General features: G+C 36.7%; 1 protein-coding gene across 1 annotated transcript; it reads right to left on the bottom strand.

Moving 5' to 3' along the window:
* Positions 1-18,520: 18,520 nt before the first annotated feature.
* Positions 18,521-22,801, bottom strand: LOC149218775 (uncharacterized). Its single transcript, XM_089386633.1, has 2 exons — positions 21,935-22,801; positions 18,521-21,661 (listed from the first exon to the last, which is right to left on the bottom strand). Exons 1-2 carry the CDS (start codon positions 22,799-22,801, stop codon positions 18,521-18,523), a joined length of 4,008 nt encoding a protein of 1,335 aa, XP_089242759.1.
* Positions 22,802-72,089: the final 49,288 nt, after the last annotated feature.

Raw genomic sequence — 72,089 nt, 5'->3', positions numbered from 1 at the left:
TGTTATACTCATATTATTTCAGAATGGATTTCAGAATTTTTACAGAGAGATTCTTTATCAGAGATCGAATATCTTCACATTTATCGGGCTTTATGCTGTTCGCAAGGAACGAGCAATACAGAAGGCTACCTGGCAAAAGATAGACTCTGCCTAAGAATATGACTGAACTCATATAAAGACTCGATGACTTCTAATATGATTCGGCCACTTTAGGTTCTCACCAGTGCTAAGCACACTGATGCGCAGGCTCCCAAATCACCTAAGGAGTTGAGTTTTTCTCGTGATGCAAGCAGATCAGACTGAAGGTCCGCAGTTGCAGCACAGGATAGGTTCTCGTCACAATGACTCTCTAAGACTCGTCAGGGAAAATAATCTTTGGATCATTTCTGGGCCAACGAGCAGCAGGCTGTACTCGCCAATGTCTTGGCTCATTCCAGAGATCTCTTGTTCTGTAAATACAGATGTATCTTTCGTGTATTCTAGTACTGGGTCCTCCATGGTACCATATGGCGGCAATATCGTGAAAATTCCGTTCCAAGGCTTGTTGTGCAATCCCAACATCTCTTCTTGCTTTTTCATATATCATGTCATGAATCCACTTGCTACCTTTAGGGTACACTTTCCTTTCTGGTACAAGGTGTTGGATGTCAATGTGAGGTTGCAAGTTGGCGTCCAATATTTTTGTATTTATAAGCTGCCAAGTGGGTCTCTAATTTCTTTTTTAATCCTCCCAATCTTGCTTGTTTGGGATTGTTCATAAGACCTCTTGTCTCTGATTCTGGTCCCACTGAGTGTCTATCATCATGACATGATTTCTTTCTTCAATATATTCCATGCTGAGAAAGTTAGGGAGACTATTTTCTTTTCCTTTAATATGCTCAACTTGGAAATCAAAGTTGGCAAAAAGTGCTTGCCACTTGGAAAACTTTGCTTCTCCGGCTTTCTTGATGTCTTTTGTCAATACTTTCTGCAAAGAGGATGCATCAGTTCTTAGTAAAAATGTTTTATTGACAATATATACCTCAAACTTACTGATATAATTCCATGCTGCCTTGATTTATTTTTCTATCGTGGAGTAATTTTGTTCAGCTAGATTCCATACTCCAGATGCAAATTGAAAAATTTGTTCATTATCTCCAATTTTCTGCTTTAAAATACCTCCCCATCCAACATTGCTTGCATCTGATTCCACAATCTTAAATGCAAGATCATCAGCAACATATAAAATAGGCAAAGTTTTTACCTTGGCTTTGATGTTCTGTACTGCTTTTGTATGGACAGCTGTCCACTTTGGAGGATTTTTCTTCAATCTTTTATTCAGTATCCTTCTGTCGCTTGCACAATCCTGATAGAAGTTATTGACATAATTGAGGCAGCCTAAGAATCTTTGCAGCTGATTCTTATCTATAATGACATCAAGAAATTTATCTGCAAATTCTAATGCATGTTTCTGTAGTGAAATCTGCCCATTGCAGATTGTGTGTCCCGAAAACGTGATTGTGGTATGAAAAACTTCAATCTTTTTCTTGCTAAGCACTAGACCATTATGCTTAACTAAGTTCTTGAAGATATTTACATGCTTAAGATGATCTTGAATGTTCTTAGAGAATATCAACACATCATTATATAGACAATAAGCCAGTCAAAATACGGCTTAAAAATATTTTCCATTACCTTTTGGAATTTTGATGGTGCGTTCTTTAATCCAAAAGGCATCATATTCCACTCATAGTGGCCTGCTGGTATGCTGAAAGCAGTCTTGAATTTATCTTTCTCTGCGATGGCGACTTGCCAAAATCCTGCCTTCAGATCAAACTTAGAAAAAATATTAGCTCCTGTTATCCTTATGATCAAATCTCCTTTATGGGGTATGGGATAGGTATAAAATGCTAAGACTGAATTCAAAGGCTTTTAATTAATTACTAACCTTGGGATACCTCTGATCTGTTCAACTCTTTTGTTCACGTAGAATCCATAACAGTTCCAAGGACTGTCTGATTCTCTCATCAATTTTCTGTTAAGGAGCTGCTGGATCTCTTTCTCACAGAGATCTCTATATTATTTACTCATAGGAATAACTCAGCTCTTACAAGGCTTGCCAGCATATCCTTCCTTGTAAGGGAGCTCAACTGTATGCTTCTTTCTATGCCAAAAAGCATTAGGCTCTTCAGAGCAACATTCTTCTTCGATTTGCTTTTTCAGCTCTTCAATTTTGCTTCTTACTTGGGGAAGTTTGAACTGTTCTTCTATTCTGAGTGTGGTTTTCAGATCTTTCAGATCTGACAATCTTGCTTCAGCTATGTCCAAATTTTGCACAGTTTGGACCATTGTAGACATTCTGGGATTTGAAATATAAGGCAATTCAATCTTCTTTCTTGTCCCTTTAGATGTGGGGACTGATATGAAATATCCGACCTTTCCATTTTTCAATCTTAATGAACCATGAGGTTCGACAGCTGCCAGGAAAACATTTCCAAGAATGCAATCAATAGGAATATCTGCAACTACAAATTTTAAATTAATGCAGTGTCGTTCAAAACATAAATATGCTTTGGGTACCTCATACATGAGCTTTTTGTTACCTAGACCCACGGATTTTCTTTCTGTAGCAACCCAGTATTTAGCTAGAATGGTCTTTATATTGAGAATTTTTATATCTGCACCTGAATCAATAAGTGCAATCATTTCAAACATTTATCCTTGAATGCAGATGTTAATCCTAACATGATGCTACTGATAAGAGATAGTCATAATCCTCATTTCTTTGAATCCAAAGTTTGAATCCTTCATCCCTTCAGAAATTTCAATTTTTTGATTACTGCTGTACTGAGCAGAATCCCATGGGTGGTCTTCTTCTTCTCTTATCTCTTCTTTCTGCTTTCCCTTTTGTAATTCCGCAATCTGGGACTTCATAGCAGAAATTTCTGATTTGAGATTGTGAATCTCACGACTCACTTCTCCTAGAGTGAGTGATCTCACTCTGCCAGGTTTCTATTGATGCCTTTGAAATGATTTTGTGTTTCTTTCATATGAAGCATCAATAAATAAAGACTTTTTACCTGAATCCCTTGAAGTGCTGGATTTTAGCTGGTCCATGAATGCTTCAGTCAAGCGATTTTTCATCTCTCCATCTTCCATGGCGCATATCTGGGATAGAATCTTCAATTCATCTTCTTCAGTAGTGGCCATAAGGACTTTTTTTTTGGGGTTTGAAGTTTTCCCCTTATTCACTGGATTCACTATAGCATTCTGAATCAGAATCATAATGAACTTGACTGGCACATTCTTCAGATTCAGAACATAAATACTTTGAAGAATCAGTATCTGAATATTGCTATATATGTGCTTGTAGTTCTTCTACAGAGGAAGAACTGAAAGAATCATAATATGATTCTGCAATCTGGTGCTGCTGAGCTAGGTCTTTGATCACAACATTGGGGCAACGTTCTGTTTTAGGTGTGTGAAAACCACATTTCATACACTGCATTGGTCCTCTTCCTTCCTTCTTGACTTGTTTCCCTTTCTGAACAAAGGCTTCTGATTTGTTGCCTCTGTTTCTCTTTGAAGCTTCACCTTCTGGACATCTGGAAGAAGTATGTCCATTTTGTCCACATAGCCAAAAAGTAAGCTTATTTCATTTATCTTGTTTTTGAGAATATAGATGAGTATATGAAGGATTGTAATAATGCGTTTTTGGAATATATTTATAATATCCTTTTCTTCTTCTGGAGGTTTGACCTCAGGTTTGCTTAGGATATTTCCTTCTATCCTTTGGATAATTTCTACGATTTTTGTAGAATGTTTCTTTAAATTCTCTTTCCATGAATTAGAAGAGACATAATCTAAGGCTGAAGAAAATCCTTTGAGAGATATGTTTGCTTCAAGTTCCAGTCGTGTCCTAAACAGTGCTGAACTTGAGTATGAAGAACCCCAGCCTTCTGCCCATTGGGAACTACCTGCTATAGCTCCCTCAGAAGTATATAATGATATTTTTGTATTTCATTTAAAAGTTTCTACTAGGATTAGCGTCAAAGAGTCTGTGAGTCAAATCCAAGAAAACTCTGATAATATCCAGACCATTTCTATGTTAAATCCGAAATAGTTAGAGGCATAGGCTAAAAGATTGAGAATAGATTACTTGCATCTAGGATGCATAAGAGTAGGAGTCAACCCTTTGACACACCAAGGTTTAAATACTTATGTGTTAGCCACTGTCCGAGATCTGACACACAATATGTATACTGATTCCTTAATTGGCGGAATTGTTGCTCCATTGTCTGATGGCCTAGTGTATTTTGACTATTTTCCCAATTTCTCTATTTATACTTTTGATGAAACCCCTGACCAGATCCTACAGCTTCATATCCAAACCACTGGTTTTGATATGCATAAATAGAGAAATAACATTGCCATCCAGACCAAAGGCTGTTTTCTCCATACCAACACTTTATGGCCAACCATCCGCTATACTCCCAGTCGTGATTCCAAGTCTAGTGTTGTTGTTCTGACTGATCCTAAAAATCAGAAAATAGAGCACCAAACAATCATATGGGAAGATCTGACATTCCCTGAGCACTGGGTAATAAATAATCCTAAGCCTCTTATGCCAGAGAAAATCACCTCAACTGATATTATAGAAAATTTATCTTCTGTTATCATATCTTTTCCAAGGAGATCCACTATTGACCACCGAGGTATTGATATCGCCTGTAAAAAGTCCAAATATTACAGAGATCCCTCTACTGTAGATACTGCTTGTTCCAGTTCATCTTCCTTTTGTAAACATATTTCCTTATTTGAGTTAGCACAGCTTGTAAATTTTGCCTCTTTAGAAGTCAAATGTCCAGAGTGCCAAGATTGTATCAATCTACTTACACTTGCCGAAATTGTAATCCATGCTATCCATAATCCCAGATCTGGCATAGCTCCTCCTTTGACATTTGTTAATCCATGCCCAAATTCCAAATGCTCAAACATTCCTTTTCCTCATGAGCAGGATGCTGATCATGTACTCATGATGCATGAAATTGTTACATTAGAAGGAGAAGACCCAAGGCTAACTGAAATGATGTGTCTTATGAGACCTGCTAAGCCCAAATATGGTCTAGGATTCCTTGAGCAAGCAAATGGCCTCATACCAGAATGTAGATTTCACCCAGTCCCCGATGACTGCAAAAAGCCTGCTTTAATGGAGATGCACAAATTCTTTTCTCTTATAGATGGATGCCTAAAGTCTGAAATTAGTACAAAAGGGATGAAAGCAATGCTAGATTGGGATCTCTTCACCAATCCCCAGGCAGAAGAATTTGATAGAAATTATACTTCCAAAGAGAAGAGAGAATTAGCTGAATATTGGAAACATTTTATGGAAGTAAATAATACATGGATATCTTTTTACTCTTGGAAAGATAATGTTTCTCCATTAAACGTTTTTACTGGTTCTACATCAAACACTTCAACAAATAAGCATGCTTGAACTGTATTAGATGGAAGTAAAGTTGAAACTCCATCAACATTTCCTCCATTCAAAGGAATTGTTATTGGAGAAAACCAAAATGAAGCTAAATCCATCCCACTTGTGCAGAACGATGGCAATGCCCTAGGCATTGATGGTAGAATATAGAAGGCCAGTGAACAGTTGAATTGGACAAATACTACAATTAAAGGCCTTGAAATTAACGCAGCCAAATCAGTAGAAGTCAAAGAAGAAATTGATATTGTTCAAGTATCAATTAATGATGTAAATAGATGTTTGAATAATGTACAGTATGATTCCTTTGTTATTTGTTCATATGCTAAAGAATCTTTATCAAAAATAGGAGTAGAAGATAAATTTGTTGATCATCTAGATGCAACTTAAAGTCATGTTTCTGGTCTAGCAAGTAAAGTTGAGAAAATGAGTATTTCAAAAATAGAAAGACCAGTTCCTAACTCCTTTCTTGTCAAAATAAATATAAATATTCAGGATCCTGTGAAGCCCATAAACAAATTCCCAGCATAATTCCCCAAGGAAGTAGCCACATCATTAGAATCAGAGGCTACTGAAAAAGTAACTATTGCATCCTTGTTTAAGGATGATGAAGAAGAAGAAGCATAGAAAGATCCGGATACACAAATCTTTCCCATTTATGAAGCTCTTGAGAATAGGTTCAGTAAGTATCCTGCACCTAATATTGAAGGTAAAGGTAAACTTCCTGAAGCCCATACTTTTTTCCCAGAGTCCCACAAAGAGTGGAACATTGACAACATGAGCATTGGTCAAATCAGACAAATGATTGATATGATGTACACAGAGTATAAGCTTATGTGTCTGAGAGGGAAAAGTGAGATTGATACTTGCAGGACTATTATTCAGTGTTTTACAGGAACACTCCTCAGGTGGTGGGAGACAGAGTCATCTCCTAAGCTTATTGCAAAAATGGAAGAAGAAGTTGTTAAAGATGAAAATGGAGCTTTCATACATAATCCTGATGGCAAGGATACCAGCAATATGATAGGAGTATTGACATCAATGATCCTAGAACATTGGTGTGGTAGTGAAACAAAAATTGCAGATAAAAATGAAGTTATTCTTATGAATTTGAAGTGCCATAAAATGTCCCTGTTTGAAGACTTCCATAGAGATTGGATGCAGTTGCAGTGAATCTACGAAGTCATGGATTCAAAGAACATGTTGTTGAAACAAGTTTACCTTGTAGCACTGCCATCCAGATTTGTAGAGTACATCACATTACAAGAAGTCTTCCAATTACCTTTTGAGACTTATACATGGGGAGAAATCTATGCCCATATTACAAAGACACTGGTAAGTCTTTGTACCGGCTCAAAAGTCAATAAATCTCTGGAAAAGATTTCCAGATTACCAGATAAAAAGTCAATTTGCAGTAAATATGGACTGACAGCAGATGATCCTTTGGTGAAAAGGAGAAAAGTGAAGAAAAGAGCAAAAAGAGAATTTAAAGAAACATTCTACAAAAATCGTAGAAATTATCCAAAGGATAGAAGGAAATATCCTAAGCAAACGCGAGGCCAAACCTCCAGAAGAAGAGAAGGATATTATAAATATGTTCCAAAAATGTATTATTACAATCCTTCATATATTCATCTATATTCTCAAAAACAAGAGAAATGGAATAAGCTTACTTGTTGGCTATGTGGAAAAAATTGACATACTTCTTCCAGATGTCCAGAAGGTGAAGCTTCAAAGAGAAACAGAGGCAAAAAATCAAAAGCCTTTGTTCAGAAAGGGAAACAAGTCAAGCAGGAAGGAAGAGGACCAATGCAGTGTATGAAATGTGGTTCTTACACACATAAAACAGAATGCTGCCACAATGTTGTGATCATAGACCTAGCTCGCAACACCAGATTGTAGAATCATCTTATGATTCTTTCAGTTCTTCCTCTACAGAAGAACTACAAGCACATATACAACAATATTCAGATACTGATTCTTTAGAGTGTTTATGTTCTGAATCTGAAGAATGTGCCTGTCAAGTTCATTATGATTCTGATTTAGAATGCTATAGTGAATCCAGTGAAGAAGGGGAAAACTTCAAACCCCAAAAAGAAAAAGTCCTTATGGCCGCTACTGAAGAAGATGAATTGAATATTCTATCCAAGATACGAGCCATGGAAGATGGAGAAATGAAAAATCGCCTGACTGAAGCATTCATGGACCAGCTAAAATCCAACGCTTCAAGGGGTTCAGGTAAGAAGTCTTTATTTATTGATGTTTCATATGAAAGAAACACAAAATCATTTCAAAGGCATCAACAGAAACCTGATAGAGTGAGATCACTCACTCTAGGAGAAGTGAGTCGTGAGATTCACAATCTCAAATCAGAAATTTCTTCTATGAAGTCCCAGATTGCAGAATTACAAAAGGGAAAGTAGAAAGAAGAGATAAGAGAAGAAGAAGACCACCCATGGGATTCTGCTCAGTACAACAGTAATAAAAAAATTGAAATTTTTGAAGGGATGAAGGATCCAAACTTTGGATTCAAAGAAATGAGGATTATAACTTTCTCCTATCAGCATCATCATGTTAGGATTAACATCTGCATTCAAGGAGAAATGTTTGAAATGATTGCACTTATTGAATCAGGTGCAGATATAAACATTCTCAATATAAAGACCATTCCAGCTAAATACTGGGTTACTGCAGAAAGAAAAGTCGTGGGTCTAGGTAACAAAAAGCTCATGTATGAGGTACCCAAAGCATCTTTATGTTTTGAACGACACTGCATTAACTTAAAATTTGCAGTCGCAGATATTCTTGTTAATTGCATTCGTGGAAATGTTTTCCTGGCAGCTGTCGAACCTCATGGTTCATTGAGATTGAAAAATGGAAAGGCCGGATATTTCATATCAGTCCCCACATCTAAAGGGACAAGAAAGAAGATTGAATTGCCTTATATTTCAAATCCCAGAATGTCTACAATGGTCCAAACTGTGCAAAATTTCGACAGAGCCGAAGCAAGGTTGTCAAATATGAAAGATCTAAAAACCGCACTCAGAATAGAAGAATAGCTCAAACTTCCCCAAGTAAGAAGCAAAATTGAAGAGCTGAAAAAGCAAATTGAAGAAGAATGCTGCTCTGAAGAGCCCAATTCTTTTTGGCATAGAAAGCAGCATATAGTTGAGCTCCCTTACAAGGAAGGATATGTTGGCAAGCCTTGTAAGAGCCAAGTTATTCCTATGAGTAAAGAATATAAAGATCTCTGTGAGAAAGAGATCCAACAGCTCCTTAATAGAAAATTGATTAGAGAATCAGACAGTCCTTGGAACTGTTATGGGTTCTATGTGAACAAAAGAGCTGAACAGATCAGAGGTATCCCAAGGTTAGTAATTAATTAAAAGCCTTTGAATTTAGTCTTAGCATTTTATACCTATCCCATACCCCATAAAGGATTTTTGATCAGAAGGATAACAGGAGCTAAGATTTTTTCTAAGTTTGATCTAAAGGCAGGATTTTGGCAATTTGCCATCACAGAGAAAGATAAATTCAAGACTGCTTTCAGCATACCAGCAGGCCACTATGAGTGGAATGTGATGCCTTTTGGATTGAAGAACGCACCATCAAAATTCCAAAAGGTAATGGACAATATTTTTAAGCCGTATTTTGACTGGCTTATTGTATATATAGATGATGTGTTGATATTCTCTAAGAACATTCAGGATCATCTTAAGCATGTAAATATATTCAAGAACTTAGTTAAGCATAATGGTCTAGTGCTTAGCAAGAAAAATATTGAATTTTTTCTGACCACAATCAGGTTTTTGGGACACACAATCTGCAATGGGTAGATTTAATTGCAGAAACATGCATTAGCATTTGCAGATAAATTTCCTGATATCATTATAGATAAGAATCAACTGCAAAGATTCTTAGGCTGCCTCAATTATGTCAGTAATTTCTATCAATATTGTGCAAGTGACAGAAGGATACTGAGTAAAAGATTGAAGAAAAATCCTCCAGAGTGGACAGATGTCCATACAAAAGCAGTACAGGAAATCAAAGCCAAGGTAAAAATTTGCCTATTTTATATGTTGCTGATGATCTTGCATTTAATATTGTGGAATCAGATGCATGCAATGTTGGATGGGGAGGTATTTTAAAGAAGAAAGTTGGAGATAATGAACAAATTGTTCAATTTACATCTAGAGTATGGAATCCGGCCGAACAGAATTACTCCACGATAGAAAAAGAAGTCAAGGTAGCATGGAATTGTATCAGTAAGTTTGAGGTATATATTGTCAATAAAACATTTTTACTAAGAACTGATGCATCCGCTTTGCAGAAAGTATTGACAAAAGACATCAAGAAAGTTGGAGAAGCAAAGTTTGACACGTGGCAAGCACTTTTTGCCAACTTTGATTTCCAAGTTGAGCATATTAAAGGAAAAGAAAAGTGTCTCCCTGACTTTCACAGCAGGGAATATATTGAAGAAAGAAATCATGTCATGATGATAGTCACTGAGTGGGACCAGAATCAGAGACAAGAGATCTTACGAACAATCCCAGGTAATCAAGATTGGGAGGAGTACAAAAGAAATTGGAGACCCACTTGGCAGCTTTTAAATACAAAAATATTGGACACCAGCTTGCAACCTCACACTGACATCCAACACCTTGTACCAGAAAGGAAAGTGTACCCTAAAGGTAGAAGGTGGATTCATGACATGATATATGAAAAAGCAAGGAGAGATGCCAAGATTGCACAACAAGCCTTGGAACATAATTTTCATGATATTGCCGCCATATGGTACCATGGAGGACCCAGTACTGGCATACAGGAAAGATAAATCTGTATCTACAGAAAAAGAGATCTTTGGAATGAGCCAGGACATTGGCCAGCATAGCCTGCTACTCGTTGGCCCAAAAATGATCCAAAGATTATTTTCCTTAACACTGTGTATGATTTTGCAGGATATAAGCAGCTTTGGTGGGATTTCCTCGATGTCAATGACAAAGTAGGAACACACTACACAAAGATAAAATTTAGCAAAGTTGGTAACTACCAGGGATATCAACAATGTAAATGGTTCAAAGATTGGTGGAATGATTGGTGGAATGATTATGGTGTTAGCAGAACTGCAATGGATCCAGTATGGCACGAGCAGTATCGCAAAAATCATTGTGACTTATGTATTTAACAGGGGCTTGAAGAATGCTTTCACCCTATGTACAAAACTATCAAAGAAATGACAGAAGGTGAATGGTCACCATCTCATAATCTAAACTACTCACTCGAAGAATACATGAGGGAACATTTAGAATGGCTAGTTTTAACTAAAGTAAAATACCAGTTTGTCCTAGGAAAACCTATGATTGTCCACAGGATATATACAAAATCCTGGGATGAAATGTTGTATAAAAGAGATAGATTCCCCAATCTGACAATAATTTAATGGTTCACATGGGCTTTCCGTAAAAAGCATCCATTATGTACTTTTGATGTTCAGTCACAAGGACCTAATTGTGACCAGATTTCTCGTGGGCTTTGCTGTACTAAAGCCTTCACTGTGTAAATAGTTGAAGCATTATATCTCCCATGGGCTTTGATAAGCATCCACTTTGTTCTGTCGGAATCTCTTTCCGAAATATTTACTTTTCCAGAGTGGAATCATTGTGCGGATGTCGCCCTGGCGTTACCCGAAAGCAATGATTCCATCCAGTTTCCAGTCAGTCTACTGAGGGCCTATAGTAATGCTTGTCCCCTCTCATTTCTTATATAATGAGGGTAAGGCTCATTGTTGGGGCATTCAGAGTTAGATCGAGTCTTAGGGAGTCATTGTGTCGAGAACCTCTCCTACTCTGCAACTGCGGACCTTTAGTCTGATCTGCTTGGATCACGAGAAGAACTCAAGTCCTTAGGTGATTTGGGAGCTTGTGCATTAGTGTGCTCGGCATTGGTAAGAACCTAAAGTGGTCGAATCATATTAGAAGTCATCGAGTTTGTATATGAGTTCAGTCATATTTTGAGGCAGAGTTTATCTTTCGCTAGGAAGCCTTCGGTATTGATCATTCCTTGGGAACATCATAAAGCCTGATAAATGCGAAGATAGTCGATCTCTTATAAAGAATCTCTCTGTAAAATTCTGAAATCCATTCTGAAATAATATGAGTATACCATTCCGCAATTGAATACCTTGCACATTTATATTGTCTGTTGTGGTAGTAGTTATCTTTGAGCTTTCATCTGAAGTTCACAGGAAGTTCGTCAGAAGTTCGCCAAAGGAACGAAAGGATGCTAAGGCCATTGTTAGGCGAAGGAAGCCGTTGTTGAGGCTGTGAGAGCGAGAAAATTCTGAGTAGGTTCACGCTCAGTGCACCACTGGTTCACCAGGAGCTGGGCTATCAAAGATAAGCGAAGAGACACAGCAAGTAGCAAGCTTGTGACAGAAGCCTCTGCTTAAAATTGGTATCAGAGCTAGTAACATCTGGTTCAGAAGGTTGGTATTCTAAATCTAAAACTCATATAGAATGGATTCATTCCGGAAATCAATTTATTTTCGTGAATTAGAAGAGAGAGAATCTAAGGCTGAAGAAAATCCTTTGAGAGATATGTTTGCTTCAAGTTACAGTCGTGTCCTAAACAGTGCTGAACTTGAGTATGAAGAACTCGAGCCTTCTGCCCATTGGGAACTACCTGCTATAGCTCCCTCAGAAGTATATAATGATATTTCTGTATTTCATTTAAAAGCTGCTACTAGGATTAGCATCAAAGAGTCTGTAACACATATTTAATTAAAATTGGAAAATTTTTATTACAAGGACATCACTAGTATTAAGTTATTTCATTATTTTGAAATTCTAAATCCACTATTTAATTCCAAATTTAATGAAATATGTGTTCTGTGAGTCAAATCCAAGAAAACTCTAATAATATCCAGAACATTTCTCTGTTAAATCTGAAAGATTTACAGGTAGAGGCCAAAAGATTGAAAATAAATTACTTGCATCCAGGATGCATAAGAGTAGGTGTCAGCCCTTTGACACACCAAGGGTTAAATACTTATGTGTTAGCCACTGTCCGAGATCTGACACACAATAAGTATATTGATTCCTTAATTGGCGAAATTGTTGCTCCACTGTCTCATGGCCTAGTCTATTTTGATTGTTTTCCCAATTTCTCTATTTATACTTTTGATGAAACCATTGACCAGATCCTACGGCTTCAGATCCAAACGACTGGTTTCAATATGCATAAAAAGAGAAATAACATTGCCATCCAGACCAAAGGTTGTTTCCTCCATACCAACACTTTATGGCCAGCCATCTGCCATACTCCCAGTCGTGATTCCAAGTCTAGTGTTGTTGTTCTGACTGATCTTAAAAATCAGAAAATAGAGCACCAAACAATCAGATGGGAAGATCTGACATTCCCTGAGCACTGGGTAATAAATAATCCTAAGCGTCTTATGCCAAAGAAAATCTCCTCAGCTGAAATTACAGAAAATTTATCTTCTGCTATCATATCTTTTCGAAGAAGATCAACTATTGACCACCGAGGTATCGATATCGCTTGTAAAAAGTCCAAATATTATAGAGACCCCTCTACTGTAGATATTGCTTGTTCTAGTTCATCTTCCTTTTGTAAACATATTTCCTTATTTGAGTTAGCACAACTTGTAAATTTTGCCTCTTTAGAAGTCAAATGTCCAAAGTGCCAAGATTGTATCAATCTACTTACGCTTGCCGAAATTGTAATCCATGCTAAACATAATCCCAAATCTGGCATAGCTCCTCCTTCGACATCTGTTAATCCATGCCCAAATCCCAAATGCTCAAACATTCCTTTTTGTCATGAGAAGGATGCTGATCATGTACTCATGATGCATGAAATTGTTACATTAGAAGGAGAAGACCTAAGGCTAACTAAAATGATGTGTCTTATGAGACATGCTAAGCCCAAATATGGTCTAGGATTCCTTGAGCAAGCAAATGGCCTCATACCAGAATGTAGATTTCAGCCAGTCCCTGATGACTGCAAAAAGCCTGTTGTAATGGAGATGTAAAAATTATTTTCTCTTATGGATGGATGCCTTAAGTCTGAAATTAGTGCAAAATGGATGAAAGAAATGCTAAATTGGGACCTATTCACAAATCCCTAGGTAGAAGAATTTGATAGAAATTATACTCCCAAAGAGAAGAGAGAATTAGCTGAAGATTGGAAACATTTTATGGAAGTAAATAATACATGGATATCTTTTTACTCTTGGAAAGATAATGTTTCTCCATTAAATGTTTTTACTGGTTCTACATCAAACCCTCCAGCAAATAAGCATGCTTGGATTGCATTAGATGGAAGTAAAGTTGAAACTCCATCAACATTTCCTCCATTCAAAGGAATTGTTATTGGAGAAAACTAGAATGCAGCTAAAGCCATCCGACTTTGTGCAGAATGATGACAATGCCCTAGGCATTGATGGTAGAATACAGAAGGCCAGTGAACAGTTGAATTGGACAAATATTGCAATTAAAGGCCTTGAAATTAATGCAGCCAAATCAGCAGAAGTCAGAGAAGAAATTGATACTGTTCAAGTATCAATTAATGATGTAAATAGATGTTTGAATAATGTACAGTATGATTCCTCTGTTATTCATTCATATGCTAAAGAATCTTTCTCAAAAATAGAAGGAATAGAAGATAAATTAGTTGATCATCTGGATGCAACTAAAAGTCTTATTTCTAGTCTAGCAAGTAAAGTTGAGAAAATGAGTATTTCAAAAATAGAAAGACCAGTTCCTAACTCCTTTCTTGTCAAAAGAAATATAAAGATTCGGGATCCTGTGAAGCCCATAAACAGGTTCCCAGCATTATTCCCCAAGGAAGTAGCCACATCATCAGAATTAGAGGCTACTAAAAAAGTAACTATTGCATCCTTGTTTAAGGATGATGAAGAAGAAAAAGCACAGAAAGATCCGGATACATAGATCTTTCCCATTTATGAACCCCTTGAGCATAGGTTCAGTAAGTATCTAGCACCTGATATTGAAGGTAAAGGTAAACTTCCTGAAGCCCATACCTTTTTCGCAGAATCCCACAGAGAGTGGAACATTAAAAACATGAGCGTTGGTCAAATCAAACAAATGATTGATATGATGTACACAGAGTATAAGCTTATGTGTCTAAGAGTGAAAAGCGAGATTGATGCTTGCAGGACTATTATTCAGTGTTTTACAGGAACACTCCTCAAGTGGTGGGAGACAGAGTCATCTCTTAAGCTTATTGCAACAATGGAAGAAGAAGTTCTTAAAGATGAAAATGGAGATGTCATACATAATCCTGATGGCATGACTACCAACAATATGATAGGGGCATTGACATCAATGATCCTAGAACATTGGTTTGGTAGCAAAACAAAAATTGCAGATAAAAATGAAGTTATTCTTATGAATCTGAAGTGCCATAAAATGTCCCAGTTTGAAGACTTCCACAGAGATTGGATGCAGCGAATCTACGAAGTCAAAGATTCAAAGAACTTGTTGTGGAAACAAGTTTACCTTGCAGCACTGCCATACAAATTTGTAGATTACATCAGATTACAAGAAGTCTTCCAATTACCTTTTGAGTCTTACAAATCTATGCCCATATTACAAAGACATTGTTAAGTCTTTGTACTAGCTCAAAAGTCAATAAATCTCTGGAAAAGCTTTCCAGATTACCAGATAAAAAGTCTATTTGCAGTAAATATGGACTGACAGCAGATGATCCTTTGGTGAAAAGGAGAAAAGCGAAGAAAAGAGAAAAAAGAGAATTTAAAGAAACATTCTACAAAAATCATAGAAATTATCCAAAGGATAGAAGGAAATATCCTAAGCAAACCCGAGGCCAAACCTCTAGAAGATGAAAAGGATATTATAAATATGTTCCAAAAATCAATTATTACAATCCTTCAGATATTCATCTATAGTCTCAAAAACAAGAGAAATGGAATAAGCTTGCTTGTTGGCTATGTGGACAAAATGGACATACTTCTTCCAGATGTCCAGAAGGTGAAGCTTCAAAGAGAAATAGAGGAAAAAAAATCAGAACCCTTTGTTCAGAAAGGGAAAAATTCAAGCAGGAAGGAAGAGGACCATTGCAGTGTATGAAACGTGGTTCTCACACACATAAAACAGAATGCTGCCCCATTGTTGTGATCAGAGACCTAGCTCAGTAGCACCAGATTGCAGAATCATATTATGATTCTTATAGTTCTTCCTCTACAGAAGAACTACAAGCACATATACAGCAATATTCAGATACTGATTCTTTAGAGTGTTTATGTTTTGAATCTGAAGAATGTGCCTATCAAGTTCATTATGATTCTGATTCAGAATGCTATAGTGAGTCCAATGAAGAAGGGGAAAAATTCAAACCCCAAAAAGAAAAAGTCCTTATGGCTGCTACTGAAGAAGATGAATTGAAGATTCTATCCCAGATACGCACAATGGAAGATGGAGAAATGAAAAATTGCCTGACTGAAGCATTCATGGAGCAGCTAAAATCCAGCGCTTCAAGGGATTCAGGTAAGAAGTCTTTATTTATTGATGCTTCATATGAAAGAAACACAAAATCATTTCAAAGGCATCAATAGAAACCTGACAGATTGAGATCACTCACTGTAGGAGAAGTGAGTGATCTCACTCTGTTAGGTTTCTGTTGATACCTTTGAAATGATTTTGTGTTTCTTTCATATGAAGCATCAATAAATAAAAAGCATAAATGGAAATCGTTATTATAAAGTAAATAGATATTGATATTATAAAGTAAATCGATATTGATATTATAAAGTAAATCGATATTGATATTATAAAGTAGAAAGTGACTCTAAAATAGTATAAATCAAAATTTTGAATCAGGTAATATATTTATTTTTAATTAAAAAGTCAAAAAAATTATTTTTTCTATATTTTTATAAAATATAAAATTATAATAAACAATTTTGATACACCTTTCTTAACTTTTTTCCAATTATTCCATGTTAAGATGTGGAAATCATTATTATAAAGTAAATATATATTGATATTATAAAGTAAATCGACATTGATATTATAAAGTAGAAAGTGACTCCAAAATAGTATAGATCAAAACGCTGAAGCAGCTAATATATTTATTTTTAATTAAAAAGTCAAAAGAAATAAAAGCTTTTGATTTTTTTAATACATAAAAGATTTTATATAAAAATAGTTTCATAATACTTTTACATTATTATATTACATTATAGATGTTTATGATAAAATTTATCTGAAAAGTAATATATATATATATATATATATATATTATCAATACAATATTTTCATTTCAAAAGAAAATTAAAATATTTTAAATAAATCATTATCTTTTATTTATTTTCAAAAGTAATTTTGTTTTATATTATTTTGAAAAATATCAATATTACTAAAATAACAATTTAGTAAAACAAAGTTTTGGTTAATCAATAAAATTTTATGAGTTCAAAGAAATTAATGTAAGATCAACCATACTTTCACTTTTTAAATATCTGGTATATAATTACAATAAATTTCAATTTAAATATATATATAAAGTTTTTTTATCGGTAAAAGACTATCTAGACTATTATATTATATTTACATGTAAACTTTACAATCAGTGAGACAGGCTTTCCAGGGCCAGCAGTTGCACCTTGGATAGCTTAGCTTTGAAACAAAAAGCTCCCACGCAGGGGCAGCACCTAAAGAACTTCCAAAATCACCTACAAGACTAACAGAGTCCCTCCAAAATCTAATCTCTGTTGGAGGCCCAAAAGACATGAGTAACATTGTGCTAAGGGGCCACATTGCGTTAAACAGACACATGACTGCCCACGCAGGGGCTTTCAACTGAAACTGACTGTGTGCCATGGACCGGCAAGAACCCAACAGTGTTGAAAATTGACAATAAACCAGACAAACATAAACAAGACAGACATAAGTATAAACTGCCAGCAAACAGACATAGTGATATACGGAACCGAAATACCCGCAGAAGCTTTAATCCTGGATTCGGGCTGAGAGAGGAGGGCGTGTGTTGAGTCGTGCTTCAGAGGCTTGGTCCTCGCAGAGACTTTTGTCTTCCACAATGTAGCACCACCCCTGCCCCTCAGGGATTCCTTCCCACATCGCCTTCCATTTATCCTTAGCAATGCCCTGAGGTTCCGACCCCATTGGATTTGAGGGGGCTTGCATAATCTCCTTCCCCGAGGTGCCTGCCTCAATCGGGGGCAGCACAGTAGGGCTATCCTCACCAGAGCCTCCTGGAGGCTTCTCCAACGTGCCGAGAGGATTTTCAGCTTCATTTCCTTCAGGGATTTTGGTGAAAAGAACTGAAATGTGGGCGTTGACTCCTGCAGTGTCTGCTGAGCTGCCCAGAGTGAACCCCAAGGAGCCGAATGCCGGAAGCACTGGCTCTCCCTCGCTAGAGCTACCGACCTCCAAGAATTGCCCGGCTGGGAGTTGTGTGGCCCTTGCCCTCCTATGACAGTAGCAGCAACAACAATGGTGGTGTTCATCTGCTGCAGGGGGTCGAGAGGAAGATCCTCTCCATGGTCCCCGTCTGCTAGGCTGCCGCTCCCGTAATTTAGCCATGGCTTCCTCGCTGCCACCCTCGAATACCTGAGAGAATAGGTGAAAATAGGCACAGTGCAGATTTCGCCCCAATCCACACACTGGTGAGACAAATTCTGAGCGACTTCCTCCTGCGAGAGAGTTAACACTTCTCGCTTCCAGTTGTTCCTGAAATCTCTCGAATTTCCCCCCCTTCCTACAGCAGCAGCTTGTATTGCAGCAGCAAAAGGCCTCAACTGTGCTTTGAGGTGGTGAGACATCCACCGACCCGAAATTTCTCTGCTCTCGCACCCTCCGAACCTCGACATGCCAATGAACCTGCGTCGTCGCACCGGTCCATTGATATTGTGCTCCATTCCTTCGTTGCAGGCGCGCATTAACTGCCTTCTGCGCCACCATCGAAATCCACTATCTAACATTGAATGCCCATCGCCTCGATGCTGAGCCATTAAACAATGACGGCGTTCTACCATGGAGTCGTGAGGTTAACACGGGGCGGCACATGCTGGGCATGTGGCTCGCCCCCCCTTGACGTACCATCACCCGCATCCGGGGATTCAGCGTCTCTGTGGAGGAGACTCTCACAATCCTGTTTCTGTTGATTGCTTGGGATGATGTCCAGGCTGCCCTCTAGGAAGGGCTGGTCACAATCTACCCCAATATTTGCCAGGAGATCAGCAATCTTATTACCCTCTCTTTTAGTGTGATGGAAGGAAAGGGCACTGTGATTGCGCAGTTCGCAAGCAATGTTGCTTAGCCTGGCTTCTAGTCTCCAGCTGTCAGCTACCTTCCTGGCTTGAGAGCCATTCTGAATGCGTGTTGCCATGTTTATGAGGATTTGAGAATCGCCTTCCACAATCAGCGGTTGAAGATTGAGGCGTCTTGCTACAAGGATCCCTTGCCACAGCCCTTCCAACTCCGCTGAATTGTTGGTATCCCATCCTATATTGCCGAAGTAGATCTGCTGGAGGGAGCCTTTGTGATTCCTTATAATGCCACCAAATCCTGCTGGCCCAGGGTTGCCTTTAGAGGCTCCATCAAAATTGAGCTTGTATGAGTTGATGGGTGGGGCGGCCCATCCACTGACCTCCTTGCCTTTGCGGTTCGCTGTCTGATGCATGGTGGGCTCTTGTAGCAGCTGCAGCTTCCAGTTGTCTAGGATGTTTTTCTCGTTGTCTGCAGTGGGGAGATCCTCTTTAGTCCAAGCTCTCAGAAGCATGGTTTCTTGGAGGTTGCCGTGCATTCTGTTCCAAATATCCTCAATAGTCGAACTTTGATTTTTGAATATGCGCCTATTCCTTTCCTTCCAGATGTTCCATAGTAGAGTGCCTGGGATAATATTCCACAAGTGATTGAGAATCTCACAGTTATAAGGTCTTTTCGGCCATTGACGGATGGTGTCTATGATGCCGCCAGCTTCTCTACATCGCCTTTGACATCTGAATCCTACCTTCTCCCATAACTGATTGGCGATTGAGCAAGTATCCAGAAGATGCTGCAAGGTTTCCTCGTTTTGAAAGCAGTTGTGGCATATTGAAGGTCCTTGGAAATTGCGTTTCCTTAGCTTATCCCAGGTGAGAATCTTCTTGTGCCCAACCATCCAGAGGAAATGAGATATTTTGGGCCAGGCTTTGAAGCTCCATATTCTTTCCCATAGAGGATCCGGCCTGGTGGGGAAGTCGCCTAACAGATTATAGGCTTCGGAGGTGGAGTATGAGCCTTTAGGTAGGTAGCCCCATCTAAGTATGTCCTCGTTGTTCTCATACCTGATGCTTCTCTTCTTTAACTCGTTTTCCAGTGCTGCTACCTCCTGGATGCTAGTGATATTGGTTATTTGATTGCTCGGTTGCCATTTTCTAAATCCATTCACCATTTCCTGTGCCCAGAATTGATGCACAGTGGCCTGCTGCTGCTCCTGTCTGCTTGGAATGATCATTGCAGGAAGAACACTTGAGAGTTTAGGCATCTGGTTCCAAGCATCATTCCAAAATCTAGCACTGTGACCATTCCGTATTTCCCAAAAGCTGTGTTTCTGAACGAGCTGATGATGCTGTTTGGCGGCGTTCCAAATAAGTGACCCATTGGTAGTGGGCTTGAATCTTATGAGCTCTGCTTGAGGCATGTTGTTGGTGTATTTGGCGGTCCATATTTTGGCCCATAACTTGTCTGGACTAGTCACCCATTGCCACCATATTTTGGCAGTCATGATGGTGTTGCTGTACTCAGGATCTCGAAGACCAATGCCGCCTTTGTTTTTGGGCTTACAGACAGTGTCCCATTTTACCAGTGCCCATTTGCGGTTGGTAGCAGAACTTCCCCAGAGAAAGTCGCGTTGCAGATTTCTCAATCTTTTTAAGACCCACTTTGGTGCAGCAAGGATGGAGAAAAGATAGAGAGGCATGGCTTGAAGGATGGACTTGATAAGCACAACCCGGCTGGCAAGATTGAGGGAGCGATTGGTCCATAAGTTGAGCTTGGATTCGAGCTTCTCAAGGAGGGCTCGCCATGCAGGCTGCTTTATGGCCGAGTCAGTGAGGGGAGCACCCAGGTACGTGGATGGGAGAGAGGCGGATTGGAAACCAAGGATACGGGAGACGACGAGTTTAACAGATGGAGGGGTATGGAAGAAGAAGATTTGAGATTTGGAGCTATTGACATGGGTACCTGAGGCTTTTGAGAAATCGTTGAGCAGGGATTTCAAACAAGAGGCTTCCTGAGCTGAAGGATAGCCATAGAGCATGGTGTCATCAACAAATTGCTGATGAGAGGAAGCCGGGGTGTTGTGAATAGAGATTCCTCTAAGCTGATTAGAGTGGAGGGCTTGCTTGATGTGCCTGCCTAGTCCTTCCGCCATAATCACAAATAAGAATGGGGATAGGGGGTCCCCTTGTCTGATGCCCCTGGAGGGTTTGAAAGGACGGGAGGGCAAACCGTTGACGAGGATGGAGAAATGGGAGGAGGAAATAAGGCTCATGATCCATCTTACCCAAGTAGCACAAAATCCAAAAGCTTTCAACATATGTTGAATGTAAGACCAGCTGAGCTTGTCGAAAGCCTTGGAGAGGTCGATTTTAAGTAACATACCAGCTTGGTTGGATTGCTTGAGCGAATGAATGATTTCATGAGTGAGGATAATACCGTCCATAATCTGTCTGCCCTCAACATATCCTGACTGCTCCGGAGAGATGAGCATAGGTAGAAGAGGTTTAAGTCTGTTAGCTATGACTTTGGAGATGACTTTGTAAAGGACATTACAGAGAGCAATGGGCCTGAATTTATCAGGGGTGATGGAGTTTTCCTCTTTGGGGATGAGAGTAATAAAAGTGGAGTTAAGGGAGGGGAGCAGCCAGCGAAGGGCTCTAGATTCCTCAACTATTTGCCAAACCTCCACTTTAATCAGGTCCCAGAAAGCATGAAAGAACGTAGTTGTGAAACCATCAGGGCCAGGGGCTTTACCTTCTTTGAGCTGCGCCATTGCTTCGTCTACCTCTTGGATGAGAATTGGGCTCATGAGCAACTCGTTGTGTTCCTCTGTAACCAGCCTAGGAATGTTGCTGGTAATTTTCTCAATCGCCCGCTTCCGATCCACCGTCTGCTCTTGGTGTACCTGCTGGAAGTGATTGAGGAGGATTTCCTCTATCTTCTCATGCTCTTCTTCTTTGGTCCCCTCTTGGTTTTGGATGAAAGGAATTTTATTGTGCATTCTTCTTTGCACTGTAGTATTGTGAAAGAACTTAGTGTTGCGTTCCCCTTCTTTTAGCCACCTGATCCTTGATTTTTGCCTCCAGTAAATTTCTTCCTGCTTCCTTCTTTCTTCGAGCTGATTGTATATGTGCTTCTCTTTGTCCAAGGTTGCCTCCGTATGCCCTGTGTTAATTACTATCTGGTGGAGATCCCTGAGCTCCTGATTAAGCTCCTGTTGTGCTTCAAAAATATTCCCAAAGGTCTCCCGATTCCAGCGTTTGAGGTGGCTTTTTAGGAATCGCAGTTTCTGTTGTAGTTGGTACATCTTTGTGCCTTCTGGTGGGACAAAGGAAGCCCATATGGTTCTGACGAAGTCCTTGAATGCTGGATGCGTTAACCAAAAACCCTCAAATCGAAATGGTTTTTTGGTTCTGTCCCCTGGTCGCTGCCAATGCAGAGCTATCGGCCAGTGATCCGAACCAGAGTGGGCCAAAATCTCCGCAGTGAAATCGCCACCTAGATGTACCGCATTATCCGAGATCAGAAAGCGATCGAGTTTGGAGGCGATCTGATGCTTGCCCCCTCTGTGATTGCTCCATGTGAAGGTTCCATTGCAGAATGGCATGTCTATGAGTGAGGCATTTTGGATGAAGTCCTTGAAGTGTTCTACTTCAGGTTCCAGTCTGGATCTTCCTCCGATTTTGTCCTCGATTTTGGTTATCATATTGAAATCCCCTGCGACTATCCAAAGCGGATGCTGCCTGTTAGTGCTAAGCGCTTCAATGGTGTCGAGGAGCGCTTTTTTACTGCCACCGTCCTGCGGAAAGTAGACGTTGGATAAGTTCCCATGAACATTGGTGCCCAGAATGTGAAAGGCAGCTTGAATGAGGTGATGGGAGGCGTGGAAATCAGTAAGCGATATTGCCTGGGTGTTCCAGGCGATGGCAAGCCCTCCCGAGGCTCCCGTGGCATCCACGGCCACTGAACGGCAACCTGGCCAGGCCTTTGAAAGTATTCGACCCAGCGTAAGACTATTGCATTTGGTTTCTTGGAAGAAACACATTTGCGGTTTTTCCAACTTGATCATGTTTTTTAGCATCCTATATTTTGCGGGGCTGTTGAGCCCTCTTAGATTCCAGGAGATAAGCTTCATGGATAACTGGTTTGGGTAGGGCTGAAGTACTTCGTGAGCTTCGCGTATCTACCTGAGTCCACTAGGAGTTTGCCTATCTCCATTGTTCGTTGAAGATCTGTCTTTCTCCCTCTTTTTTTGGAATCCTTTGGACGCAGGCTGCCGTCCCAAGTGCTGCCAGGTTGAATGCCTAGTTGATGTTGGTGGAAGGCTCTGGATATGACCACTTCCAGCTTTTCTAAATCTGTCTCAGAGATGGAATCATACGCCTCTTTCCTACAAGCTAGCTCCAGTTCAATGATGTCCAGACCGTGGAGATCTATGCTTTCAGGTTCTTCCTCCATTATTTGAGCTTGACTGGTGTCTTCTTGAGCGATCTCTGAGTTCTTCAGGGGAGTCGACGTCTCATCCACCTCCATTTCCTTGGGGATCTCCTCTGGATCTTTCTGGTGCCTGCTTAGGATGGTCGGGATTAGAATGGGGGTTTTTGATTTGGGAGGGGGGCTGGATGGGGGGGGGTGGGTGGAAGAGGAAGGGCGAGCAGGGATGTTATTATTGTCCAAGGGTTGATCTTCTGGGAAATCGCTAAGAGACTCAAAGCTGTTCTTGGAAGCAGGGTTATGGGTATTGGAAGGCTGAGGTTTGGAAGCATTCGGAGGCTTTTTATGCGCGCGCTTTCTGTTTGAGACCTTGGTGAAGCCATCCTGAGATGGGGAATCAGAAGATTCAGGAGGGCTAGCTTTTGCATTGAGTGGACAGTCCCGAAACAGATGCCCTAGTGCATGGCATCTTCTGCACCTGAACGGCACATGTTCATAGTCCAGAGGCTGGGTCCACTCCTCGTCGCGATGGGAGAGGGTTATTGATTCAGGAAGAGCTTCATTTAGTCGAATAAAAACACAAATCCTTGCGTAGGAAATATACTTACGGGTTTTTGTTTCCTCAGATGCCCTGATATATTGTCCCACCCCATTACCTATGCGCTTTAGACAGTCTTCTTCCCAGTATTCATCGGGGAGAGAGTATAATCTGATCCAGACCGGTGCCCAAGTGAGATCTTCCTTGTCAGGGTTAAATCTGGGCTTCCAGTTTGTGATATAGAGGCCTGCCGAGTTGAAGAAATACGGACCCCCTCCTAGGATCCTGTATTTATCTTCTAGGCAAAAAAAGATGGCGGTGAAGAAGCCCTTCGGCCCCAGCTGGAGAGTGACGTCTCCCTTAGGCTTCCACTTTGCTGCAATCCATCCATTTAGGGCTCGTTCGGTTGGCCAAAACCCTATAAATTTACCAATGATCGCATGATCTGTCATGAACTCAATCCTGCTATCAATCTTATCTCCAGGCAGTTCTATTCGCGGCCTAACCTTGGCTACCGGTCGGCAGGTAGAGGAGGTGACCTGCGGTTCATTCGCCTGAGTCTCTTGTGCTTCTGGCTGATCATTGTCGTTTTCCTGTTGCTTCTTCCCTTTGCTAAGTATATCCGGATCCACTGATCCAAATATGACTTCAGGTCCCGTGCTGTGCCGTGAGGGGGAGGGCTTTGACGCCCCCCCCGGGGTTGAACCATTGTCGTTCGCTGTTCCCCTGCAGCTCTGTCACGCTGCAACGAATTTTGATCAGAGCCTGAGCCCGATCCGCCGTGCAGAATGCGCCGTCGAGGGTTTCGTCCTTCGAACCCTAGCTCAATCGCTCACTGATACCTCAAATATATATATAAAGTTAATAATCTTTTTAATTTTATATATCCAGTTTATATTTCTTAATTATATGATGATATAGCTATTTGGTGTCTAGCTTGGCTGTGACATTAAAATTGGATAATAACTAGCATTTGCACTAGATGTTGCAAAGGAAAGGAAACGTCGCAAGGCATAAATTCAAGAAGAATCACGACATATAAAAAATTATTAAAGATAAAAATTAGTAAACAAAATGTCATTCAAAGCTACAAGATAAAGAGAAATCACTTATGTTATGCCAAATTTGACAAATTCTATAACCTTCTAAACATAGAGTTATGCTAAATTTGACAAATTCCATAACCTTTCGAACATAGATTGCCTCTTAACCTTCAAAGATGGTATTTCAAGTTCCAATAGCAAATATTTGATAGATTTTGAAAAAATACAAGTAGTAGATGAGATAAACTAAATAAAATAATATTAATTCATGAACAATATGATAAAGAATTAAACATGAATATATGCACATGGTGATGATGGGAGTTAGCATGGAGGTATTGGTTAGTGTGAGTTTTTTTGTGATAAACTTATAAGGAAAGTGAACCATTAGAGAGAGACGAGTAACAACGACATCCAGGAAGGGTAGGGATGAGTGCTCTTCCAATTCCATTGTAAATTGGATATGTGAGGAAACATTGTTGAGGTGATGAAGAAAAGCTTGGAGGGATGGAAGCTTATGAGGCGACACTACAAAAGTGTCATCAACAAACTTGTATCAACATTTGGGTTTCTGATGCCAAGAATTAAGGACCGTAGAATCGAAATCCTCCATAAAGATCTTTGCCACAACTAAACATAGGGAAGACCCCATTGTGATTCTTTCGGTATGTTCATAGAAATACCATTGTAGGAGAAGAAGGTAGAGGATAGACAAATTTTAATAAGGTTAAGGGTTTCAGGATCGACCAACTTGGATATTAATTCTAAAGCTTCAGGAACAAGGACTTTGGTAAAGAGGGATACCGCATCAAAGCTGATGAAGGTGTCATTGATGTCAAGATGAATGGATTTGGAATTTTGGATGAAGTGGGGGGAATCATTAATGAAATAATAATATGTACCAAGAAAGGGTTGAAGCTTGGTGGCTAGGAAGCAAGAGAGCGCATGAGTGGGGGCTCTATTAGCACTCACTATGAGTCTTAAGGGGATATCTTTTTTATGAATCATTGATTGCCCATAGATTTTAGGGGTCATAGGATGTTGAGGGATGAGCCGCTTCTCAGTAAGAGGATCAAGAAGAAGAAGAGAAATCACACTTTTTATATGTCATAGCACTTACTGCACCCAAATTTAGGAGATAAAAAACCTCATATCCTTGAAAAAATTCTACTTCAAAATCAAATGCATTGTCTGTGATTACGCCTATGGTGGTCATATAAATAAACAACAAAGAAAATACTCAAAGATTACATAATGGCTTTAGATCCCAACTAGAGATGATGATCTTCACATAATGGATTTGGTCTATTTTGCATGCCACAATACTTGGGATTCAAGCACAAGTTGCTCAAGATGCTGCATAACATATTCATTGTTTGTGTTCTTTAAATATCTTCTCTTCCTTTAAGCACATCCCATTCTCTACACGGAATGTAAACTCAAATCTATTATATAGTAAAAATTGAACCTATTAATCATGGAATTGGCACAATTATAAATCTTTTACAAGCAAGATATATTTTGTTCACGCATAGCAGACTATTTTATATGTGGAAAGTCCTCATAAACAACTATATTCCCATTATAGTATGATACGTTGAAGAATATTATCCTCATGATGGCAACAAGAAGAAATATCATTGACATATAGGGTTCTTGTCCCTTGCCTAACCAATGGAGAAGAATGAAGTATAAAGTAAACAATTTATTTATGGAGGTGCAACAACTCCATCTTTGTATGCAAGTGGTCAATGGCTTCTTATGCATGTATTAACACAACGTTCATTTGATGTGCATTGTTTTCTTATGTGCCATCAAATTCGCACTCTAATGTTATGAGTGGCACATTCCATAGTTTCTTATTAAATGGTTTACGCATCCTTTTTCGCTTTCATATTTTTGTTGAAACACTACATACTAATTTTTCAAACTGCAATGTTGTGCTCTGCAGAATTATTGTGTATACAAGGCAATGATGATATTAGCCAAGGGAGAAAACACTGAAAATTTGTTAGATTTGTGCAGGGGAAATACTTCATGGAGCCCCTGAAGTTCGAAAGGTGTAAGAAAGTATATTTCTATCGTGATTTATAAACATAATTGGTAAATAGGCAACACAATTCAATTTAGAGTAAATAACTCACAAAAATTATTTTTTGTCACTGTTACCTTTAGCTTGCAGAAACTCACCATATGGAATCCTAACTCTATATAGAGGCCCACTCCAAGGGATTGCACAAGGCTGCTTGGAAATCCATTTGAAGATCACCATTTTGGAAACTTCAACCAGCTACTGTGCACGGAGGTAGAGGACGCCCATGAATCGCCAAATCTCCCAACACTCATGACACTAAATCCCGTAAGCCTCACCTAGCTCACACCCTCTCAAAGGTTATGCTTTTGCAAAGGTTTATTACTCAAAGTACTTCATAGAGATTGTCTAAGTAGATAACCCATGAAGATTGTTCAAATATACAAGAGAAATCTAAGCAAGGTTTTCTTATGGGGCATAGGCTAAGCTGTATCTAAAGCACCTTGCTTCTTGCAATCTTTTATAGAAATTGTGTTGAATATTTTGTCATCTAATTTGCTGGAAATTCAAATGTCCAATTTGCTGGAAATTCAAACCTCCAACTCTATCAAGAAATTTTGCAATCCCTGCAATTGATAAATGTACCCTAGGCATTTCAACCTATTTTGAATTGACCTGTGATGCTCAAAATTGCAAATTGAACAATGTATAATTCAAAATATGCAATTCTATCAATCATAGGATTCTCGTGAAATGAGGGCAATTTAGTTAGCCATATTACACTGTATTATGAAGGTTAGATATTTATAAAGGTAGGCACAAAATTAAAATGGGTAGCCCCAATTTTGGTGCTACTAAGACTATCAGAAATAAATGCTTTGCAAAAATGTACACAACCACAATGGAAATTTCGAGTTTCAAGTTACTCAAGTTGGATTGTGGCTCGATAAAGAGTATTCACGATGACTGCTGCAACTTCCAAGATTATCATGCGTAGTTGAGATACTGACATGGACACAAGCCAGAGTCGAATTGTGGTTAAATAAAGAGTATTCACGATGACTAGTGCAACTTCCAAGATTATTACGTGTAGTTGAGATCCTGACATGGACACAAGCTAGAGTTGTTTGTGCAGTTGGGAAAGCGGTTGTGAAATGGATGGACTTGGGGCTGAGTAGCAACCGTCATCCAATTCAAATCAACAGATAATCATAACCCAATCATCTAACAAAATACCAAATGGAACAGATTATGGCACGAAGGTAGTTAGGAGAGGTCTTTTCAGAGGGGAATGCCTTACGACATAAATATTTATAAGCTTAACTTTAATGATTTTGATTTTGTGCCTATAAATATTTGTAAGCTTTTAAATTACAAGTGTAGTTGTAAATTGGCTTGATATACGCACTCCAATCCTACTCCAATCCTCAGACTGGAAATGAACCTAATTTTGTAATATCACAATAATTTCTCAATATCATAAAATTATATACTTGGTTTCCTCTAAAATTTAAGAGGGACTAAGTTGCTCGCTTCTAACCAGAATTTGAAATTATAACATTAGTAACATGGAAAAGCTGAAAACATGGCATTAAAGTTATGTGATATTTAATTTACGCTTGTTCTTATGACTTTGTAAATCTAACTTCTATTTAATTAGTGAGTTGTATTATACGTTTCGATTTATCCATCAACTTTTTCTTTTCTTTTTTCCTTTTAATGTCATGAGATTTTTTTTATAAATTAAATTGAACTATATAATTAAATTTTGAACTTATATGGGGCTACATATTCCTATTCACTTTCCTCATTTAACTAAATTAAAAAGTTAAAAAATAGGAAATAAAAACATTTTGTCAAGGTTTGTGTGGCCACCAATTGGGGCTGCCCCAGTTGCCAAGACTGATGCCTTCTCTGGAAATGCCATGATGGTAACACCATGCAACCTTCCCAGGACTCATTCTCTGTGGAGACAGAGAAGGGCCATCATTTGGAGGTGCCTTCCATTGCCACAGATGGTCCCTTTTCTAAGCAGTGCCACGATGGGCAGACCATGCAGGCTACTCTAGCATTGATTCATTGGACGTGGCTTATGAATATGATTGAGAGTGAGGCCACCATTTGGACCTGCCTTCAATTGCCACAAATGATCACTTTTCCGGGTAACGCCATGGTGGTCAGACCATGCAGGTTTTCCTAGCATTGCTTCTATTTATTTTCTTCTGAATAACTGATGAGCTAATGTGGTCGAACGTCTCTCTCCAAAATGGTGAAAAAGCGAGACTTGTACATTGAAAAATATCCAATAGGTTTACATGACTTGCTCAAACATTTTGAAGATACAATGTTTTTGCAACAATCGGGGCAGAGCAGGAAACCTCAAATCTTGGGAATCATAGGGTTAGGTGGCGCATGAAAAACAACATTGGCAAAATAATTCTTCAATAGCAAGAATTCAGATTATGAAACATCCTGCTTCTTATCTGACGTGAGAGATCATGCTGCGAAAGGTTCTTTAAATCTGTTGCAGAGAAAGATTCTTAATAACTTGACTGGATTGGATCAACCAGTAGACAACGTTGATGAAGGTAAAGCGATGCTCATAGACCCTCTCAGATCTTCCAATGCCTTGGTAATCTTGGATGACATAGACGATGTGAATCAGGTTGATGCACTTCTGCATGTTCAAATTCATGATCTCTGCTCAAGTACCTTAATATTGATTACATCTAGAGATAGGCATGTTCTCAGAAGCTCAACAGTTGAAAAATAATCAATTTATAGGCTAACTGGACTGAACGCACAACACCCTGAGGAGCTTTTCTGCTCCCATGCCTTCATCCAACCCTATCCGCTCCCAAGATTTGAATCTCTGGTGGATAACTTCTTAGAAGTTGTGTGTAATGGATTGCCCTTATCTTTGAAAGTATATGGGGTACTTCTTTATGGAAGAGACTGGGAAGACGAAATTGGGAGTCTTCAACATACACTTCCCAATGAGATAAAGAAAACATTTATGAGAAGTTATAACTGAGAAAAAATAAATATTCTTAGACATTGCATGTTTTTTCATTGGACAAAACAGAGATACAACCATTAGAATATGGGAAGGATTAGGTTGGAAAGGAAAGTGGGGGTTTCAAAATCTAGAGGATAAGATTCTTGAAGAAGTGGAAAGTCTAAATAACAGACATATGCATAACTGGCTTAGGGTATGGGGAGAGATCTTGTTGAGGATTCAAGGTTGTCTTGTTGTCTCTGGTGTTGGACAGAGAAAGTAATCGACGATTCCTTATCGTTATCATCTGTAAGTGCTCAATCATCTATTCGTATCCATTACTTTTGTAGATTATTCAATAAAACCCGGGTTCAATTTTTAGTTCTTCATTTTGAAAAATAAAGATTTGGGTTCAATTTTTTATTTCTTTTTCCATTTTTGCAAGCTTCAATTATTAAAAGTTATTACATATCATTTTTCGGAATGGACAGATAAGAATCGTGTGAGGAGATAGGATGGTTCTCGATGAATATTATGACGATGAATTATATGGTGCTATTGTTACGAGGAGGTTGAAACTTCTTGATACTGAAGGTGTTGTTATGAGGAGGTTGTGACTTATTGATGCTAAAGGTGTTCTCTTGGATGGAATTTTGAAGAGGGTGGAATTCCCAGATCTCTTATGGCTCCGCCAGAATGAGTGTCCCAACTCTTCCTTTCCTTCTTTGATTCCAATGAAAAACTAAAGGGTTCTTCAAGTGTTGGGGAGCTATTTAAAAACACGGTGACGAGACGAATCACAGGTAAATAGGAATTTGTTGTTGAGTGATTACTTGTTATTAATGTTCATGGTACACTGCTAGGAATTGAATGAATCTAACAGTTTTCACATATACATATGGATTGCTTTGTTTCTGATTACGAACATTGGAAAAAAAATTGGCAAGATAAGAATTAAAAAAAAAAAACCATCATTTACATTTATAATAAATTCTCATATCCTTTTCATGGTATTACAAAACATCTTTATATATAAAATCTTTTCTTGAAGTAAGCATTTTGCAAGCAGGGACCTTCATAATATATATAATATCTTCTAAAGTAAGCATTTTGCAAGAACCTTTGCAGCTGTAGGAGTTAGATATTTCTACACCCTTATTGACTATTTCGAATTCCATTGAGCAGCTGAAGGATCTTGAATGGATTGTGGTGGACGGCCTTGCAGTGCGTGGCAGAGTGCAGATGACAAAATTACTAGAAGAAATTGGTGATCTCTAGTCAATGAAGGCCTTGGTGTTAAGAAACTGCTCAGAAATCATTTCAATACCAGACTGCTTTGGTCATTTACCAAACCTCCAATATATGGAGCTATGTCATTGCACAAAATTGAAGCAGATTCCAAATTCATTTGGATATTTAAGTAATATTACATATCTTGCTTTGAGTGGTTGTAACAAATTAACTATTTAGAGAGAAACATGGGAAAAACAAACACGAAAAATAAACATGCTTGAGTACATAGATCGTTACTATTGTGAAAAATTTAAGATACTGCCTCAGCAAATCATACGTCAAACTTGACTATAGTTCAATAAAGAATATTCATGATGACTAGTGCAACTTCCAAGATTATCACGATCAATTGAGATCCTGACATGGACACAAGCCAGAGTCATTTGTGCGGTTAGGAAAGCGGTTGTGAAATGGATAGACTTAGGACCAGGTAGCAATCGTCATCCAATTCAAATCAACAGATAATCATAATCCAATCATCTAACAAAATATCAAATGGCATAGATTATGACACAAAGGCAGCTAGCAGAGTTGTTTTTTTCAGAGGGGAACACCTTATGGCATAATAATAATAATAATATATTAATAGCTATGTGGATGATTTATATATTTTCGACTGGTTATGATATAGGTTAACGCATATTTTTGCCACCATTCAAGTTTACGAAGAGACTGTAGGATTAATGTGAATGATCATGTCTTGCAGACACATAAGCGTTTGTATGTAGAGTTGGGATATGGAATACTTGGTAATATTTTTTTTATGGAATTTAGAGGCCTTTAAAAGTGATTTCCATAAAGTATGGTGATGTCTATATTTCTCAAGGAGCGTCTATGCCTATCTTGGACAAGTACACAACCTGGGATTTTTAGCCTAAGAAGATATCTATTGGAGATGTGTTAACTCATAGTGATTCATATGTGACGGACTTTGAGAATAGTTTGATGGAGCATGGGTGTTACTAGGTGTGTCGAGGAACCAAAATTTGAATTCGAAACCTTTTACTGTGGACATGGGACGGGGATGGGAAATATATGAAGGAATTGTAGTGTTGGGATCACTAGAAGCTCTGGGATGGACGAGCCTCTAGTTCTTTAACCGTAATTGTACAAAGAATACGAAGAGAAACAAGCTCTCATCCAGATCATCTTCAGCATTGTAGTCACCTTCTCTTGCAATCTTCTCTACCTTGTTTTGTTTTAATCCTTTCCATTATGTTTTTAGCTTTGGGGAGGGTCATATGGTTAGTCTTCAATGCATTTATTTGTGATTTTTCATTTTTTAAATTGGTTCCACTGGATTTTGAAAATATTTTGGAATTTGAGAGATAGAAAGTTAATTATTTTTCAAATTTGATTGAAAAAAACAAGGTTAATAAACATTAAATTTTGTCTATTAAATTTTGAAATATTTTTAAAATTGATCTACATAAAATACCTCAATAATATTTTCTTTGGATTTTATTGTGTAAGAGCAATAAGATGAAATTTATATTCTTAAGAGAAAAAAATCTACATATTAAAATTAATAGGAGGCCACAAATCACATAAGCTATTTAAAATCAAATAAAAAATTTAAAAATATTAATATTTAAAAATAAAATTGTATGTAATTATAAAATTATATATATTTTTTATAAAATCTTCTATCCCTTTGACATGCATCTCTCGATGCCATGGTTAGTATATTCTCTTTTCTTTCGTCTTGGGCTCACGATCATGGTGGGGTCTTCTTTACAGCAAGTTTGTGATTAAGCCGGGCCACGTTTGAAAAGTGTGGCACGTCCACAAAATTTTAGTTGTTTTTACCATAAGTAAGTAATTAATTATAAATTTTAGTTGTTTTTACCGTAAGTAAGTAATTAATTATATATACATATATATTATTTTTATTTATAATTGTAGATTTTAATTTTCTTACTATAAATAAATTTAAATATATAATACTTACTTGAGATGACATCAAACTTTTAAAAACCTAAAATTTATGAAATAAAAATTAATTAATTATATATATCTATATATATATATATATATATATATAGATATAGATATAGATATAGATATAGATATGGTGATTTTATAATATATTTTTTACACTTTGAATTACAACAATTATATATATATATATATATATATATATATATATATATATATTATTTTTATTAAAGTTTTGTAAATTTCTATATATACATTTTGATCAAATAAATTTGAAGATAATTTTAATTTAATAATTAATAAAAATAATAAATAATAAATAATATAAGAATAAAAATAATAATTTTTAAAATGTATATTTTTGATAAATAACATGATGTATGTAATTATTAGTACGAAATTACATCCAAGCTTTTTATGTTTATGTAAATGTGAAATCACCTTAAAAAAAAGTATTTTTTTTCCTCAATTAAAAATAATAAAAATAACTTGTGTTATAGAGATTTAAAATATTGAGAAATAACATAAAAGTATATGGTATTATGTTTTTTGTGTTTATAATTAAAAATATATATATTTTTTGTAAGTTGGGTAGTGTTTATAGTGTACTTTTTAAGTAGAAATTTATATATAATAATTGAGGTGTAGTAGGAAAACCAAACTAGTAGCATAACACAATTTTTTGAGACCATGTAAAGAATTTGAAAAAAATTACAAAACTTAATAGATATTTGATACTATGACAACCATAGATTCCCATCATGCCCCAGTGCAAGGAGTTGTCACACAAAGGCTGTGCTGGATGAGCTTCGACCAAAGTGTGGAACATTTAGCATGTTTAGAATCCCTTCTCTATGCAATCCCACATCCCATGTGTGCAGCTCCAACCTTGTAACTCCGCTTTCTGGGAAATGAACCTGCTTCAGATACCAATTGGGCTCGAACTGAGGATACTTGCTCCTTTCATTGAAGTCCTAATCCTCCATCTTTAGTTGGGGAATTTTCCCCAATGCTTCACCTTCAAAAGGCACCTCCTCCGGCAACAACAGAGTGTATGTAGCAAACTTTCCTTCCTTCAGCTCCTTAACCGATTTTGCGCCAGGTTTTCTAGGTGGCATGTAGGGTGGGAGCACAGAGGGGATCTCTTCGGCCTCTGCCTCCTTACGCTTGAATTCAACCTCCTCCTCACTATCATTGACCTGTTGCACCATCTTCTTGCCCTTCTGCATTGGCTTCTTACCCTTATCCTCCTTATTCTTTATGTACACTTCTTTTCTGTGTTTTCTTTCTGGGTGATGTTCTTAATTATGCTGCAGAGACCTCAGATGGTCTTTTCTCCTTTGTCTTCTACGGTTGTGGTTGTGCTTGTGACCATGGCTATTTTCTTGGCGACCTCAAGCACATCGAGGACATAGGCACATTGACTGGTGTTGTTTTTCTTACTTGTGACTCCATAATACCAGCTAGCCCCTTCTTTGCAAATATCCTAACTATCTCTTCAAAACTCCTCTCAGACAAGCAATAGATCCTTCACACTTAGACACAATTTCTGAATTCTCTCAGAAGCAAAGTGTAAAATGTGGCATGAGATGCGGTTTTTATAACAATTTTGAATTCCCAACCTCATGATTGGTTTAGATTTGGCTTATTTAACGCAGGTATGGGCTAGATACAACTAGCTATGCTTCATAAATTATTTTATTCTGTGCCTCTTAATGGTAATTTCCTTTTAATGGTGCCCTTTTTCCTTCCAACGGTCATATTTCCAGCTAACTTCGTTAGACCTCTCCTTTTGGTACAAACACTTCTTCTTTGCCGCAACTCCTTTGGACTTTGTTATACTCCTTAGTATTGCAAAATAATTTCCCTTTGGCGAAGTCCCTTCCTGTAGAGTAGTTTATATCCTCGTTCCCACTTTCAACTATTGGTGGCTCTAAGACTGTCTTCGCTTCGTTGTTTTATCTCAAGGTTCCAGGTACAATATCATCCCTATATATCTTCAATTTGTTGTCATTCACTCATCCTAGAATCATCTGTCTGTTCAACTTCGTGAGTTGTACTGCATCACCATCCGAGATATGCTTAATAATATAAGGTCCTAACCATTGTGTTTTGAACTTCCCGAGGAACTTTGCAAACTTGCTATTGTACAATAACACAAAATATCCTTTGCGGAATGTATTCTACTTAATATGCTTGTTATGCCAAGCTTTCTCCCTTGCTTTCTAGACTTATTGATGAAAGCTTGCAATAAACCTGTCTTCTTCTAAAGTGAGAAGCTGTGCCATCCTCTCCTCCATTATCTTAGAATCTACCATATCAGTGAATGTTGAAATTCACAAACTAGGCATAATATACTCCATGGGCATGACCACTTCTTGCTTATATACTAGTCGAAATGGTGACTAGCCTGTCAATTTCTTGCATGTAGTTCTATAAGCCCACAACAGCACTGGAATCCTTAAATCCCAGTCATTCCTATTCACATTGCATCTTTGGTAAGTATATTCACCAGAATTTTGTTGAATGCTTTGGTGGTCCCATTTGCTTGTGGGTGATACAGGGTACTCTTCTGATGGTATACCTAGAATTATTTGGTCAGCACCTCAATAGTTTCATTCAATAAGTGCGAACCTCGATCACTCATTAGTATCTTTGCACACCCAAATTTCGACCAAATATATTAAAAAATAAACTTCGTGGTAGTTTCCGTATTGCAATCCTTCACAATTGTGCTCCAACCCACCTCATCAGATAATTCGTCACAATGATGATGTACCTATCTCCAGTCTTTTTCCTAGATGGATTAATATGACCAATAAAGTCGAGTGCCCATTTATCAAATGATTTTAATGTCACCTGCGAATTTAATGGCATTTCATCTCTTTGTGATGGTCTTCCTATTCTTTGACATCTATCACATGCTCTGCAAAGCTCCTTTGTGTCCTTATTCATTGTGGGACACCATAACCCAGCTCTCAAGATCTTTTGCGCAGTAGCCCTCCCTGCATATTTTCCACCTACAACACCTTCATGAGCTTATATCAGGATGTTTTTTTTATCATCCTTAGGGACATGTCTTCACAATATCTCATATGGTCCCATCTTGTATAGATGTCGTGCAATCAATGTGAAATTAGTTGCTTTTACTACCAATTCATTCTTCTTTTGCGTCGAGTATTCCTCAAGCACCCTTCCTATGGCCAAAAATTGAATAATGTTAGTGAAATGTTCATTCGCAACCTTGATTGTGAACAACTGTGCATCAGGTAAGTTATTTTTGAGACTATTGGATTCTTCACCTGACTCCAATCTTGACAAGTGATCCAATCTAGCGTTTAATCTTCCTAGCTTGACCATATCTTCAAAATCATACTCTTGAAATAGTAAGAGCCGTTGACAGATCTCTTCTCCTAGGATAATCTTATTCACCAAGTAATTCAGTGTAGAGTGATCAGTGAACATCTTAAAATGCGCTCCCAATAAACAGTTCCTCAACTTTTGCATCGCATAAACCATAGCTAGGCCTTCCCTCTCTAGTTTAATTATTTTCTATCTTGGACAACTTCCTGCTTGCAAATGCTATAGCATGATCAAATTCATCTGCTCTTGGTTGTTCCAACACTAAGCCTAATGCTATGCATGATGCATTAACATGCACATGGAATTCCTTACTCCAGTCTGGAAAAACTAAGGTCGACACAGTTACCATCATTTCCTTCAGGATATCTAGACTCTTTTGACATTATTCATCCCATTTAAACGTGAAATCTTTCTTCAGTAACTTCTCCATCGACGTGTTTTTCTGTGCATATCCCCTTATATTTTTTCTATTATAGATAGTGTGTCCCAGCATAGTGTGCAATTGTCTAACAATTTTTAGAGGTGACAAGGTCACAATTACTGTTATCTTCATGAGGTCCACCAACAATCCATGTTTACACACAATATGTCCTAGCAAGATGCCACAAGGCACACAAAATATACAGTTCTTCAAGTTTAATGAAATTTGATGCTGTCTGCACATAAAATATGCTTCTTTAATAACCCAAAATCTGTCCAATCATCAAAATAAAATTCCAAAAGATTATGTATATACTCCTTGAATGTTGCAACTAAAACTCTTGAGAATATGGCAGGCGCTTTCTTCAATCCAAACGACATCAAAGTGTACTAAAATGAAACCCATTATGTTGCAAAAGTTGTCTTATGTTGATCGTCCTGCGTAATTCGAATTTGATGATAGCCTGAAAACCCATCTTTAAAAGAGTAGGCTTCATGACCTCCTACATTTCCCAGTACTTCATTCATAAATGGTGTAAGAAAGGGGTCATGCACACATGCATTATTTAATTTCCTCAAGTCGACACAAATCCTTATTTCTCCCTTAGTCTTCTTTTCGTGAACTATCATGGGGCTTATCCATTCAGACTCCTCTATAGGCTCAATAATCCCTGCTATGAGAATCTAATCTAACTCTTCCTTCACCTTTTCCTTTTATTTTGGATTGAGCCTATAGGGTCTTTGCTTTACAGGCTTCACATCAGGTTTCAGAGGGATTCTCATAACTCCTAAGTCCCCCAATATGCCCTTCATTTCTGAAATCGTCGAAACAACTCCTCGTATTCATGTAATAGTTATGTGATTTTACTAACTGTATCTTCGTCCCAATAATCTCCAGTCGTTGTGAAATTCGTGTCTTCTTCTATCCCAATGTTTACTTTCTTTGTTTTTACCATTTCTGTTATATCTAGAATTTCTGGTTCCAGTCCAATGAATTTGCGATGTCCCTCCGACTCTGGTATATCAATGTTGCACAAATCTTCATCTTCTTCAGTAGTGATATTATAACATTCTATAGATTTTTTCAATTGTGTGGCCCAATCATGCTGCCAAATCATCGGGGTTTGATTCGTGGATATTTTCTCTTTAATTACCTGAAGGGTTGAACTAATGCCTGGCCAATCATCCTCAAAATTGAACGTTAGTATGAATCCTTCTACCAGGACTTTCCAACTCGTAGTGCCATGTCGCAGTTCAGTCTCTAGATACTAGTTCGTCGAAATCATCTCAAGCATGTGGATGAACCCATGCACCCATGCTTGTTTTGGAATTTCCTTCCATACTGAAGTATAGCGATTAATATGCTCACGAGGATCATCCAGACCATCATACTTTACTTCCATCTTCGCATCAATCACGCCAAACCCGATCCATATTAATCTCTAACACTGCTGCCATTTTGCTATATTCTTCTTATGAGCACCCCACCATCTAGTAGGTGTTTCTCTCAGCGCGACATCCAGATATTACAATCTTTGTTCCTCTGGTATCCTTCTTTCGTATTCATTAAGGAACAAATTTACATCTCCAATTCCATCATAATAATGCAATTCACATACCTCTAAAGTTACGCAACACAATGATTTTGTAGTAGAGACTTTGTATAACATGTTCTACCAAGTCTCCAATTCTTCTTTAGAATATGAAGTGCATGAACTGTCATGCTCCTAGCACAATATTCCATTTGCAGTAGGGTTGATCCAATATTATTCCTTGGTAGTGATATGATAAATATTATCGACATCTATAGCATAGTACTCATCTCTTACAAGCTCAGTGTACTGCATTTCTTCCAAAGGGTCTAGAAGGACAATGACCCTCATATCATCCTTTTGAAATACCATTTGTCTTTTCTTCATATTGAGTTTTGCGATATTTTCAAAGGCCCAATCCAACCCAAGAAATGTTGGATAGGGATTGCTATCATCCACAATCTCAATTACTTCAAAATCTGTAATAGTTATGACTCCTTCAATATCTAAAATGATGTCAAGAAATATTCCCATAGGGACGATTTTCTGCTGATTAGCCATCCTCAACTAAATTAGTGACCATTGTAGCTTTAGACTCCCCATTGACTCCCATGTCTATCATATTGTCCAATCTACATAGTTAACCTCATTTCTTTCCTCGTTCTCTTCTTCTACTGATGTAAGTTGTTTATTGTGCACAAATCACTTCACGATACCTCCTTATTAGCACATGAGTCTATCAACTCCTGAAGTCCTTCAACAACCCTTTGATTTCCTAACAACTTCAAGTAGGTTTGCAAAAATGACTTCAAATTACCTAGGTCTACATCTTGTGTCGGAGCAGTCACCTGAGCGCAGTCCTTTTGTGGTATCAATTTTGATTACGTAGAAGAAGTAGAGGCCCCAACGTCCATGAAACTCCACTTCGCTCCCATGAATGTTTATTTCTCCGCCTTGATATTAAACATAGGGGCATTTTCATTGGTCTTCCTTCCACAGGTCTCTTCTACTTTATTTTTACGTTCATCATCTCCTGCCACAACTCCACTTCTTGTCACAATGTTAACACATGGTTCTTCTTCTCTAGGTTCAACAGTCATCATTTGGGTATTCGTTGTAGGTTGGTGGTTCCTTTCTCCTTACATCTCCGAAAGGAGAACATGTAATTCTTCTATTATGTTATCAAAAGACCTACAATAGCTACAGGTTGTTTTAGGGTTCTGACAATCCCTTGCAAAGTGTCCTTCCTGGCCACAGTTGTAACATATAATTTGATTGTGCCCTCAGCCAACTCCTCCCCCTCGTCCTCTCCCTCATCTAGGGAAACCTCCTCGACCAGGGTGTTGGCCTGACCCATCATGGGTATGTACTTCAGCTTGTAATGTATAGGCATCAGAAGTGTGTTCCATCATTAAATCATAACTCCGAAAATTTTTCTCGTCATGGCCCACTAATCTACAGAAAGAACAAAATAGCTGCTTTGGAGTCTACACATATTTCTGCAATAAGTAGCAGTCCTTTGAGAGATGTTGACCTCTGGTTCTACAGATTTCACACCATAAACTCGACCTTAGATTTACCGGATTAGGTGCTCCACTTGCCAAATAATCTCTGAAAACAGGGCATTGATCCTTATAATGACCTTCTACTTTACATTTCGTACACCAGACTTCCGATATAGTTTCTTTACCCTTATTGAGGTCTCACAGTTCCAAGGTCAAGTTCACTAATTGACTCTAAATTTGTTGCACTCCTATATGAGTGTCTCTTATTAGCGAAGATTCTAGTTTCATCATGATCTCCAATGCTTTAGCTTGAGTCTCAATCTTCTATTGCATTAAGGGAAACCTGATATGTGGCAATAGTGTGGCTATAAACCATTCCTTGTGCTTATTTGGACATATTTCGAAGCTCACATGTCCCATTAATACTTTGAATTGCTGATCTAGCCCCCATATAGATTCAATGACTGCTTGTTTGATCTCCTTCAACTCTATTATACATTTTGATTCTGACTTCGGCTTTCTGAATTCTGGCACCAGTGCTTTCCTAATCTCATCCAACATAGTAGTTGGATTAGTCACATAATACTTCCTATACTAGGTTAGCACTCTTTCCCGCAATGTCGTAATGAGCTACGCCTTCTTAACATATTCATCATTGACTTGTCTTTCCTTCCATACTGCATCAGCGATGAACTAAAATTGCTTAAGATCCTCCAATATGAGGCCCTTAAAGGTAGACATCCTAATATCATCGACCATTCTTCTTAAAAGGGGGTTAGGTGGAGGGGGTGGCGGTGTAGGTGAATTATGTCGAGGGGAATGGGGTGTGAGTGGGGTAGATGGATGTGGAATCCGAAAGGCAACCTGATTCCTTCAGATTGGGGAGGGGAATATGGCAGGGTGGCGGGGTTACTTCTTTCTTCTTCACTTTTAAATCCTCCTAGTAATGGATTATAGTTAGTCTTAATAAAAAAAATTGGTTCATGATCTACTCTATAACACTTCCCTCTTCACGTAGATCCTCATTCAGACCGGTTTTGTCTTTGCCTGAACATCAATTTGACTGCATGCATAGTATACCCTTTTCACACAAAATCATCTTAATCTAGAGATTGAGAGAATATGACAACTTCAGTATATTCTTTCAACTTTAGTATATGATATGACTGCGTCTATCATAAATTTAGTGATAAATCCTCACAAACTACTATCGATCCAGAAGCCAAAAACTTTGAAAATTTTGTTGTTGGTATTCTTGAGTATTTGCATCAAATTAGGATTCCATTCCTTGGGTTCGTCATTCTTGAAACAAGTCCTATGTTCAGTCGACTTCGAGACCCACTCGTATAGCTCAATGTGGAACGAACTAAATAAAAATATGTACCTCTCTTCAAAAATATACCTCTGCAACCAATCTTTAGTCGACCATCTAGGGTTTCTGTTTTCTTTTTCTACAAATTCTATTTATTTTTTATCAACCCACTTCTCAATCTCTTTCTATGACGAATGCCAAAACATATCCCTCACACAGATCCTGGGCCCGATACTAGAACCATTTTTTGGCTTAAGGGGCTTGACCCAGGTTCAAAATGCACTTCGTAACCATCAAAACCCTCAACCACCATCCCTTTCGACAGCAACCTGCAAGCCGGTCGTAGTCTCAACTGAAGTAGATATGGGAGATTGCATAACCAGGTTTCTACATTCTGAGGGCTACTGAGATAAGGTTCCCATGTATTTTCTTCTATGTTAACCTTATCTACAACTTCACAATTATAAAATACTTCACGCAAATAATGTGCTTAATAGATTTTACTTAGCGCAGAAATATAATAGAAAAGTAGCATAATACAGATTAATTCACACAAATGGAGTACATAACATGCATAACAGTAACTATAAGCACAAATATAACTCAAAATACACAGTGTTTCTTCAAACATATTCTTCTTTATTGATACAGATTTTCAATGATCACAGTATTTGTCGACCTACGCACCTAGCTGCAGGTGGTTTGCGCACTCAACTGCAGACTCTTCAGGACTCTGGGCACTTAGTTGCGAAGCCTTTTCTCAAAATATAGACATAAGCTTACATATTACAGACTTTATGCCAATTGGTCATCTCCTCCTATCATTTATTATTCTTCGCTAAGGTATTACACATCCTTAAATACATTTCATTCTTACAAAAACCATGGTCCACATACCATGGATCCACAAAACATGGACAACTACTTGATACCCATTACAAAATAAGGGGCTTTGACCCACCCTAAAGCCCCAATATTTTTGTGCAACTAACTAACTTCGCTTGCTCCTCGCTATCCGCTCCTTCTTTTGTGAAGCCTTTTATAAAAAAATTGGACCAAGTTGGGCCATGCCCAACAATACTTGGTGCAAGAAAGTATGGAAAATGCCTAGTTGGGTGGCTGAAACTAACTACAAGAATTAACAACGGAAAAAGGAATTGGAATAGGCAACAATATGTTGGTAAAGCATTTAGGATGAGGGCCGTTGTGGGACATTGGTACCCAATATTGTCTAATGATTTCCATGAGCATGCTATGACTGATATGATGGTTTGGAGGCAGGGATAAGCCTTGGTTTTGAGGCAGGAATATGCCTTGGTTTTTGGACCTTCCGATACGAGGAAACCTTGCCAAGGGATGGATAGCCCGAGAAAGGGGATTTCAGGGAACTTGGAAGGTGAGTGACTGCATGGAAGGGGGTGACCGGATTGCCTGAGGGACTATGTAGTAGAGAAGGGAAGGTCAGAGGATGGATTTGTTTTTGTCATTATCATTTTCAGATGGAATCAGATGCACTTTGGGAGTGTGCCCTAGAATAATGAGTCGGTAACTATTCACTAAAGGAACAGGTAACACAAGGATTATAGCATTGGACATTGAATGCAAGTTTGAGTTTGGAAGTGGGTTCTGGAATTCCTGGGAAGGAGGCGAATCCTGGTATTACTTTGAGGGTGGAGGTGTGAGCCTCTGGATTCCCTTGTTGTTGATACAATCATTGTTTCCTTTTATTTGTTGGTTGAACAAATGTGCATATGTATATATGTGTATATTATTGTAAATATTGTATCGAGTTGGATTAAAAAGCTCCATAGACAGTATAGTTATTTGTTGGTTGAAGCAAATGTGCATAAGTATATTTGGTTTTTATTTTAAATACCATAATGAGTTGTGTTATAAAGATCCACTAAATGATATGATTGTCATGTTTTCAGTGGTGGTCATTGTAAATACTGCAACAAGCTGGGGTATAAAGATCCATGGGCAGTATGTTTTTCTTTTCAGCGGTTTTGCTGGTTGTAGGTGTCATAGAACACCAAGGATGATGTTTCCCTAAGGGGGAGGGGTTTGTAACAACCCCAGGTTAAAATTTCATGTAATAAAGTTAATAAAGGCAAAGTAAGACCAAGGTCATGGGACATGTATTACAAGATTATTGTTGGGAAAAATATCCTAGTGGGCATCACTTGTTGTGTTTAAGGCTAAGGGGAAATTGGAAAAGGCAATGACAAAGGCTTTGAAAAGGAAAAAATATATTTTTGGCACTTTATTTATGAAAATAAAGGAAATTAGGAGAAAAGGGAGGTGAAAGGTCACAGGTTGCATGCGAGGAGGAAATTGAAGGAAAATTAAGGGAAATGAAGAAATTAGAGGCATCAATAATAAAATGGCTTCTAAGAATCAATTCAAAGCCTTTGGTCAGTTCAGTTTCAAGATTAGTCTCAGTGAGGAGAAGAGCACCAAGAGGAGAAGGAAAGAAAACAAGCAAAGGGAGGACAAGGAAGGCAAAGGAAAGGACAGATCAAGCAACTTCAACAGGAATACTTGCAGGTAACACGTTACATGTATGATTTCCTAGTTGTTTTCAGCATGAATGGTACCTTCATGTGTATACTTGGTTTGTTTGTTATTGGTGGAATGTATTTTGACGCGTTTTGACACTGATTTTAGCCTTCCCTTTCCATTTCCAGATAACCATGCTGTGATGGGATTATTTCTTAGTTGAGCTTTGGATTACCAGAAGGTTTTGGATCTCGGTGAGGTGGTATCGAGAAAATACCAAGGGTTGGGATCGACATGGTTTTCTTCGGGATGCCCTCAATAGGTGGGTGGAGACATGAAAATTCCTTGAGGGATGGTAAAGGAGTTATGAGGCATCCAATCTCAGTTTGATTTTGTGATCTCAGGAATGGTTTAGGCGAGATCATAGTATGGTGAGGGTGGAGGTGGTTTAACCTTTGGATTCCCTTGGTTTTTTATGGATTGGTTTATCCCATGAGATCCCACATTCATGCTTAGAATATGGCACAGAGGTGATTGAATGAAAGAAATATATAGTTCAACCCAATCTATGGTCGAGTGGTACGTGGAAGTCCTGGATCTAGTTGACTTTTACATGAGGTTAACAAGAGTCAAGTTTGTCTTGCTTTGATGGGTAAATTTACTTGTTGTTTTGTGGCTTTAATAATTGTTCTACCATTGGTATTTATCTTGTTATAAGCATGGTTATTTGATGGGTCTAAGTATGGCTCTTATCACATTTTCATTGATGACCTAACTGGTGTTATAATAGTTATTGTGAGAAGGAATTGGTCATTCTTGTTAAACCTCAAGTAAATTTTCATATCCTTATCTTCATATATGCATTCATAACCTATAGGTTGCATGTTTACCATGTATTTAATGGAATTTCGGTGCCGGTTTGGAAGAGTTGGGTCAATTCTTGGTTCAAGTTTTGGTTTATAAGATTTTCCTATATGTCACTCATTATTTATGAAATTTTCACTGAGTTCTAGGCAAAGGCATGAGTCTTAGCCCTAAAAAATTGGCTCAGAATTTGGGGTCGTTGACATAGAACTAACTGGTAAATTCCATATTCACTGGTAGGTAGGCCTATGGGAGTGACTATAGGCTTATATTCACCTTCATTCCTTAGAAAGGGAATGACTAAGGCTTTAGATTAGTGAAAAAGAGAGTTATCTCAGGGGATAGACACCTATAGGGGTTGGGTTACTCCTGTTGGTCCTATAACACCTAAGGGAAGTTAGTAAAGTCTTAATTTATTGAATCCATTTCCTTAAGGTCATAAAGTAGGTTGATTCTTATCATAGTGAACCTCAACTCATGTTTACCCTAGGCAAACCGGTGAAAGTGGTAAATGTGGGAGGACGGGCTACAAATCTTTTATGAATGAAGATATAAATTTACAATGAATACATAATACTTAATGTTTAATGAATCAAATGTCAATCCAAGAAAGTACTATTAATTATTTCACTTGTGTAGATCCAAAGCATTTGCAATATTAAATATGTAAGACTATTAGTAATGTTGTCATACAAGTTATGGGCCACTATAAAATTGGTAATAATTTTTTGAGAAAATTCATCCGAGTTATCATCACATATGAATTAGGTCCTTTCAACTTATAACCTTATATGATTATAAAATTTCATAATTATATTAAATCTCTATATAAAAAAAAATAGCATACCAATTTTATCTATAAAAAATGTCAATAAAAAACAAATCTTGAATCATTAATTATACATAAATCCCAAAACTAATACATAATCTTTAGTTTACAAAATAAATTGTTTAATAATAATTATTCTTAAAATCAACCAAAAAAGCTAATAAAAAATCATGTTATAAAAAGGAGAAAATGAACTTGTTCAAAGTATTCGTAAAATTGTTCTCAACAAAGTCTCTTTCCTCATAGTATTCTAAATTGCATTATTTCCATCATTATTATGTTGAAACTGCTAAAAAATATCTTATTCAATCATCATTATTCTAAATCGCTAAAAAAACATCGTATTCAATAATCATTATTGTTAATGACTAAGAGAGTACCTTAGTTTTCAAAAAAAAAAATCAAATAAAAATGTGTATATTTCTTTTTCAATATAATGGCATTAAGAAAAAATATTTGAAAAGAATAATTAACCAAATTATCATATTTTAATTAGAAATTTAGAGAATAGTGTTACATTGATTAAAGAATGATATAGATAAATTCATGTATATTATTTTAAGATAGAGAAATTATTTAAATTGCATAATCAACTAACTGAACAAGTTTCTCAATCCCATATCAATATACAAAACTATTTAACTAAAAATATCTTTGAATTTAAATAAATCTAATCAATTCCTGAAAACATACTCATGTAACATATAATCACATCTAAAATAAAATTATATAATCTAACTATTTTATGTCATCCACATTAAGTGGAATACTGCAATCAAATCATTTTTGTCCATAAATATGTTCTAATAAGATTCTGAAATGGTTTGGTTAGTCACCTATCCAAGGTAGTTCAACCATTTTCTGAGCTCTTACGGATTTTAGCGACCAACTACTCTATCGATTCCTCAACCTCTCAAAGAGTTGGTTGTTCACATGGATCCCCTTTGGTACACATCACACCTATCTTCGCTAGCATCACAACAATTCCATTCCCATAAATTCACTTACATCATATGATTCATGTTCCTGATCGTCTTCTTCCTTTCCAATCTCCTCCACCAAATTCCGGTCAATCATCTCCAACAAGCTATGAAGGAAATGCATCACGCACCCAACTCTGCAATAATTGTATTTCTTCAAAGAACGCTAGATTTGTCGGCTTCTTTCCTGTGACTGTTTCCAACACCAAGATGTTGTAATTGTATATATCCCCTTTCATATTTTGTAACCAATATCTTGTAAACAAATTTTATGTATATAACCTTTATCAGTGACTCACACACACACACACACACACACACACACACACACACACACACACACACACACATATATATATATATATATCCCATGTACAATATCATAAATTTATATATAAAACCTTTATCAACGACTCATATATATATCCCATATACAATATCAATAATTTATGTATTAAACCTTTATCAGTGACTCATGAAAGTGTATATTCGATATAAAATATGGCTCATTAATCAAGTGTATTAGTATTTACATGGTGGGACAAGACTGGAGGTGTCCCATGAGGCTGCTGCTGTTGAATCGTCATGCGCTTGTTGTGAGATTATGAGGGTGTGAAATACTGAAGTCTCCAACATGGGATGTCATTGTCTCAACCAATAAAACATTAGAAGGTTTTAGATTGCAATGAACAATGGAAAGAGAGAAGTTATGGTGAAGATATGTCATTCCATGGTCCACATCCTTAAGAATGATCAACCACCTTTTCATACCCAACCTGCAATTATTTTCCCTGCAATGCAAATGATTATCCAGGCTTCCCTACGACATGAACTCCATAATAAAAAAATTGGCCTGCAAACTTGATCATACGCCCACCATTCTCACCAGATTCCGATGTCAGAATCTGCCCAACGTCTTTCATTATTTTATAATTCTCTTGTATGCACCTTTTGATGTGGTAGAGTTTAATACACCCTTATACATTGACCCCTGAGTTGAGCCCCTTGATTGGTGACCAGCTCCCTTGGGAATCCAAACTTATAAAAGATGTTTTCCCTTAGAAACTTTGCCACCTTCTACTTTACTTCATCCCACTTTGTTAAATAATCAGTGCATATAATGATGCATCTCCTTTGTCCAGATGGGGGATCAATTGGTCCAATGAAATCCATGCCCCACTTCTCAAATGGCTCAAGGGTCACTTGAGGTTGTAGGAGTATTTCATCCTTTGGTGTAGGCTTTCCCATCCTTTGGAACTCATCACATCTATCAGTGTATCTCCTAGCATCTTGGTGTAGAGTAGGCCAATAGTAGCCATCTTGGAGAAATTTGAAGGAAAAAATTCAGTTAAGGGGAAATTTGTTTTCATCTAAGGAGAATAACTCCCTCAATAAGAGGGAGTTTTGATTTTTTTTGTAACATCGAGAGTTGTTCCTGCTTTTCTAAATGGTCTCCAAGTCAGCTTATATGAATTAGACAAATTTTTACATTAAAAGGACAAGTCAGCCTAGGAAGAATTCAAGTGAGCAAACCTATGAAGAGGTGTCTCTTGGCTTGTCACACCCTCATTTGAAAAGTATAAATAAGAAGAAGTGATGTCTCATTTCAAAACCTAGGAAGTGTAATTAATCATCTCTCTCTTCATCATTCTTGGATAGTTGCACATTTGAACAAGAAGGAAGAGTTTGATTGGGCATTGATTGAGCTAATTTGACCTTTGTTTGACTGAATTTGAATAGCCATTAATTGAATTTGTTTGACTACACACTATAGGCCATTGACCACAGTTGACCGTAGGGCCAAAGTTGATTTCAGGCCTATTTGACTAGATTGAGTTGACCAACATTGAATTTTGGTTATTATGACTAGTTTGACCTGAATTGACTTGTTGCTATTTTGATCAGGTTTGACTACTATTTGGGCTTGAATATTGGCACACATTTCTAGACAATTTGTTGATTTGTAAACCTTACTAAAGAATAATTTCTCGTAAATAAAAGTTGTTGGGTTTTCTTCCAAGGTTGGGTTTCCTTAGATAAATTGGTTGACTTTGTTGTGCATGGTTGTATTATATTATCTTTATAGTTTCCATTACATTTATTGCTGATATTTTCTAAAGTGTAATTATTCAATGATAGTAGTGGCATAAAATATTGGTTGGAAATATTTAAAAAGCAATTATCTAGCAAAAACTCCTATTCTATTATATAATTTTTAGAATTTCAACATAAATTAGGCCCTTTGAGCTTATCAACTTATATGATTATAAAATTTCATAATTATATTACATATCTATATAACAAAAAGGAAAAAAATAGCATACCAATTCTATTAATAAAATAAATTAATAAAAAACAAATCCTAAACCATTAACTATACATAAATACCAAAACTAACACATAATCTTTAATTTACTATAAATTTTATTTTAACAACTAAAAAAAATGTGAAAATAATGTGCATATAAAATAAAATAAAATACAATAAAAGAGAGGAGAAATTGTACTCTTTTAAATTATTTATAAAATTGTTATTAATAAAGACATATTTCCACTTGACATTATAAAATTATTATTAACAAAGTCATCTTTCCACTTGACATTATAAAATTGTTATTAACAAAGACATCTTTCCACGTGATATTATAAAATTGTTATTAACAAAGACATATTTCCACTTGATATTAAAAATTATATTAGATGGATTATTATTCTTAACCATTAAGAAAATATTTTATTCAATAATCATTATTCTTAATGACTAAAGTTTATAAAGAGTTTTTCCAAAAGAAAATATGTATATTCCTTGTTCTCATATTGAAAGTGGATGACACAATCAAATAATTTATTTGAGTGAAATGATGAAGAAATTGATTATATTTCAATTAAAAATTAAAAAAGCACACTTACATTATGTGTGTGTGTGTGTAATTTTAAAATAGAGAAATTATTTTGATTAGGTAAATCTCTTATATTAATATAGAATGCTAATTAAATAGAGAATATCTCTCAATTTAACCAATTCTAACTAACTCTTAAAAATTAAAAACTACCTAAACTTAGAATTATCCCTAATACCCAGAACGATTAAAAATTATATGCTCTAACATTTTCATATAATCCACATTACATGAAATAATATAAATTAATCTTTTTATATAATATAAGATAATTATTTTCTTCCACAAACATGTCTAATCAAATTCTGAAATGGTTTTGTCCATCACCTGTCTAAGGCGGTTCAACTGATTTTTTGAACTCTTATGGATTTTCTACCTCGACCTCTCGAAGGGTCGGTCATTCATGGGGATCTCCTTTTGATACACATCACACCTATCTCTGCTAAGAACACAACAATTCCATTTCCCATAAATTAACTTACATCATGCGAATCATGGTCTTCATCATATGCTTCTCTTCTCATCTTCTGCACCAAATTCTCGTCAATCACCTCCAACAATATGTTGAGGAATGCATTGCGCACCCAACTCTGCAATGATTTCCCTTATTTTCTTGTATGCACCTCCTGATGTGGCCTATTGTATAACCTTGACATCAATGATTCTACCATTATCTAATCCGTTGTTATACACTAGCCCATGGGTGCCATGTCCATGAGACAAAATCCTTTAGAATTCTTTAGAATTCGCAATTTGCCATTAACAATGGGTGAAAATACATATTGAAATAGAAAAATCATCAAACATATCACACTAAGTAGAAGGAGAGTGTGGTAGGTTTAAGGTGGTAAATAATGATGCAACAATTCATCAAACATCCACCATTCAAATCCATGTGGATGCTTCATATGGATAACATGTGGTGGGGTAAAATACCCTATAGAGCAAGTTTAGATGGAAATGTTTCATACTGCATTGACAAATGATGAAAAATTAGAGAGGAATTTCCCCTTTCAAAATGAATAAGTCTAAACATTCTACTTTATAAACATTTTCTAGTAATCATCACCAAAATTTGATTAAGTATTGGTTGGTTAAATTGCAATTTAACTTGCTTAAATTGGATTTTTTAATGTAATAAAGTACTTAATACCCTAAAAACCCCTTATCACATCCAACTTTTGCAATCTCAACAACTCATATATGAAAAACCAACAATATTCTAATTTTTTAGCCAAATTTTGAGTAAAAGTGATTAGAAGAATGTACCTAGGAAAAATTCAAAAAGTAGAATGATTGGTACTACTTTACAAATGGAAAGTTGGCGTAAGTAGCATACCCTCAACATGGAAAACAGAGTGCCAAAGTGAATCCAAATGGTTACATTTATCAAAGATAGGAGGTTATTTTTTTGGATGTTCCATGAATAATGAATAGAGGCTTCACATAATGTCAAAATTAGGAATGAATTGAGGCTCATTGATACATTTTAAGCTTATTTTTGTGGGTTAGCAATACAAATCAATGAGAATCGAAAATGATTATATCAGGTGATCTCAATAGGTCACAGTGCAATAAAATCAAAGAAGACACTATTGTCTAGTGCATACATGGTGATTAATGCTCATTGTTATATATCGTCACCCTTGGGCTTACTTTCCTCTTCCTCACTAATGAAACCATATCACTTCTTATTTTCTCTCCATAGCCACTTTAGACCTTTATATTATATTTTGAAATGATATTTACATATCTTGAGTACACCATGGAAGGTACTACCACATGGTACATAAAAGACATGCTTAGCACAATTACATGCCTGACAACTCACTAGTTGGTGGCGTTGCACTATACACTAGGAATTGACATGAGATATTTACATGAATTACACATTGGTTCATGTATTTAAGCTCATATTGTTCAACTTACACCGTCATAAAGAATTATTTACAATTTATACATAATTTAATTGAATAGATCCAACAAGTCAAAAATGGAGTACAAAATTTGGCATACTCATACATAAATATCAACAAGGAGAAAAGCACAACTCCTAAAGATGATCATCCAAGGAATAATAAAGATTATAAATTCCTAACTTATGAGATTTATTACTTGCTAAAACACTCAATGGATGTATACTGATGCTACTCCTTGCCTTGATAGGAATTGTAGTTTTCAACATAGATATACAACCCTTAAGATGCATATAAAGGAAACATTGCATCCTATGCAAGGAGAATCATTGGAAGTATTCCAAGAAGAAACATAACATATTCATTATATTTTCATTAATGAGATTAGGAATTTAAGAAATTTTGTGCAAATTGAGAACCACTTGTGTGAGCCTTTCTCATAAAATATCATTTTCATATTTAGTTTTCACTCTATAATTTTTTTTCTTGGACATAGGATGACCACTACCAATTATAGACAAACCATCATAATTAGATCAACAAAAGGTGAGAATTTGTAGACAATCTTCATCAATGTTTTAAACATGCAAAAATCCTACCAACAATAAGGTAAATGGAGCATGCTATCTTTACTTTTGCCATGTGTTAACAAATATTAGGAATGCAAATCCAATTAGACAAGATTGAAAGCTCCTTAAGTCTAGAACAAGCACACTATTGTTAAGAATAAAACAAAAAATCTTTAATAAATCAAGATACAAATTTACAATGAATGCACAATTTTCTAACGTTTAATGAATCAAATGTCAATCCAAGAAAGTACTAATGAGTATTTCACTTGTGGAGATCAAAAGTATTTGTAATATTAAATATGTAAGACTATGAGTAATGTTGTCATACAAATTATGAGCGAATATCAAAATTGGTAATAAAATTTTGAGAAAATTCATCCCAATTATTATCACATATGAATTAAGTTGTTACAACTTATCACCTTATATGATTATAAGAGTTCATAATTATATTAAAAATTTTAAAATATATATATAAATAAATAACACACCAATACCAATTCTATCTATGAAATAAGTTAATAAAAAACAAATCTTGAATCATTAATTATACATAAATCCCAAAATTAATAAATCATCTTTAGTTTACAAAATAAAATGTTTAATAATAATTAAACTTGACAACAAAAAACCTAATAAAAAAACGTGATATAAAAAGGATAAAATGGACTTATTCAAACTATCCAAAAAATTGTTCTTAACAAAGTCTTTTTCCACTTAATATTATAAATTATATTCCTTCATTATTACATTGAAACCACTAAGAAATATGTTATTCAATAATGAGTATGCTAAACCACTAAAAAATCATCTTATTCAATAATCAATATTCTTAATGACTAAGAAAATATCTAATTCAAATGAAAATATGCATATTTCATTTTCCTATATTGAAGAAGAATTACATATTAAAAAAATTATTTGAATAGAATGATTAGCAAAATTATCATATTTTAAATAAAAATTAATTTTTTTTTTTTTTACATTAATTAATTAAAGAATGATACACATGAATACATGTATATTATTAAGATGAAAAATGATTTAAATTACATAATGAATTACTATGAGTTGTTTCTCAATTCCATATCAATAGAAAAAATTAATTCAATAAAAATATCTCTCTGAATATAAATAAATCTAAACAAATCTAAACAAATCTTAAAAACTTACTCCTCTAATATATAATCACAGTTAAAATAAAAATTATATAATCTGACCATTTTATATCATTCACATTAAGTGAAATAATCTAATCATATCATATCATTTTTCTCTATTGATATGTGCTAACCATTTTAATAAGAAATTTAGAAAACATTTTTACATTAATTAAAAAATGATATACATAAATACATGTATATTATTTTATAATGACAAATTATTTAGATTAAATACTCCACTAATTGAGCAGTGTCTCAATCCCATACCAATATACAAAACTAATTAACTAAAAAATATTTCTAAATTTAAATAAATCAAACCAAATCCTAAAAACATAATCCTCTAGGATATAATCACATCTAAAATAAAAATTATATAATCTAACCCATTGATGTCATCCACATTAAGTAAAATAGTTTAATCAAATCATATTCCTCCACATATATGTGTGTTAACCATGGAGTAACTTAACCTAGTCATTTTCCTCCACAAACATATATCCTAATCAGATTCTGAAATGGTTTGGTTGGTCTCTTGTCTAAGGCAATTCAACCAATTTTATGAACTCTTATTGATTCTGGCAACCAGGTTCTCTAGCGATGCCTCAACCTCTTGAATATTCGAAGAATCGGTCATTTGTGAGGATCCACTTTGCTACACATCACACCTATCTTAGATAAATAGCAAGGTTCCTGAAATTTGAACAGAATTTCTATTATATTGGGATGTCTGATATTACATAGGAAAATCTCTTCCTCAGATGGACTGCTGCAACGTTTAGTAGATATGAGTTAGCCGAAGCGTAACAAATCTACAGGCTTCCTGGCATACAAGAAGACTGAGTCTCAAGATTCAAACAGACTTACAGATACATAAGACAAACTAAGAACCGACCACTTTAGGTTCACACTGGCTTCAAGAACCAATGTGCAAGCTTCTCAATTCTCCTATAGACTTGAATCCTTCTCGTGGTGCAAGTAGTTTAGACAAAAAGTCCACAGATGCCGAGCAGGAGAAAAATTTGACTCAGACCTCTTAACTCTCAAAACTCCCAAACAGGAATGAGTCTTACTTTGTAGTCACCTCTTATTTATAGAGCTGGAAGGGAACAAACATCCATGAATGGGTTATGTACAGACTGATGACTCAAAAGCAGATTGCTGAACAGATCTAGGCAGATCACCGAAAGCAAGATTCGGGCATGGGAGGACTGTCCCATGTTATCTCGTCCGCTCTCCTTTTACGGATAGCCAGAGGCATGTGGGGACCGAATCTTAGTACAAATAGTATTTACAAAGAGGATATTCATCATGAGAGAACCCTCGGAAGACTGTAAAGACTAAAATTAAGATATGCAAATCTTAAATGTACAATATTACAGAGTGGAGATTCTAGGACAAGGGAACCCACGAAAGCTTGTCCAACACCATAGTCGGTTGGAAAGACATCAATCAAAAGTATAGTAATCAACTTGAGGATAGGTGTAGTACTGATAGTTCCACCTTTCAACCAAGTAATTTGAGTAATATTGTACCCATACTTCTTTTTCAGATTCCCAAGTTGCATCATCATGTGGGTTTGGTAAATCCAAATAATTTAAGTTCATGAATGGATTCAAATCTGGATCAGTCTGTCGGTGGAATTCTTCATAGTTGGTACTTGGAATAATCCTTCTGTTCTTGTAATGATTCATTACGAACCACCTCACATGGCCACATCTTCTGACACCATTCAGAAAATCTGTACTGCTTAGATTTACCAAATCTCTTATTGTTTTGTACAAAACATCAGTCAGCATCATACTGGGAGGACTGAAATTTGGAATTTTCAACATGGTTAAGGAGTATGGTTTCATGATGAGCGGTGATAAGCCGTACTTTTTCCACCAATCCATGAACCATTCAAGGAGCAGGTCGACTTCTTCCATGTCTTCTACTGGAGTATCTTCAAACAGAAAAGAAAACTGCAAAGAATAAAACATGTTAGTGGAAAAATTTTGTAGATTCATTGCTGTATAAAATGCTTCTTGCTGCCTGTCAGGATCATAATTTTCTCTGTGAAGATGATTGTCAAATCTTTTGAAGGTTATATGACAGCTGGTGATTCTATTATCATCTTCGTGATCTCTTTCAAGCCTGTAGGCAATGCTTCCAATCTGTCTTAAGTAGTCTAAAGCTTCAAGAGCTTCATCATTTACTTCATCCTGGTGAGGGTCTGTCCAGAGGAAATCAATGCCTGTTCTATACCTGACTTCTTTGATTGGTCGCCAATCTTCATAATGATCTAAAAGAATTTTATTTAAATCATATGAGATCCATCCAGAAGAAGTTTCAATTTCCACAGTGTCTTCATTTCTTCTGATGAAATTGCATTGCAGACTCATTATTGAATGTTTAGATAGGAATTCTCTACTGAGCATGTCAACAAAAATGTTTTTGTCTCCTTTAACAAATTCTACATAAAAACTATACTGGCTGAGCTGCATGATCCATCTTACCATCGCAACATCTTCAAATTCACATTTGTGAATTGCATATTTCAGGGCTTGACAATCTGTTTTGACAGTGAAATGGGTATAGATAATAAAATCTCTAAATTTGGCCATACCCAAGAAGACGGCCCTCAATTCCTTTTTAAGACTGGACCAATTTATTTGATTCTTGGCCCATAGACCAGATGCATACTGACAGACTTCTGTTTCGTTTTTCTTACTGGGATTTTTCTGGCATAGGACTGCACCCCAACCTTCATTGCTAGCATCTGTCATGATGATTTTTCCCCAATCTTCTCGTATGGGGGAAAGTGGCTGAATCTTTCTAACCTTTTCCTTTATTCTTTTAACTGCCTGAGTGCAGTCATTGTTCCACAGAATTGGATCTTTTTGAAGTCTCTGATTTAAAAGTTTCCTCTCTTGTGCACAATGCTTCAGAAATTTGGAGATGTAGTTCAAACTTCCCAAGAACCTCTGCAACTGTATTTTGTCCTTAATTTCATCAGGGAAGTTGTCAACAAAATTCAGACTTCTTTGGATTATAGAATAAGAACCATGATGTATATTGTAACCCAAAAAATCAATCATCAGTCTGAACAATTTCATTTTTGATTCTGATAGTACTATTTCCATCTCTTTGACCCTGCGCAAGAAGATCTTCAAATGCTTGAGATGGTCAGCAATATTATCAGAATGAATTAAAATATCATCTATATATTTCTTCAGGAATTCATCCATTCCTTCAAAATTTTCATCCATGATCCGCTGAAATGCAGAAGGAGAATTGATTAACCCGAATGGCATGATATTCCATTCATAGTGTCCTCCAGGAACAGAGAATGTTGTTTTCCATTTATCTTCTTCTTTTATTCCTACTTGCCAGAATCCAGATTTAAGATCGAATTTGGAGAAAATTTTTTATTTTGAAATCTGAGCAAGTATTGATGAAGGCTTAGGAAGAGGATATGCATCATAATCAAGGATATCATTTAGAGGTTTATAATTCACAACTAGCCTTGGCTTACCTCTAGCTATCTCAGCATGCTTATTTACATAGAAGGCAAAACATGCAATTGGACTTTTACTTTTTCCTATAAGTCCTTTCTTTAGCAATTCCTTGATTTCTTCTTTACAAAGCTTCATCTGATCTTCATTCATTGCAACTGCTTTGGACCTTCTCAGTTTTCCACTGAAATCTTTTTTGAGAGGAAGTTCTACTTCCTGCTTATGGATGTGCCAGAAAGGATTCGGATCATTAGAACAACATTCTTTGAATTTAGCAGAAAGATTTGCTATTTCTTTTGAGTATTTTCCATTGTCTAAATGCTCTTTTTTTTTCAAGATTTCTTTCTTTACTTCCATTTTTTCCAAAATATTTTCCATCCTTTCTATCCTTTTTAATCTATTTGGCGAACTGGAATTTATGAATGGAAAGAAAATTTCTTTATTTCCTAAACTGAAAAAATAACCATACCTCTCGCTACTTTCATGCAGCTTAGCTCTATGCTTCTTGAAATTCTGTAAAAAAGGAGTTCCGAGATACATGGCACAGTCTATACCTGGAACTATTGGACAGACTAGATGTACTCCTACTTCGTTAGTCAGTAAAACATCTACTTCTGCTTCATGTTTAGTTGCAATCTCTCCACTGGCAGTTATGACTCTAGGGCAGGCAGTTGGTCTTCACAGATGCATGCTGACTACTGTGTTGCTGACAATATTTAACCTGGATCCAGTATCCACCAATACCTTCCAATATTCAAACTGACCTCCGATCTTAACTTTCATTTTGATACAATACATAACATCACGATTTAGAGTATTGCATCCAAATTCTGTTATGTCTTTCTCTTCTTCATTTTCTTCATCTGGACTTTCTTGGTGCTGAACTGGTTTTTGATGATAAGTCTAGTTCTCTGGTTTTCCAGACAATTCAGGTCCCTGTGATGTTGAGGCAGATGCTGACTGAGAATTCATCAGTCTTACTTGTAATTCATTGTGCTTTTCTATGCACAATCTTTTGTTTTCTTTTATTGTTCTTCTCATTTCTTTTATTGCCTGATGAACTGCGGGCAATGTTTGCGGCAGGTCTTCACCAAAATCTTCATTCCTGAACTGCCGAGTCAGAGCTTCAACTGAGAATAAGGTGGCAGGAGGCACATACCCTTTATTAGGAGACTCTTTTGATTCAGCAGGTGTTTGCTTCAAATCTTCTGTTAACAAAGATTTGTACATATTCTTTATTTGAGGCTCAGTAGCATTCATCATTTGTGCAAATATATTCCTGCTGGTCTCATCATTGTCAGATTTCATCATTTTGACTGCATTACATTTACAGACATCAGGGTCACTGCAATCACAATCCCTACATTCTGTGCAATGAGGGTCCCTGCAATATTCATCTTCAGAAGTATCTTCAGAATCAACAAAATTCAAATCATGTTCTGATTCTGAATCAGAAGATATTTTTTCATCACAGCTACTTGGTAAATCAAAGAAATTTATTTTTTCTTTTTTATTTCTATACTGGACTTTCTTCTTTGATTTGTCTTTCTTCTTGTTTGGACAATTTGGAGCTGTGTGGCCTTTCTTGTTACAATTGTAACAAATGATTTCTTTGTCTTTAGAAAACATCTTTGTATGCTTGTAAGGTTTAGCTTTGTGATGTTTTCTTTTTGGTTCTTCTTGGGAAAACTAAGAATTCTTTTTGAAATGCCTTTTCTTTCTGCGTTTATGCCCCTCAGAATTTCCAGCTTTGCCAAGGTGCCATTGCTTACAGAGCTGCTGATAGCCATGCGGCTTCTTAGGATTAGTAGCTGCTCTAGCAATCTTCATTTGTGAGCATAATTCAACAATAATAGCTTTAACAACTTGCCTGATTATACCAAATTTGTAATCACCAACCTTCCCTGGTAATTTATTAACAATAGCAGAAGAGACCCACTGGGGAAGAGATGCTACAAAAATTTCCTTCCATTTTGGCTCAAGGATGAGATCTGGAGTCAAGGTGTGGAGCCTGTGGAGAAACTCATTGAAGTATTCTTCAAAATGCTGCATATTATGCAGTTTCATGGCAAGCAAAGTAATTGTTGTAATGTCATTGGTTATTTGGGGAAAACCAATGAAATTGACTGTAATGCCATAGAGGAGACTTCCTATCATGTTACTGACAGGCATATGGGTGATGGGATCCATGTGGGTAGATCCATTTTCATTAATAACAACAGTTTGTTCCCAAGATGTCAAACGATTTGGGTGTTTGAGGGTTTCTGCTTTTAGCCAAGAAGCCAAAGTGCCCTCAAATCCTCCAATAATTCTCCTTGTGGCATTAATGGGACCTATATCATCTACAAGATAGGTCCTATAACAGACAAGCATGGAATGCAGAACAGACATAATTTTAGCTTTAGTGCAATTATCTATATTCCATGAATATGTAGCATTAGCAGACCAATCCTTATGATATTCAGACTTCATAAGATCTTTGCGATCAGGAGCAGGATTCCAGGTGGTATCCCATCAGGATCTGGAAGAGGTAGCATTTACCTGGTATTCATTATCATTATACTTTTCTTGTTCTGAGATGGAAAAATTATTGATACAGGCTTCAAGGTCTTCAATTTCTGGCTCAATATCAATCTTATGAATGCTTGTATCAAAATCTTCTCTTTCTTCTTCATCTTTAGAATATGAACCAAATACAAAATCAGAAGAATCTTTACTAGTTTCTTCAGGTTCTTTAGACTTTGATATTACTTGACTAGGACTGAAGAAACTGGGATTCGAAAATAAAGAATAGGGATGAGTAAAAGTAGGGGGTGGAAAGGTTATGGAACTAGGTGTTCTTATGAGACTTTCCACAGAAGGAGTAATAGAATAAGGAACAGAAGTTTTGGGTTCTGAGAACAAGGTTGCAGACGTGTAGGCTTCTACCCGGGGCTTCTTTTTCAAAGATTCTACTCCTTTAGATACCTCCCAAACTTGTTTCTTAACAATATCTAAAGAGGTGCTGATTTTGTCTATTTCTTTTCCATGAGCAGAGGCAGCTTCATGGATCTTTCTCTCTGTTTGTAAAGACAATCTGTCAAGACTCTGAGCAAGAGCCTTATTGTTTTCTGCTAGAGTAGTTACACTGCTATTCAAACAAACTGTGTTCTAATCTTGCTTTCACAGAATACTTTCAAGCATAATCTTCATTTCAGAATTAGCAGTTTCAATACTCTCAAATTTAGTTCTGACAATTTTTTCAAGACTGGACAGAGCTAGATTAGTCCAGTTGGTAGCAGCAATTGAATCTCTTGCTGCTAAAGTAGGATCATTAGAATGTGATGGAAGTAATTTTTACAATTTTCCATCTTGTCCTCTTATCACAAAATTTTTCCAAGGGGGAAATTCTGTATCTGTTTCCAAAAGATTACCATCAAGGAGTTCCCACTTGTGTTTATTTGGAGTCCCAGTCTGCATCATATTTACATGGAGCTAGGAACAAATCTTTCTTAGTAACTTCTCACCTTATGTTTGAACAGCAATCAAAGATCTAGGAATATTTGGCTTATTCATCATACTCTGAATTTTTGGTTGGAAAACATGTGCTTTCAAAGGTGGAGGAATTAGTATCGGATTTTCTTTCAATTTTTCTTCTACAAATTTCTCTGGATCCTTGATTCTCTTTTGCCTGGCTTGGTTTCTGAATTGCTTCATCAAGGATTGTTCTACTATATTTGTAGAAGGATAATACCATTCATAGAATGATATCCATTAGTTTTCTGCCTTCATCCATTCTTTCCATTTCTCAACATTTTGTCTATTGAAGGCAGGCAATCATCTCTTGGAAGAAGTCTCACTTCTTCGAGGTACAAATGTTCTTTTTCATGTGTAAACATATCCCAATTGAAAATTTTCTTTTTCCATTGATCTTCTAGATCATATGGACTAATACCTTTAGAAATTTTCAAAAAAGAAATTATCTCTGAATCAAAAGGAATTTCTACATGCTTTGGAATTTTGTCAATAGGATTCCTTCTATATTCAGGAATAGGTGAAGAGTCAACATAGCCTAAACCATAAGTAGAAGAACCAGAGACAGTATATACAAGCAGTTCTTCTTGCATATTAAAAAATACAACTCTTTTGTAACTTTCTTCAGAGGAGTCAGATGGAGGAGTAAATCTGATCATGTTGATTCTATGACGGTCTGATGACTCACCATGTGGTGTTGGTGGTTCTGAAGAAAATTGGCAAAATGTTTTAGAGCAGTGTGGATGGTCACAGACTGAACTGAAAGGCTGAGAAGGGCTTGGCTGTGAAAATAATCTTCTGATAGAGTCATTCACTGCTTGGTCAATTACAAACTGCAGAGGAGCTTGGGCTTGGGCAGGATGTAACTAGTTGACTGTCGTTGGGATTGCAGAGACAGAGGGTCCACCACGCTGAACTGTATTAACTCTGGGGAATCTTGTGGTAACTTTGCCATCTATCTCAGTAATGATTGATTGGGCAGCAGCAATAGATTTCTTTGAGGGTTTTCCCCAATTTGTTACCCAATCGTCTAGAGGACACAAATCATTCCTTGAAACATACACAGGTGTTACTGGATTGCAGGCGGAGTCATACTGAATGAGGGTTATTCGGCCTTCATTTATGTCAGGAGTATGTAAGACAGCAGGAATGGTTGTGTTACAGAAGCGAATACATGTAATGTAGAAAATAGCCAAATTTTTTTATTTTGATTTAAAATTTTCATATCTAGCAGTCTGGATACCTAAAGTTAAACATTGCAGGATATTGGGATCATCTAGAGAAATAGAAAAGTCGGGAAAGACATCATATTGTATTGGACCTTCAGCAAGACTAGTCTCAATACCTCCTATAGTAGCTTGTGTAAATGTAGTCCATCGATTATCAAATAGGGCTGAGAAAACATATGCCTTTTGGCCCTTTCTATGCAAGGCATTCAGTCCTATCCTCACCATCCCTAGATGGGCATATTGGTGTCCCGATCTTAAAGCGGCTTTGACATGTTTCTGTTCTAAGAGTGGGATAGTCATCATGGAATTTAAGGTGAGATCAGCTTTGATTGACTTTTCTTCGATCTTTATTTCACTGAGAGCACGGAAATTCAAAGCAGTAAGACCTTTATATACATCTGAAGGGGAAACAGGGGGAAGTTTCCAGTTAATAGAAGGGTCTGTTTCTTCTTGTTCAATACAGGAAGAATTACCAGAAGTAGATTCAGAACGACATAAACCTTCTAAACCAGAACGTAATTCATCTTCTGTTTGTATTGATTTAAAATTCTTTGAACCAAACATGCCCATTGACTCAGAACTACTAGAGGCATCCATTATGAAGGATATAAGGTAAATACCCGTTCAAGAACTTGCAGAATGATACCAAGAAGAATTGCGGCTTTCTTCTGTAGGAGAAATTGCGGTTTCTTCACGTACCGAGGTACGAATTCTCGTCCAACATCTTCAACACCCTCCAACGCCAAACTCCGGCAACAATAGGCTACAAACGCTATTCAGGACTCAAGCGAATTCGCGATCCACTCAAACAATATCTCACAAACAAAATCCACTCAAACAATACTTGGCTCTGATACCATTTTTACAGGACCTTTAAAACAGATAAACAGCAAGGTTGAGCAAGACATCATATTGTATTGGACCTTCAGCAAGACTAGTCTCAATACCTCCTATCATAGCTTGTGTAAATGTAGTCCATCAATTATCAAATAGGGCTGAGAAAACATATGCCTTTCGGTCCTTTCTATGCAAGGCATGTAGTCCATCAATCATTACTGAGATAGATGGCAAAGTTACCACACAATTCCCCAGAGTTAATACAGTTCAACGTGGTGGACACTCTGTCTCTGTAATCCCAATGACAGTCAACCAGTTACATCCTGCCCAAGCCCAAGATCCTCCGCAGTTTGTAATTGACCAAGAAATGTATGACTCTATCAGAAGATTATTTTCACAGCCAGGCTCTTCTCAGCCTTTCGGTTCAGTCTGTGACCATCCACACTGCTCTAAAACATTATGTCAATTTTCTTCAGAACCACGAACACCACATGGTGAGTCATTACACCGTCATAGAATCAACATGATCAGATTTACTCCTCCATCTGACTCCTCTGAAGAAAGTTACAAAAGAGTTGTACTTTTTAATCCTCAAGAAGAACTGCTTGTATATACTGTCTTTGGTTCTTCTACTTATGGTTTAGGCTATGTTGACTCTTCACCTATTCCTAAATATAGAAGGAATCCTATTGAAAAAATTCCAAAGCATGTAGAAATTCCTTCTGATTCAGAGATAGTTGCTTTTTTGAAAATTTCTAAAGGTATTAGTCCATATGATCCAGAAGATCAATGGAAAACGAAAATGTTCAATTGGGATATGTTTACACATGAAAAGGAACATTTGTACCTCGAAGAAGTGAGACTTCTTCCAAGAGATGATCGCCCTGCCTTCAATAGATAGAATGTTGAGAAATGGAAAGAATGGATGAAGGCAGAAAACCAATGGATATCATTCTATGAATGGTATTATCCTTCCTCAAATATAGTAGAACAATCCTTGATGAAGCAATTCAGAAACCAAGCGATGAAAAAGAGAATCAAGGATCCAGAGAAATTTGTAGAAGAAAAATTGAATGAAAATCCGGTAGTAATTCCTCCACCTTTGAAAGCCCATGTTTTCCAACCAAAAATTCAGAGTATGATGAATAAGCCAAATATTCCTAGATCTCTGATTGCTGTTCAAACAGAAGGTGAGAAATTACTAAGAAAGATTTGTTCCCAGCTCCATGTAAATATGATGCGGACTGGAACTCCAAATAAACACAAGTGGGAACTCCTTGATGGTAATCTTTTGGAAACAGATACAGAATTTCCCCCTTGGAAAAATTTTGTGATAAGAGGACAAGATGGAAAATTGTACAAATTACTTCCATCACATTCTGATGATCCTACTTTAGCAACAAGAGATTCAATTGCTGCTACCAACTGGACTAATCTAGCTCTGTCCAGTCTTGAAAAATTTGTCAGATCTAAATTTGAGAGTATTGAAACTGCTAATTCTGAAATGAAGATTATGCTTGAAAGTATTCTGCGAAAGCAAGATTATAACACAGTTTGTTTGAATAGCAGTGTAACTACTCTAGTAGAAAACCATAAGGCTCTTGCGCAGAGTCTTGACAGATTGTCTTTACAAACAGAGAGAAATATCCATGAAGCTGCCTCTGCGCATGGAACAGAAATAGACAAAATCAACACCTCTTTAGATATTGTTAAGAAACAAGTTTGGGAGGTATCTAAAGGAGTAGAATCTTTGAAAAGGAAGCCTCGGGTAGAAGCCTACAAGTCTGAAACCTTGTTCTCAGAATCCAAGACTTTTTTTCCTTATTCTATTACTCCTTCTGTGGAAAGTCTCATAAGAACACCTAGTTCCATAACCTTTCCAACCCCTACTTCTACTCATCCCTATTCTTTATTTGCCAATCCCATTTTCTTCAGTCCTAGTCAAGTAATATCAAAGTCTAAAGAACCTGAAGAAAATAGTAAAGATTCTTCTGATTTTGTATTTGGTTCATCTTCTAAAGATGAAGAAGAAAAAGAAGATTTTGATACAAGCATTCATAAGATCGATATTGAGCCAGAAATTGAAGACCTTGAAGCCTGTATCAATAATTTTTCCATCTCAGACCAAGAACAATCTAATGATAATGAAGACCAGGTAAATGCTACCTCTTCCAGATCCCGATCGGATACCACCTGGAATTCTGCTCCTGATCGCAGAGATCTTATGAAGTCTGAATATCATAAGGATTGGTTTGCTAATGCTACATATTCATGGAATATAGATAATTGCACTGACGCTGAAATTATGTCTGTTCTGCATTCCATGCTTGTCTGTTATAGGACCTATCTTGTAGATGATATAGGTCCCATTTATGCCACAAGGAGAATTATTGGAGGATTTCGGGGCACTTTGGATTCTTGGCTAAAAGCAGAAACCCTCAAACACCCAAATCTTTTGACATCTTGGGAACAAATTGTTGTTCTTAATGAAAATGGATCTACCCATATGGATCCCGTCACCCATATGCCTGTCAGTAACATGATAGGAAGTCTCCTCTATGGCATTACAGTCAATTTCATTGGTTTCCCCAAATAACCGATGATATTACAACAATTACTTTGCTTGCCATGAAACTACATAATGTGCAGCATTTTGAAGAATACTTCAATGAGTTTGTCCATAGGCTCCACACCTTGACTCCAGATCTCATCCTTGAGCCAAAATGGAAGGAAATTTTTGTAGCATCTCTTCCCCAGTGGGTCTCTTCTGCTATTGTTAATAAATTACCAGGGAAGGTTGGTGATTACAAATTTGGTATAATCAAGCAAGCTGTTAAAGCTATTATTGTTGAATTATGCTCACAAATGAAGATTGCTAGAGCAGCTACTAATCCTAAGAAGCCACATGGCTATCAGCAGCTCTGTAAGCAATGGCACCTTGGCAAAGCTGGCAATTCTGAGGGGCATAAATGCAGAAAGAAAAGGCATTTCAAAAAGAATTCCCAGTTTTCCCAAGAAGAACCAAAAAGAAAACATCACAAAGCTAAACCTTACAAGCATACAAAGATGTTTTCTAAAGACAAAGAAATCATTTGTTACAATTGTAACAAGAAAGGCCACACAGCTCCAAATTGTCCAAACAAGAAGAAAGACAAATCAAAGAAGAAAGTCCAATATAGAAATAAAAAAGGAAAAATAAATTTCTTTGATTTACCAAGTAGCTGTGATGAACTAATATCTTCTGATTCAGAATCAGAACATGATTTGAATTTTGTTGATTCTGAAGATACTTCTAAAGATGAATATTGCAGGGACCCTCATTGCATAGAATGTAGGGATCGTGATTGCAGTGACCCTGATGTCTGTAAATGTAATGCAATCAGAATGATTAAATCTGACTATGATGAGACCAGCAGGAATATATTTGCAGAAATGATGAATGCTACTGAGCCTCAAATAAAGAATATGTACAAATCTTTGTTAACAGAACATTTGAAGCAAGCACATGTTGAATCAAAAAAGTCTCCTAATAAAGGGTATGTGCCTCCTACCACCTTATTCTTAGTTGAAGCTCTGAATTGGCAGTTCAGGAATGAAGATTTTGGTGAAGACCTGCCGCAAGCATTGCCCGTAGTTCATCAGGCAATAAAAGAACTGAGAATAACAATAAAAGAAAACAAAAGATTGTGCATAGAAAAGCATAATGAATTACAAGTAAGACTGATGAATGCTCAGTCAGCATCTGCCTCAACATCACAGGGACCTGAATTGTCTAGAAAAACAAAGAACTGGACTTATCATCAAAAACCAGTTCAACACCAAGAAAGTCCAGAAGAAGAAAATGAAGAAGAGAAAGACAAAACAAAATTTGGATGCAATACTCTGAATCGTGATGTTATGTATTGTATCAAAATGAAAGTTAATATCGGAGGACAATTTGAATATTGGAAGGTATTGGTGGATACTTGATCCAGGTTAAATATTGTCAGCAACACAGTAGTCAGCATGCATCTGCGAAGACCAACTGCCTGCCCCAGAGTCATAACTTCCAGTGGAGATATTGCCACTAAACATGAAGCAGAAGTAGATGTTTTCCTGACTAATGAAGTAGGAGTACATCTAGTCTGTCCAATAGTTCTAGGTATAGACTGTGCCATGTATCTCGGAACTCCTTTCTTACAGAATTTCAAGAAGCATGGAGCTAAGCTAGATGAAAGTAGCCAGAGGTATGGTTATTTTTTTAGTTTAGGAAATAAAGAAATTTTCTTTTCATTCATAAATTCCAGTTCGCAAAATAGATTAAAAAGGATAGAAAGGATGGAAAATCTTTTGGCAAAAATGGAAGTAAAGAAAGAAAGCTTGAAAACAGTAGAGAATTTAGACAATGGAAAATACTCCAAAGAAATAGCAGATCTTTCTGCTAAATTCAAAGAATGTTGTTCTGATGATCTGAATGCTTTCTGGCACATCCATAAGCAGGAAGTAGAACTTCCTCTTAAAAAAGATTTCATTGGAAAATTGAGAAGGTCCAAAGCAGTTGCAATGAATGAAGATCAGATGAAGCTTTGTAAAGAAGAAATCAAGGAATTGCTAAAGAAAGGACTTATAGGAAAAAGTAAAAGCCCAATCGCATGTTTTGCCTTCTATGTAAATAAGCATGCTGAGATAGCTAGAGGTAAGCCAAGACTAGTTGTGAATTATAAACCTCTAAATGATATCCTTGATTATGATGCATATCCTCTTCCTAAGCCTTCATCAATACTTGCCCAGATTTCAAAATCAAAAATTTTCTCAAAATTCGATCTTAAGTCTAGATTCTGGCAAGTAGGAATAAAAGAATAAGATAAATGGAAAACAACGTTTTTTGTTCCTGGAGGACACTATGAATGGAATATCATGCCATTCGGGTTAATCAATTCTCCTTCTGCATTTCAGCAGATCATGGATGAAACTTTTGAAGGAATGGATGAATTCCTGAGGAAATATATAGATGATATTTTAATTCATTCTGATAATATTGCTGACCATCTCAAGCATTTGAAGATCTTCTTGCGCAGGGTCAAAGATATGGGAATAGTACTATCAGAATCAAAAATGAAATTGTTCAGACAGATGATTGATTTTTTGGGTTACAATATACATCATGGTTCTTATTCTGTAATCCAAAGAAGTCTAAATTTTGTTGACAACTTCCCTGATGAAATTAAAGACAAAATACAGTTGCAGAGGTTCTTTGGAAGTTTGAACTACATCTCCAAATTTCTGAAGCATTGTGCATAAGAGAGGAAACTTTTAAATCAGAGACTTCGGAAAGATCCAATTCTGTGGAACAATGACTGCACTCAGGCAGTTAAAAGAATAAAGGAAAAGGTTAGAAATATTCAGCCACTTTCCCCCATACGAGAAGATTGGGGAAAAATCATCATGACAAATGCTAGCAATGAAGGTTGGGGCGTAGTCCTATGCCAGAAAAATCCAGTAAGAAAAACGAAACAGAAGTCTGTCAGTATGCATCTGGTCTATGGGCCGAGAATCAAATAAATTTGTCGAGTCTTAAAAAGGAATTGAGGGCCGTGTGCCTGGGTACAGCCAAATTTAGAGATTTTATTATCTATACCCATTTCACTGTCAAACCATATTGTCAGGCCCTGAAATATGCAATTCACAAATGTGAATTTGAAGATGCAACGATGGTAAGATGGATCATGCAGCTCAGCCAGTATAGTTTTGATGTAGAATTTGTTAAAGGAGACAAACACAGTTTTGCTGACATGCTCAGTAGAGAATTCCTATATAAACATTCAATAATGAGTCTGCAATGCAATTTCATCAGAAGAAATGAAGACACTGTGGAAATTGAAACTTCTTCTGGATGGATCTCATATGATTTGAATAAAAGCCTTTTAGATCATGATGAAGATTGGCGACCAATCAAAGAAGTCAGGTATAGAACAGGCATTGATTTCCTCTGGACAGATCCTCACCAGGATGAAGTAAATGATGAAGCTCTTGAAGCATTAGACTACTTAAGAAAGATTGGAAGCATTGCCTACAGAATTGAAAGAGATGACGAGGATGATGACAGAATCACCAGCTGTCATATAACTTTCAGAAGATTTGACAATCATCTTCACAGAGAAAATTACAATCCTGACAGGCATCAAGAAGTATTTTATATAGCAATGAATCTGCAAAATTTTTCCACTAACATGTTTTATTCTTTGCAATTTTCTTTTCTGTTTGAAGACACTCCAGTAGAAGGCATAGAAGAATACGACCCGCTCCCTGAATGGTTGATGGATTGGTGGGAAAATTACGGCTTATCACCACTCATCATGAAACCATACTCCTTAACCATGTTGAAAATTCCAAATTTTAGTCCTCCCAGTATGATGTTGACTGATGTGTTGTACAAAACAATAAGAGATTTGGTGAATCTAAGAAGGACAGATTTTTTGAATGGAGTTCGAAGATGTGGCCATGTGAGATGGTTTGCAATGAATCATTACAAGAACCGGAGGATCATTCCAAGTACCAATTATGAAGAATTCCACCAACAGACTAATCCAGAATTAAATCCATTCATGAACCTGAATTATTTAGATTTACCAGACCCACATGATGATGCAACTTGGGAAACAGAAAAAGAAGTATGTGTACAGTATTATTCGAATTACTTGATTGAAAGGTGGAACTATCAGTACTACACCTATCCTCAAGTTGATTACTATACTTTTGATTGAGGTCTTTCCAACCGACTATGGTGTTGGACAAGCTTTCGTGGGTTCCCTTGTCCTGGAATCTCCACTCTGTAATATTGTACATTTAAGATTTGCATATCTTAATTTTAGTCTTTACAGTATTCCGAAGGTTCTCTCATGATGAATATCCTCTGTGTAAATACTCTTTGTACTAAGATTCGGTCCCCACATGCCTCTGGCTATCCGTAAAAGGAGAAGGGATGAGATAACATGGGACAGTCCTCCCATGCCTGAATCTTGCTTTCGGCGATCTACCTAGATCTGTTCAACGATCTGCTTTTGAGTCATCAGTCTGTACATAACCCATTCATGGATGTTTTTTCCCTTCAAACTCTATAAATAAGAGGTGAATACGAAGTAAGACTCATTCGTGTTTGCGAGTTTTGAGAGTTTAGAGGTTTGAGTCGAATTTTTTTCCTGCTCAGCATCTGCGAACTTTTTGTCTGAACTGCTTGCACCATGAGAAGTATTCAAGTCTATAGGAGAATTGAGAAGCCTGCACATTGGTTCTTGAAGCCAGTGTGAACCTAAAGTGGCCGTTTCTTAGTTTGTCTTATGTATCTGTAAGTCTGTTTGAATCTTGAGCCTCAGTCTGCTTGTATGCCAGGAAGCTTGTAGATTTGTTACGCTTCGGCTAACTCATATCTACTAAACGCTGCAGCAGTCCATCTGAGGAAGAGATTTTCCTGTGTAATATCAGGCATCCCAATATAATAGAAATTCTGTTCAAATTTCCACAACCTTGCCGTTTATCATATTTTCCTATGTAATATCAGGCATCCCAATATAATAGAAATTCTGTTCAAATTTCCGCAACCTTGTTGTTTATCAGATTTTCCTATGTAATATCAGGCATCCCAATATAATAGAAATTCTGTTCAAATTTTCGCGACCTTGTTGTTTATCTGTTTTAAAGGTCCTGTAAAAGTATGACTCCACCTGCAATCCAGTAGCACCTGTGTATGTTTCAAGGAATGATTTGTGTCCTCCAGACGATTGGGTAACAAATTGGGGAAAACCCAGAAAGAAATCTATTGCTGCTGCCCAATCAATCATTATTGAGATAGATGGCAAATTTACCACACGATTCCCCAGAGTTAATACAGTTTAGCGTGGTGGACCCTCTGTCTCTACAATCCCAACGACAATCAACCAGTTACATCCTGCCCAAGCCCAAGCTCCTCCGCAGTTTGTAATTGACCAAGCAGTGTATGACTCTACCAGAAGATTATTTTCATAGCCAGGCCATTCTCAACCTTTCAGTTCAATTTGTGACCATCCACACTGCTCTAAAATGTTCTGCCAATTTTCTTCAAAACCACCAACACCACATGGTGAGTCATCAGACCGTCATAGAATCAACATGATCAGATTTACTCCTCCATCTGACTCCTCTGAAGAAAGTTACAAAAGAGTTGTATTTTTTAATCCGCAAGAAGAACTGCTTGTATATATTGTCTCTGGTTCTTCTACTTATGGTTTAGGCTATGTTGACTCTTCACCTATTCCTGAATATAAAAGGAATCCTATTGACAAAATTCCAAAGCATGTAGAAATTCCTTCTGATTCAGAGATAATTGCTTTTTTATAAGATTTCTAAAGGTATTAGTCCATATGATCTAGAAGATCAATGTAAAAAGAAAATGTTCAATTGGGATATGTTTACACATGAAAATGAACATTTGTACCTCGAAGAAGTGAGACTTCTTCCAAGAGATGATTGCCATGCCTTCAATAGACAAAATGTTGAGAAATGGAAAGAATGGATGAAGGCAGAAAACCAATGGATATCATTCTATGAATGGTATTATCCTTTTGCAAATATAGTAGAACAATCCTTGATGAAGCAATTCAGAAACCAAGCCAGGCAAAAGAGAATCAATGATCCAGAGAAATTTGTAGAAGAAAAATTGAAAGAAAATGCGGTAGTAATTCCTCCACCTTTGAAAGCACATGTTTTCCAACCAAAAATTCAGAGTATGATGAATAAGCCAAATATTCCTAGATCTCTGATTGTTGTTCAAACAGAAGGTGAGAAGTTACTAAGAAAGATTTGTTCCCAGCTCCATTTAAGTATGATGCGGACTGGGAATCCAAATAAACAAGAGTGGGAACTCCTTGATGGTAATCTTTTGGAAACAGATACATAATTTCCCCCTTGGAAAAATTTTGTGGTAAGAGGACAAGATGGAAAATTGTACAAATTACTTCCATCACATTCTGATGATCCTACTTTAGCAGCAAGAGATTCAATTACTGCTACCAACTGGACTAATCTAGCTCTGTCCAGTCTTGAAAAAATTGTTAGAACTAAATTTGAGAGTATTGAAATTGCTAATTCTGAAATGAAGATTATGCTTGAAAGTATTCTGCGAAAGCAAGATTATAACACAGTCTGTTTGAATAGCAGTGTAACTACTCTAGCTGAAAATGATAAGGCTCTTGCTCAGAGTCTTGACAGATTGTCTTTACAAACAGAGAAAAAGATCCATGAAGTTGCCTCTGCTCATGGAAAAGAAATAGACAAAATCAACACCTCTTTAGATATTTTTAAGAAACAAGTTTGGGAGGTATCTAAAGGAGTAGAATCTTTGAAAAAGAAGCCCTGGGTAGAAGCCTACAAGTCTGCAACCTTGTTCTCAGAACCCAAGACTTCTGTTCCTTATTCTATTACTCCTTCTGTGGAAAGTCTCATAAGAACACCTAGTTCCATAACCTTTCGACCCCCTACTTCTACTCATCCCTATTCTTTATTTTCCAATCCCAGTTTCTTCAGTCCTAGTCAAGTAATATCAAAGTCTAAAGAACCAGAAGAAACCAGTAAAGATTCTTCTGATTTTTTATTTGGTTCATCTTCTAAAGATGAAGAAGAAAAAGAAGATTTTGATACAAGCATTCATAAGATTGATATTGAGCCAGAAATTGAAGACCTTGAAGCCTGTATCAATAATTTTTCCATCTCAGACCAAGAATAGTCTAACGATAATGAAGACCAGGTAAATGCTACCTCTTCCAGATCCCGATGGGATACCACCTAGAATCCTACTCCTAATCACAGAGACCTTATGAAGTCTGAATATCATAAGGATTGGTCTGCTAATGCTACATATTCATGGAATATAGATAATTACACTGAAGCTGAAATTATGTCTGTTCTGCATTCCATGCTTGTATTTTATAGGACCTATATTGCAGATGATATAGGTCCCATTAATGCCACAAGGAGAATTATTGGAGGATTTGAGGGCACTTTGGATTCTTGGCTAAAAGCAGAAACCCTCAAACACCCAAATATTTTAACATCTTGGGAACAAACTATTGTTCTTAATGAAAATGTATCTACCCACATGGATCCAGTCACCCAT

Source organism: Pinus tabuliformis, chromosome Q (genome assembly GCF_031772625.1).
Source record: "Pinus tabuliformis cultivar Carrire ecotype Pingquan chromosome Q, CPIR1, whole genome shotgun sequence".
In the NCBI taxonomy this organism is placed as follows: domain Eukaryota; kingdom Viridiplantae; phylum Streptophyta; class Pinopsida; order Pinales; family Pinaceae; genus Pinus; species Pinus tabuliformis.
This window is presented reverse-complemented; position numbering and strand designations above follow the sequence as displayed.

Coding starts and splice junctions, on each gene's coding strand:
- LOC149218775 (XM_089386633.1), bottom strand. CDS start 22,801: ATGTGTTTCTTCCAAGAAACCAAATGCAATAGTCTTACGCTGGGTCGA. Junction 21,662..21,934: donor TCAGGGATCTCCACCAGATA/GTAATTAACACA, acceptor CACTTCCAGCAG/GTACACCAAGAGCAGACGGT.